General features: G+C 45.8%; 4 non-coding genes across 4 annotated transcripts; 3 read left to right on the forward strand and 1 right to left on the reverse strand.

Annotated features, from left to right (window-relative positions):
* Positions 1 to 14385: 14385 nt before the first annotated feature.
* trnan-auu (transfer RNA asparagine (anticodon AUU)) lies at positions 14386 to 14459 on the reverse strand. Its single transcript has one exon. It is a non-coding gene; the product is annotated as a tRNA-Asn (tRNA).
* Positions 14460 to 32070: 17611 nt separating this feature from the next.
* Positions 32071 to 32142, forward strand: trnaw-cca (transfer RNA tryptophan (anticodon CCA)). The gene has a single exon. It is a non-coding gene; the product is annotated as a tRNA-Trp (tRNA).
* A 14085-nt stretch (positions 32143 to 46227) lies between these two features.
* trnan-guu (transfer RNA asparagine (anticodon GUU)) lies at positions 46228 to 46301 on the forward strand. The gene has a single exon. It is a non-coding gene; the product is annotated as a tRNA-Asn (tRNA).
* Positions 46302 to 60268: 13967 nt separating this feature from the next.
* On the forward strand, positions 60269 to 60341 carry trnav-cac (transfer RNA valine (anticodon CAC)). The gene has a single exon. It is a non-coding gene; the product is annotated as a tRNA-Val (tRNA).
* Positions 60342 to 72089: the final 11748 nt, after the last annotated feature.

The following is a 72089-nucleotide window of genomic DNA, read 5'->3' on the forward strand; positions in this document are numbered from 1 at the left end:
TGCATTTTAGCAGTCAGCTTGCATAAACAGCTAAACCTGCTGTGAGATGGCTGATGGCCATCAGACAGCTAGGAGACAAGTCATGCTGAGACAAGTAACCCCCCATGGTGCTCTCCTATTGTCTACACTACAGGAGTTCCATGTCACCCCACCCTTATCTTCTAGCCATTATCTCTTTCCGAGACCTCATCCATTTGATGCAAACAGATAAACTGACCAGGAAATTGAAACAATCCTGACGCAATACAAGACAGGTGATAGCCCATTACCTATGACTCATGGAGTAATGGCCGTTTGGCATCCTGATTACCCTGACAAAAGGAAATATCTGTAAACCATGTCAGGACCAGGATACAGTAATTAACTCTTTATCTGTATTCACTGACTGTGAGACAGCAATACACAGGGAGAGGCCAGAACTTTGGTTTTACTGTATAAATATCTTGTTAAACTGAACCATTTCGGAGGTGTTCACTTAGCCCTTGACTGAGTGAAACCTACCTCTTGCGAGCAAGTAAATTAAAAAGGAAACTTCTACCGGAGCTGTAAGTGTCGGAGTCATTCTTTTCGGAGGTCGAGATTTCGACATGGGACAACAAGAATTTAGGTTTCACTGAGATTTGAACTCAAATCAGTAGATTTAAAGTCAAGAGGGCTCACCATTACACCATGGAACCAACTATTCCAAAACATTTGAAACATACTTCGTCACAGACAAGGCACTGGAAGGCTGGAAAGTATATCACACCGGTTGTGGGAGAGCTGGTTGGTGGTGACATGGAAGTGTCTGCAGTGTGCGGGACCAGACTGCTTCCACACATCCACAATGAATGTCCCACCCTTTATTTGGGAAAAGTACAACTGAGAGTGGATAAGTTCCATCCCGGTCGGAGCAATCTGAAGCTTTAACTGACTGACACCCTGGTTTTGCATGTCTTGCAGTGTGTATCTGTGGCGCAATGGTTTAGCGCATTCGGCTGGTAACTGAAAGGTGGGTAATCCAAACCCATCTCCGGGCGAAGCCTTTTAATGTTTTTCCCCGAGGATTCGGTGCCGCACAGTTCCGGGTTGTCATTGTGCATTTTGGCTGAACAAATATATTCCGCAAACATTGCAAGCTTTGCTGTTATCCAGTGAGTTCCCACTCCAATACTTTTATGAGCATTCAGCACAAGTAAAACGATAACAATTTGTTACATGGATCATGTTCCTCCATCCAGTCCAATCAAAACAAATTATGTTATTGGGTTTAAAGCAACTGGTGAAAATTGATTCTATTGATGCATATATCGAACTGGAACTTCGGTCTCAAGTGCTCCTCCTATCAAGAATAGACACACACACAATCAATGGTTTTACAACTGAGTCATAAACACTTACAATTTCTCATACAGCATGTCAATGAGATAGGGATAAAAATTCATCACATGTAAAGAGAAAATGAATGACTAAAGATACCACTGTCCCTCAGTAACTATATTATTATTTATTTCATCCTGAAAAAGGTTATCGGTTATTTAACGGTGATTAAATGAATTCTTATTTTTTCATATTAGCTGCATGTCGTCAATTTTATAAGGTTTTGAATTGAAAAAAGCTGTTACAGAAGTTACCGCCCTGACCTGGAATCGAAGCTGTTTTTCGGTGGTATAAGGAGTGGTTTTACCCAATCATTTAATGGTGATTTCAAAGAATCACGTGGCGTTAAATTCAGATCAAGGTTACGATGTGTTTCGGTGTGAAACAAGTGGATTGAAAAGGACAATAATGACACCAAGCATTACGATGCAGCGATGCAGCAATGCAGCGTTCCCTGGTGGTCCAGTGATTAGGATTCGGCGCTCTCACCACCGTGGCCCTGGGTCGATTTCCGGCCAGGGAAATTGCATTTCCATCAAAATTAAAACCTTAGAAGAAAGAGTTACATGCATCTCATGTGGAAAAAAGATTCATTGATTTAAACATCATTAATTAATCCATTGTAGAACTTCAATCATTTAATTTGCCCTGAGTATGTGAGGAACTTTTATCCCGACCTCATTGTATTTTAGGAGCATGGTCCAGCCCCGGTATCTCCACCTGTGAAAGTAGGAAATTGCTGGAAATACACAACAGGACGGGTAGCCTTTGACAAACAATTAAACCCAGATTACAGACTCTCTTCTTTCCCGTGTCCTTTGCGGGACACTTGTTCCCCTTTAATTTTACAGACTGACTGAGTTCACTAACCGCGGGGAGAGAGTAGGTGCCTCCGCGGCCCCACTGTGCTAACATGGAAGATAACACGATGGGGATGTGGGATAGTGGGTGGGGATCAGTGACATGTTTGTGTAAAGGGCAGCGGTGGAGAAGGATTGACAGCTGTCAGTGAGGGACAGAAGTTGTTTAAGGTGAGCCAACACATTCCCGATCAGCACAGAAGGCATTCACTGGTCAGCTGCCTCCGAGCGGTTTCCGCAGTGGAGCCGTTATCACGTTTGCTTTCCACGTGAAAGGATCCCGTGCAGGAAGATTATGTTTAAACTTCCTGTGGATGAACAGTCATGGGCGAGTTTATTCTCCTGTCAAAAGAGCGACAGTGGCTTCTCCCTTATTCTTTAATTGCTCTTTATTTCACTTCAATAAATAGATATATTTGAGTGAGAGAAATTGTTCCAGAGTGTCGCACACTTCATCTTTTGTTGCCTTTTAAACACATAAAATGAGGCCGGGGGAATAAGTCCAGAAAACAAAGCCGAGGGATATAGACAAGAGGAAGAGAGAAGGGGAAATACTGCCTCTACCCAGAACTAATGCAGAAACCCCTCTGCTGCGCTCGGGGAGGCCACCCGCAGCCTGGATACACTAACGTCCCAACAGCTCATTGACTGTCGGAGTGGGACCGTGCGGCGCTTCAGAAGACAGGAGGAAAAAACAAAGTCACTGATTCAGTCCCATGTGCTTCTCTGACTGACACCGGGGAAACGGTGAGACAGATTTTGGAGCATAGGTCTGGTTATTGTGAAACAGCAAAGAAAATATGCAGTCTGGAATTAAATTATTGAATGTGTATCCTGCTCGTTTCGTGGTTAGGCATTCACAGAGGGAGCCCGAGTTCGGAAAGTAACTTTTTAATTCAAACTTTTTTCAAATAATTACATGCAATTAATTAAACTCTGTGGGAGGTGGGGTGATTAAAACATCACCGATCGGAAAGGAATTGTCCGCGGGAAGCCTCCAACCGGAATTTTTGGGCCAATATTCCCACCCGGATTGTTTTGCAGACTTACAGTCAATACTTCAATAACTGAACTGTAATAATTTCAGGAGCTTTCATCATAGATGATATTTTACACCCTATCTGACTTAACACACTCTGAATTTTTGAAATTGGTTTCAAATGTTCATTGCTCAGAAGTCAAGGAACGTGGGGTACTTTTTTCAATTTATTTCACAGCAAATATATTCTAAAATGATGTTTCGGCCCGGGCTCGTTTCGTGTGTGAGACGAACGTGATAACCACTACACTACAGAAACCACTGCTGAACTTAGTGCCCAGAGAGAAGTGTTAAGCCAGAAGGTGTAATTCTGAATCCCTTTCTGTGAAAAAATCTTTTCACAAACATTTCTCTGACCGAAGCTGCACAAGTCAAAAATGTTCCTTTCAAAGTCGTTAAACTCCCAAATTAACGCACCCCCCGAATCTTCTGGATCAGAAAGCTCTAGTTGTGCCGACTCAATCCATAAATCTGACTTTACTCACCCTGTATTTTAGGAGATTGTTTTAAAATGTTCATTGCTCATAAGACACGGAACCTGGGACTACTTTTGTTCAATGTATTTCACAGCAAATATATTGTAAAATAAAGCACGCGCCCAGGCTCAAACCAGGGACATTTCATGTGGGAGGTGAACATGATAACGGCTACACTACGTAAACCTTTCCTTAACCAGCCCCCGGTTCGTCATTTGTACCACAATTAAACCCAATGAGATCGGGATAAAAGTTCCTCACAGGCTCATGGCAAAATAAATGGTAAAAGATTTACAAAATAATTTATGTATTAATTAATGATGTTCAAGTCAATGATTCTTATTTTTTATACATGATTTGCATATAGATCTGTAAAATAAATGAACTCTTTTTTTTATAAGGTTTTGAATTAAAAGTACAACTTCCCAGGGTGGGAATTGAATCCAGGACACAATGTTGAGAGTATTGAATCCTTACCACTCGACAACCAGGGACCGATATACCATTTTATTGCTGCATCATTATAGTTCATGACATTATTGTCATTTTCAGTTCACTTGATTCACACCGAAAAAGATTGTAACTGTTGTGTATGCATGCCTGTTTACTGTGTGATGTCTGTAACACTGCTATGGAACACTGAATGTACTCTTACACTCTACACACCTTACCTACACCAGAGGATGCTGCTGCTTGAGACTGAAAGGTTACCTGCAACCCAGTATATAAAGGAGCTCACAGCTTGGTGTCCTCACTCGAGGAGCTTCAAATAAATGACTACAGGTCTACACAGTTTAAGTATCATTCCCTGCCTTGTGGAGTCATTACTCAAGGTGCCGACATACACTACAGTAAACGCCACTTGAAATCACATTCAAATGATTCACTGAATCCACCCCTTGTACCACCGCAACACAGGTTCGATTCTTGGTCAGGGAGATAATATTTACAACACAGTTTTCAAACTAATAGCCCTATATAAATGTCAACATGCAGCTAATGTGAAAAAATTAATTCATTTAATCATGTTCAATGAACCGATAACTTTCTTTTGCAGAATTAAAGAAATGATAATATGGTTACTGAGGGATAGTGGTACATAAGAACATAAGAACATAAAAATTAGGAACAGGAGTCGGCCATCTAGCCCCTCGAGCCTGCTCCGCCATTCAACAAGATCATGGCTATCTGGCCGTGGACTCAGCTCCACTTACCCGCCCGCTCCCCATAACCCTTAATTCCCTTATTGGTTAAAAATCTATCTATCTGTGACTTGAATACATTCAATGCGCTATCCTCAACTGCTTCCTTGGGCAGAGAAGTCCACAGATTCACAACCCTCTGGGAGAAGGAATTCCTTCTCAACTCGGTTTTAAATTGGCTCCCCCGTATTTTGAGGCTTTGCCCCCAAGTTCTAGTCTCCCCGACCAGTGGAAACAATCTCTCTGCCTTTATCTTGTCTATCCCTTTCATTATTTGAAATGTTTCTGCAAGATCACCTCTCATCCTTCTGAACTCCAACGAGTAAAGACCCAGTCTACTCAATCTATCATCATAAGGTAACCCCCTCATCTCCGGAATCAGCCGAGTGAATTGTCTCTGTACCCCCTCCAAAGCTAGTATATCCTTCCTTAAGTAAGGTGACCAAAACTGCACGCAGTACTCCAGGTGCGGCCTCACCAATACCCTATACAGTTGCAGCAGGACCTCCCTGCTTTTGTACTCCATGCCTCTCGCAATGAAGGCCAACATTCCATTTGCCTTCCTGATTATCTGTTGCACCTGCAAACTAACTTTTTGTGATTCATGCACAAGGATCCCCAGGTCCCTCTGCACCGCAGCATGTTGCAATTTCTCCCCATTCAAATAATATTCCCTTTTTACTGTTTTTTTTTCCCAAGGTGGATGACCTCACACTTTCCGACATTGTATTCCATCTGCCAAACCTTAGCCCATTCATTTAACCTATCTAAATCTCTTTGCAGCCTCTCTGTCCTCCACACAACCTGCTTTCCCACTAATCTTTGTGTCATCTGCAAATTTTGTTGCACTACACTCTGTCCCCTCTTCCAGCTCATCTATGTATATTGTAAACAGTTGTGGTCCCAGCACCGATTCCTGTGGCACACCACTAACCACCGATTTCCAACCCGAAAAGGGCCCATTTATCCCGACTCTCTGCTTTCTGTCAGCCAGCCAATTCTCTATCCATGCTAATACATTTCCACTGACTCCGCGTATCTTTATCTTCTGCAGTAACCTTTTGGGTGGTACCTTATCGAATGCCTTTTGAAAATCTAAATACACCACATCCATCGGTACACCTCTATCCGACATGCTCGTTATATCCTCAAAGAATTCCAATAAATTAGTTAAACATGATTTCCCCTTCATGAATCCATGCTGCGTCTGCTTGATTGCACTATTCCGATCTTGATGTCCCACTATTTCTTCCTTCATGATAGTTTCAAGCATTTTCCCGACTACAGATGTTAAACTAACCAGCCTATAGTTATCTGCCTTTTGTCTGCCCCCTTTTTTAAACAGAGCCATTACATTAGTTGCTTTCCAATCCGCTGATATCTCCGCAGAGTCCAGAGAATTTTGGTAGATTATAACGAATGCATCTGCTATAACTTCCGCCATCTCTTTTAATACCCTGGCATTTCATCAGGACCAGGGGACTTGTCTACCTTGAGTCCCATTAGCCTGTCCAGCACTAACCCCTAGTGATAGTAATTGTTTCAAGGTCCTCTCTTCCCACATTCCTGTGACCAGCAATTTCTGGCATGGTTTCTGTGTCTTCCATTGTGAAGACCGAAGCAAAATAATTGTTTAAGGTCTCAGCCATTTCCACATTTAGAAACATAGAAACATAGAAAATAGGTGCAGGAGTAGGCCATTCGGCCCTTCTATCCTGCACCACCATTCAACGAGTTCATGGCTGAACATGTAACTTCAGTACCCCATTCCTGCTTTCTCACCATACCCCTTGATTCCCCTAGTAGTAAGGACTTCATCTAACTCCTTTTTGAATATATTTAGTGAATTGGCCTCAACAACTTTCTGTGGTAGAGAATTCCACAGGTTCTCCACTCTCTGGGTGAAGAAATTCCTCCTCATCTCGGTCCTAAATGGCTTCCCCCTTATCCTTAGACTGTGTCCCCTGGTTCTGGACTTCCCCAACATTGGGAAGATTCTTCCTGCATCTAACCTGTCTAACCCCGTCAGAATTTTAAACGTTTCTATGAGGTCCCCTCTCATTGTTCTGAACTCCAGTGAATACAAGCCCAGTTGATCCAATCTTTCGATAGTTCAGTCCCGCAATCCCGGGAATCAGTCTGGTGAACCTTCGCTGCACTCCCTAAATAGCAAGAATGTCCTTCCTCAGGTTAGGAGACCAAAACTGTACACAATACTCCAGGTGTGGCCTCACCAAGGCCCTTTACAATTGTAGAAACACCTCCCTGCCCCTGTACTCAAATCCCCTCGCTATGAAGGCCAACATGCCATTTGCTTTCTTAACCGCCTGCTGTACTGCATGCCAACCTTCAATGACTGATGTACCATGACACCCAGCTCTCTTTGCATCTCCCCTTTTCCTAATCTGTCACCATTCAGATAATATTCTGTCTCTCTGTTTTTACCACCAAAGTGGATAACCTCACATTTATCCACGTTATACTTCATCTGTCATGCATTTGCCCACTCACCCACCCTATCCAAGTCGCGCTGCAGCCTCATAGCATCCTCCTCGCAGCTCACACTGCCACCCAACTTAGTGTCATCCGCAAATTTGGAGATACTACATTTAGTCCCCTCGTCTAAATCATTAATGTACAGTGTAAACAGCTGGGACCCCAGCATAGAACCTTGCGGTACCCCACTAGTCACTGCCTGCCATTCTGAAATGTCCCCATTTACTTCTACTCTTTGCTTCCTGTCTGACAACCAGTTCTCAATCCATGTCAGCACACTACCCCCAATCCAATGTGCTTTAACTTTGCACATTAATCTCTTGTGTGGGACCTTGTCGAAAGCCTTCTGAAAGTCCAAATATACCACATCAACTGTCTCTCCCTTGTCCACTCTGCTGGAAACATCCTCAAAAAATTCCAGAACATTTGTCAAGCATGATTTCCCTTTCACAAATCCATGCTGACTTGGACCTATCATATTACCTCTTTCCAAATGCACTGCTATGACATCCTTAATAATTTATTCCATCATTTTACCCAGTACCGATGTCAGGCTGTTTTCTCCCTGTTTTCCCTGTTTTCTCTCTCCCTCCTTTTTTAAAAAGTGGGGTTACATTGGCTACCCTCCACTCCATAGGAACTGATCCAGAGTCAATGGAATGTTGGAAAATGACTGTCAATGCATCCGCTATTTCCACCTCCTTAAATACTCTGGGATGCAGTCCATCAGGCCCTGGGGATTTATCGGCCTTCAATCCCATCAATTTCCCCAACACAATTTCCCGACTAATAAGGATTTCCCTCAGTTCCTCCTCCTTACTAGACCCTCCGACCCCTTTTATATCCGGAAGGTTGTTTGTGTCCTCCTCAGTGAATACCGATCCAAAGTAATTGTTCAATTGGTCCGCCATTTCTTTGTTCCCCGTTAGGACTTCCCCTGATTCTGACTGCAGGGGAGCTACGTTTGTCTTTACTAACCTTTTTCTCTTTACATATCTATAGAAACCTTTGCAATCCGTCTTAATGTTCCCTGCAAGCTTCTTCTCGTACTCCATTTTCCCTGCCCTAATCAAACCCTTTGTCCTCCTCTGCTGAGTTCTAAATTTCTCCCAGTCCCTGGGTTCGCTGCTATTTCTGGCCAATTTGTATGCCACTTCCTTGGCTTTAATGCTATCCCTGATTTCCCTTGATAGCCACGGTTGAGCCACCTTCCCTTTTTTATTTTTATGCCAGACAGGAATGTACAATTGTTGTAGTTCATCCATGCGGTCTCTAAATGTCTGCCATTGCCAATCCACAGTCAACCCCTTCAGTATCATTCGCCAATCTATCCTAGCCAATTCACGCCTCATACCTTCAAAGTTACCCTTCTTTAAGTTCTGGACCATGGTCTCTGAATTAACTGTTTCATTCTCCATCCGAATGCAGAATTCCACCATATTATGGTCACTCTTCCCCAAGGGGCCTCGCACAACGAGATTGCTAATTAATCCTCTCTCATTACACAACACCCAGTCTAAGATGGCCTCCCCCCTAGTTGGTTCCTCGACATATTGGTCTAAAAAACCATCCCTTATGCACTCCAGGAAATCCTCCCCCACCGTATTACTTCCAGTTTGGTTAACCCAATCTATGTGCATATTAAAGTCACCCGTTATAACTGTTGCACCTTTAATGCACGCACCTCTAATTTCATGTTTGATGCCCTCCCCAACATCACTACTACTGTTTGGAGGTCTGTACACAACTCCCACTAACGTTTTTTGCCCTTTGGTATTCTGCAGCTCTACCCATATAGATTCCCATTATTAAATCCCCCTTCTCATCTTCTAAGGGACCAACATTTACTTTAGTCACTCTTTTCCGTTTTATATATCGGTAAAAGCTTTAACTATCCATTTCTATGCTTTGCACAAGTTTACCTTTGTAATCTATCTTTCCTTTCTTTATTGCTTTCTTAGTCATTCTTTGCTGTCGTTTAAAATTTTCCCAATCTTCTTTTTTCCCACTAACCTTGGCCACCTTATACGCATTGGTTTTTAATTTGATACTCTCCTTTATTTCCTTGGTTATCCACGGCTGGTTATCCCTTCTCTTACCGCCCTTCTTTTTCACTGGAATATATTTTTGTTGAGCACTATGAAAGAGCCCCTTAAAAGTCCTCCACTGTTCCTCAATTGTGCCACCGTTTAGTCTGTGTTTCCAGTCTACTTTAGCCAACTCTGCCCTCATCCCATTGTAGTCCCCTTTGTTTCAGCATAGTACGCTCGTTTGAGACACTACTTCCTCACCCTCAATCTGTATTACAAATTCAACCATACTGTGATCAGTTATTCCGAGAGGATCTTTTACTAGCTTCAATCATTAATTTTCTCTTTACATGTGATGAACTTTTATCTCTATCTCGTTTACACACTGTATTTTAGGAGAATGGTTTAAAATTTTAAGTGCTTATTGTCATGTATTCAACCAACATTGTAACCCATATATAATCTGACCTCAGTTGCACACTGTGAGAACAATGATCACTAGGTGGTGAACTTGTGGGAGACACTTCTAACCTGGACCTTGGTATAAAAGGGGAAGCTCCACCCACTTCCATCACTTGAGTGCTGAGCAATAAAGGACAGGCCACAGACTGACCTTCTCTCAAGTATGGGCCCCGTGTGCATTTATACTGTATAGTAAGGATGTATCAATGGCGACGAGAAACTGGGATTTAAACCACGTGAGCATGGCCGCTAGCAGAATAGACGAGAGATACTGTGTTAAGGAATGGTTGGGACAGAGAATCAACATTGTTGAAGCAGCACACAGTTCTCAAGGCAGCCAAGGGCAATCGGGTATGCCCCAACATGTCGTCGAACCCAGAGGGGGAGTTCGACAGAGATAATGGCAAGCTGAACGGCGATTCACGCCATTGCAAGGGACAATGTGGCCAGTAATGGGGCCATCAACACCTGTTAATGGCACACTCAAGGACAGTCACAGGGGAAGTCTGGGACGATTGACTAGCAAGGGATGTTTTGTTTCCAACAACAGCTCATGTTGGAGGCATGGAGGCACAAACTCAGCCGGAGTTGCAGAGATGAGCAAAATGCCTACAGAAATTGCAGAAATGAACGCTGGGGGAAATCGCTGGAAGCTGAAGTTCAGTGAGTTCATGTCGAGCACGTATACAGTTCATACACCAGGACGCCACCGATAATGATGAAAGTGCTCCTCAGAGGCATCCCAGTATCAATGGAGCTAGACACGGGGCTAGCCAGTCCCTGATGGGTAACAAATAGTTTGAAAAGTTGTGGGCGTCCAAGGCCAGTAGGGCCAAAATTATCACCGATTGACGCACAGCTACGGACATATACCAAGGAGATCATTCCGGTGCTTGGCAGCGCCACGACAATCGTGACCCACAAAGATTCGCAGAACAGGTTGCCACTTTGGGTTGTCCCGGGGGACGGTCCCGCACTACTGGGGAGGAGTTGGCTTGCTGTCATGAACTGGAAATGGGGCAATGTTAATGCTATTTCCTCTGTGGAGCGAGTTTCATGCTCACAGATCCTGCACAAATTTGTCTCATTATTTCAACCCGGCATTGGCACTTTCATGGGGGCCAAGGGAGTGATTCACATAAACCCGAAAACCAGGCCAGGACACCACAAGGCCAGAGCGGTGCCGTACGTGATGTGGGAAAAGATAGAAGGTGAATTGAACCGCCTGCTGAGGGAAGGTATCATTTTACCAGTCGAATTCAGTGACTGGGCGAGCCCGATTGTGCCGGTGCTCAAGGCGGATGGGTCGGTCAGGATATATGGTGATTACAAGGCCACCATCAATCGGGTGTCACTCCAAGACCAGTACCCGCTACCGAGAGCGGAGGACCTCTTTGCGATGCTATCCGGTGGCAAACTTTTTTCAAAATTGGACGTGACCTCAGCTTACATGACCCAGGAGCTGGCGAGAGAGTTGAAGAAGCTGACCACCATCACGACACACAAGTGGTTTTTTGAGTACAACAGATGTCCGTTCGGGATTCGCTCGGCCGCCGCGATCTTCCAATGAAATATGGAAAGCCTCCTCAAGTCGATTCCAGGGACGATGGTTTTTCAGGACCACATCCTCATCCCGGGTTACGTGACTGAAGAACACCTCCACAACCTGGAGGAGGTGCTGCGCAGACTGGACCGGGTAGGGCTGCGACTGAAAAAGGCGAAGTGCATCTTCCTAGCTCCAGAGGTAGAATTCCTGGGGATAAGGGTAGGAGTAGACGGGATGAGCCCTACTGCGTCCAAGACGGAAGCGATCCAGAGAGCACCCAGACCCCGTAACACGACGGAGCTGCGTTTGTTCCTCGGGCTCCCCAACTATTTGGTAACTTTCTTCCCAAATTGAGCACGCTGCTAGAGCCGCTACACGTGCTCCTAAGCAAAGGTCGGGAATGGGTCTGGGGGGACAGCCAGGAAAGGGCTTTTAATAGAGCACACAATTTGTTATGTTCCAACAATCTGTTCACGCGATATGACCCATGTAAGAAACTTGTGTTAACGTGCGATGCGTCGTCCTATGGTGTCGGGTGTGTGTTGCAGCCTGTCAATGCCAAGGGTCAGTTACAGCCGGTAGCTTATGCCTCCAAAAGTCTGTCCCAGGCAGAAAGGGGCCTCGGGATGATAGAAAAGGAGGCGCTCGCATGTGTATATGATGTAAAGAAAATGCACCAGTACCTGTTTGGCAGGAAATTTGAGCTGGAGACAGATCACAAACCCATGACGTCACTATTGGCCAACAACAAGGTCATAAATGCAAACGCATCGGCCCGCATACAGATATGGGCACTCACGTTCGCCACCGATGACGACACAATTCGGCACAGACCGGGCACTGAAAACTGCGCCGATGCACTCAGCAGGCTCCCACCAGCCACCACTGAGGGGGCTCCCGAGCATGGTGCTGAGATGGTCATGGCTGTTGAAGCATTCACAAGCGATGGCTCACCCGTGACAGCCCGCCAGGCTAAAGTCTGGACAAATAGAGACCCGCTATTGTCTCTAGTCAAGAAATGTGTCCTGAATGGGGACTGGGCAGCCACGTACAGGGCATGCCCTGAGGAATTTAAACCATTTCACAGGGGCAGGGATGAACTCTCGATTCAGGCCGATTGCCTACTGTGGGGAAACTGCGTAGTCATGCCCCAGATGGGCAGAGAGGTGTTCATCAGAGAACTCCACAATGAGCATCCGGGCATTGTCATGATGAAGGCAATTGCCAGGTCACACGTTTGGTGGCCAGGGATAGATGCAGATCTGGAAGTTTGTGTTCGCAGGTACAACATGTGTGCCCAGCTGGGCAATGCGCCCAGGTAAGCCCCCCTTAGCCCCTGGCCATGGCCCGCCAAGCCTTGGTCACGCATCCATGATGACTACACAGGTCCTTTCATCGGAAAAATGTTTTTGGTTGTAGTAGACGCTGACGCCAAATGGATCGAGTGTGACATTTTAAATTCAAGCACATCCTCTGCCACGGTAGAAAGTCTCCGGGCAATGTTCGCCGCCCACGGTCTACCGGACATCTTGGTCAGCGACAATGCCCTGTGCTTCACAAGCACTGAATTCCAGGACTTCATGGCAGCCAATGGAATTAACCATGTCAGAAAGGCACCGTTCAAGCCAGCCTCAAACGGCCAGGCAGAACGAAAAGTGCAGATAATCAAACAGGGGATGCTAAGAATCCAAGGGGGTTCCCTACAAAGCCACTTATCACGCCTCCTGTTGGCCAATAGATCCCGACCACACTCGCTCACAGGGGTTCCACCCGCAGGGCTGCTAATGATAAGGATGCTCAAATGCCGTTATCCCTTATACACCACACCATGAAAGAAATTGTTGAGAGCAGGCTCCAATCACAATATAACTACCATGACAGGAATGCGGGGGCACGATATATTGGTGTAAACGACCCTGTTGTTGTCCACAACGACACTGCAGGGCCTAAATGTCTCGCAGGCACTGTGATTGCCAAAGAGGGCAATAGGATTCTGGTAGTTAAACTAACCAATGGACAAATCTGCCGCAAACACGTGGATCAAACAAAAAGGAGGTTCAGCAACCCCATAGAAGAAGCAGAGGAAGAACACGATACAGAGTTCACTCCAGCACAGGTGACCGAACACCGGAACCAAAGGGAGGAGAGCCCAGTCACTGTGGGCAGTCCGGATAGGCCTGACGCACCGCAAACAGCAGACACACAGGCCAGCGCCCAACAACCGGAGCCCCAACTCAGGCGCTCTACAAGAGAGCGTAAACCACCAGAGAGACTCAACCTGTGATCCCAAAAAGAGTTTGGGGTCATGTATTCAACCAACATTGTAACCCATTTTTAAATTCAAAACCTGATAAAATTGACGACATGCAGCCAACGTGCAAAAGTAAGAATTCTTTTAATCACCGTTAATTAGCCGATAACCTTCTTCAGAATAAAATAAATAATTATATAATTACTGAGGAACAGTGGTATCCTCAATCATTCATTTTCTCTTTAAATGTAATGAAGTTTTATCCCTATCTCATTTACACGCTGTATGAGAATGGTTTAAAATTGTAAGTGTTTATGACTCAGTTGTAAAACCATTGATTGTGTGTGTGTCTATACTTGATAGGAGGAGCACTTGAGACCGTAGTTCCAGTTCTATATATGTACCAATCGAATCAATTTCCACCAGTTTCTTTAAACCCAATAACATAATTTATTTCTAATGGGCTGGATGGAGGAACATGATCCATGTAAAAAATTGTTATTGTTTTACTTGAACTGAATGCTCATAAAATATTGGAGTGGGAACTAATTGGATAACAACACTGCTAGCAACATTTGCGGAATAGATTCGTGCAGCCAAAACGCACAATGACAACCTGGGACTGTGCGGCACCGAATACTCGGGGAAAAACAGTTAAACACTTCGTCCCTGGTTGGGCTCGAACCAACAACCTTTCGGTTAATAGCCGAACGCGCTAACCCATTGCGCCACAGAGACTGATGGAAATAGAAGGTGCAAGGCATCCCAAACCAGGCTCCGACCGGGATGGAACTTGTCCACTCTCAGTTGTACTTTTCCCAAATAAATGGAGGGACATTCATTGTGGATGCGTGGAAGCAGTCTGGTCCCGCACACTGCAGACACTTCCATGTCACCGCCAACCAGCTCTCCCACAACCGATGTGATCTACCTTCCAGCCTTCCGGTGCCTTGTCTGTGACAAAGTATTCTCTTGTCCCGAAGCCGGTATTAGGTTTGAATTCCTTTTCAGCTCCTGACTGCGGATATTCCTGTGATTAAATGGGAACTAAATGCTTACAGGGACAGTTGGATTCACCGTTTCTTTGCTTGGTGAAATTTCAAAGATTGAAAGCAATGCACATCAACCCCAAACCTCCCGTGAGATGGAAGCCCAGTTGCTGTTTCAAGCTTGAATGCAGGTCCAAGCAGAACTTATTCAAAGAAAGTCTAAGTCCCTGTAACGCCTGATTATTTGCACCAAACTCTTTGCAAAGAGTTGAGGTACATGTTTGGTGATCTGGGCACATCTTTCCCCAAACTACAACACTTCAAACATAACTCAATGGCTGTAAAGCGCTTTGGGGCGTCATGAGTTCCTGAAAGGCGCTGCAGATATGCAAGTCCTTCTTTGCAAAAGTTCGATGCAATTTCAAAATATGCGAGCAATATCAGGGCTCCTCTGGGACCCCTCATAAATTTCAATTAACAACTCCGAAGGGAAATCACAGCCCGAGACCAACGAGCCAACTGTTTGACAAACGTGAAGATAAGGTGTAACCATGATCAAAGCATTTTTTTGTGTTTCGCTATTCAGAACATAAGAACTTAAGAACTAGGAGCAGGAGTAGGCCATTTGGCCCCTCGAGCCTGCTCCACCATTTAATATGATCATGGCTGATCCGATCATGGACTCAAGTCCACATCCCTGCCCGTTCCCCATAAGCCTTATTCCCTTATCAGTTAAGAAGCTATCTCTGTCTTAAATTTATTAAATGTCGTGGCTTTCTCAGCTCTCTGATGCAGTGAGTTCGACAGATTTACAACCCTCTGAGAGAAGAAATTCCTCCTCATCTCAGATTTAAATGGGCGGCCCCTTATTCTGAGATTATGCCCCCTAGTTCTAGTCTCCCCTATCAGTGGAACCATCCTCTCTGCATCCACCTTATCAAGCTCCCTCATTACCTTATACGTTTCGATAAGATCACCTCTCATTCTTCTGAATTCCAATGAGTAGAGGCCCCACCTACTCAACCTTTTCTCATAAGTCAACCCCCTCATCTCCGGAGTCAACCCAGTGAACCTTCTCTGAACTGCCTCCAAAGCAAGTATATCCTTTCGTAAATATTGTAAGTGTTTGTGATCCTCGCCCAATTGCCAGACGGACGGTTTGAATCGCCCCCACCTTACGAAAGTTCTAAATCCGGGAATTATTATTCAGAGTGTAAATTAAATGAGTCACGGAAAGGGATGCTTCAGTGATAAATCGTAGTATATTTATTTGGTCTAACATACACTGGCTAAAACATGCACTGCTAAACGAAATGTCTCTGTGGAGAATAAAATCCCGGTTACAAACAATATACATACAGTACAGAAATGAACCTAGTAACACGCAGTAATTCCCTGGTGGATTCTAACCCCACCCCTACCAATGAATTACGCTCCCCAGAATAGCCCTGGAAAGCTTCACTTCTGAGAATACCCTGAGCCTTTACCCAGCTGGCCTGGGATATCTGGTTACTGGCTTGGGACAGTCGCGACCATGTTCACCACCATACGCAGCCCGTTTCCTTGCTCAGCTCAGCTGTGGGAAGTCACTGCCTGGTCTTCAGTCTCGGTGGCTGCTTCTGCAGTACTGCGGCCCCTTCCTCTGGTACATCGATCGGTGTAGCGAGAGCGAGAGGGAGAGGGGGCTCTCTCTAGACACAAGCTGCAAGCTGCAAGCTCCAAGCTTCACACCAAGCTCCAAGCTAAAAATAAAGTGGAAAGGACCCTGTCTTTCTGGGAGTCTTGCTACCCCTATCTTTCCCGCCAATCTTTAAAACCCCTTTTTTTCTAAGCACGGGTACTTAGTCAGTGATGGGCCATCCCACCCATGCATTGGGCTGATGGCCCTTAGTCTGGGCATCTCTCTGAGCCTTTGTGTTGGGAATGACCCAGCTCCTCCTTGGCTGGCCAGGCTGGTGGGTTCATTGTTCTGTGTCTCCTTCTGAGATGGAGGTGAGAAGTGCTTTTACAAATTAGAGTGGCTTTGTCAGTGGCCCCCCTTCCTGGCCGACAGCTCTTTTGTCAATGGATGACTGACAGCTCTTTTGTCCCAGCGAACTGCCATGCGGTCTCTGGAGTTTTAACAAAACCAGCTTTTTCACATATCTGCGCAGGGTGACCCCAGCACAGGGAAAATAGTCTCAGAAAAATAAAATCCACAAAATATTCTCGACTGAGTCCATTCTTTAAACAGAAACTTTGCGATGTCTTCATTACGCTCTGCTAATTATCGATCTTGCCACGTAAAAAGTGCGTTGGCATTGCAATGCATTAATGTAAAGTTAATGAAAAGAAAATGCAACGTTTTATCGAGTGCAAAACATGCAGTGCCTGCATTTCAAAAAGCATTGCTTTTATTCATCCTGCGGAATGCATATTGTACAGATAATCTCAGCACACATTGTGTAGGCAAAGGCAGCATTAGACAACAAAGTGATTTGTCCTCCGCTGATTTGTAACAGATAACTGACGGTTGAGCACACAATTTGACAACTAGACTTGTAGATCAAGCATCAATGAAAAAGGCAACAAAACTGCCCACCAGCACCAGGTGTCTTTCACTTGTTTGTCCCAAATTTTCAGCAGCTGGGACAACAAGAATTTAGGTTTCACCGAGATTTAAACTCAGATCGCTAGATTTAAAACCAAGAGGGCTCACCATTACACCATGGAACCAACTATTCCAAAACTTTTGAAACATACTTCGTCACAGACAAGGCACTGGAAGGCTGGAAAGTAGATCACACCGGTTGTGGGAGAGCTGGTTGGTGGTGACGTGGAAGTGTCTGCAGTGTGCGGGACCAGACTGTTTCCACACATCCACAATGAATGTCCCACACTTTACTTGGGAAAAGTACAACTGAGAGTGGATAAGTTCGATACCGGTCGGAGCAATCTGAAGCTTTAACTGACTGACACCCTAGTTTTGCATGTCTTGCAGTGTGTATCTGTATTTCAATGGTTTAGCGCATTCGGCTGGTAACTGAAAGGTGGGTAATCCAAACCCATCTCCGGGCGAAGCCTTTTAATGTTTTTCCCCGAGGATTCGGTGCCGCACAGTTCCGGGTTGTCATTGTGCATTTTGGCTGCACGAATATATTCCGCAAACATTGCAAGCTTTGCTGTTATCCAGTGAGTTCCCACTCCAATACTTTTATGAGCATTCAGCACAAGTAAAACGATAACAATTTTTTACATGGATCATGTTCTTCCATCCAGTCCAATCAAAATAAATTATGTTATTGGGTTTAAAGGAACTGGTGAAAATTGATTCTATTGATGCATATATCGAACTGGAACTTCGGTCTCAAGTGCTCCTCCTATCAAGAAAAGACACACACACAATCAATGGTGAAACAACTGAGTCATAAACACTTACAATTTCTCATACAGCATGTAAATGAGATAGCGATAAAAATTCATCACATGTGAAGAGAAAATGAATATTTAAAGATACTACTGTCCCTCAGTAGCTATTTATTTAATATTTATTTAATCCTGAAAAAGGTTATCGGTTATTTAACTGTGATTTAATTAATTCTTATTTTTTCTTATTAGCTGCAGGTCTTCAATTTTATAAGGTTTTGAATTGAAAAAAGCTGTTACAGAAGTTACCGCCCTGACCTGGAATCGAAGCTGTTTTTTGGTGGTATAAGGAGTGGTTTTACGCAATCATTTAAAGGTGATTTCAAAGAATGACGTGGCGTTAAATTCAGATCACGGTTACAATGTGTTTGGGTGCGAAACAAGTGGATTGAAAAGGACAATAATGACACCAAGCATTACGATGCAGCGATGCAGCAACGCAGCGTTCACTGGTGGTCCAGTGATTAGGATTCGGCGCTCTCACCACCGCGGCCCTGGGTCGATTTCCGGCCAGGGAAATTGCACGTCCATCAAAGTTAAAACCTTAGAAGAAAAAATTACATGCATCTCATGTGGAAAAAAAGATTCATTGATTTAAACATCATTAATTAATCCATTATAGAACTACAATCATTTAATTTGCCCTGAGTATGTGAGGAACTTTTATCCGGACCTCATTGTATTTTAGGAGCATGGACCAGCCCCGGTATCTCCACCTGTGAAAGTAGGAAACTGCTGGAAATACACAACAGGACGGGTAGCCTTTGACAAACAATTAAACCCAGGTTACAGTCTCTCTTCCTTCCCCTGCCCTTTGCGGGACACTTGTTCCCCTTTAATTTTACAGACTAACTGAGTTCACTAACCGCGGGGAGAGAGTAGGTGCCTCCGCGGCCCCACTGTGCTAACATGAAAGATAACACGATGGGGATGTGGGGTGGTGGGTGGGGATCAGTGACATGTTTGTGTAAAGGGCAGCGGAGGAGAAGGATTGACAGCTGTCAGTGAGGGACAGAAGTTGTTTAAGGTGAGCCAACACATTCCCGATCAGCACAGAAGGCATTCACTGGTCAGCTGCCCTCTGCGGTACTTCTGGTCAGAGCGGTTTCCGCAGTGGAGCCATTATCACGTTTGCTTTCCATGCGGAAGGATCCCGTTCAGGAAGATTATGTTTAAACTTTCTGTGGATGAACAGCCATGGGCGAGTTTATTCTCCTGTCAAAAGGGTGACAGTGGCTTCTCCCTTATTCTTTAATTGCTCTTTATTTCACTTCACTAAATAGATATATTTGAGTGAGAGAAATTGTTCCAGAGTGTCACACACTTCATCTTTTGTTCCCTTTTAAACACATAAAATGAGGCCGGGGGAATAAATCCAGACAACAAAGACGAGGGATATAGACAAGAGGAAGAGAGAAGGGGAAATACTGCCTCTACACACCGGAGAAGTGTGAGCTTGTGGACCGGAGAAGTTGCAGCTGCTGGAGCTGTGCGTTTTATCGGGGAGGGACAGGGGGAGAGCCCGCCGAGCGACCGGAGAAGCTGAAAAGCTGCTGTGCTTTTCATCGGGTTTGACACTGTTTAAAAATGGCAGAGTGCCAAGTTTTCTCTCCCTACTGCCCATGCGCGAAGGTGTCAGCAGTGGTTTCGGCGCAGGCATTTGGCTCCGCCCCCCACTTCACCATCGACGCCACGCCTGGACTCCGGGGACTGTACACAGCGGCCAGGATGGGGCGAGTTTTCCCCGAGCCATTTCCAGCGCGCAAAGTCGATGCGCTTGAGGTCAGTGCGCCGACAAAACTGCTTGGGGAAAATCTAGCCCTTGAAGAGTAAGGAGTACACTGAAGGAAATACAAATATATTTCCTGAGCAACTGTCAATTTTAATAACTTTTTATACAACCATCGAAACAGCCAAAAAACAGGGCACTCGGCCCATAGTACCTAATATATAGCCCACAGTACAAGAGTAAGGAAGTCTTGCTACAATTGTACAGGTCCCTGGTGAGACCACACCTGGAGTACTTCGCACAGTTTTGGTCTCCTTATTTGAGGAAGGAAATAATTGCCTGGGAGGTGGTACAACAGAGGTTCACCAGATTGATTCCTGGGATGAGAGGACTGTCTTAAGTTGAGAGATTGTGTAGAATGGGCCGATACTCTCCAGAGTTTAGAAGAATGAGAAGTGATCTCATTGAAACACACAATATTCTGAAGGGGATTGACAAGGTAGATGCTGAGAGGTTGTTTCCCCCGGGCTGGAGTGTCTGGAACCAGGGGTCACAGTCTCAGGTTAAGGGGTCGGCCATTTAAGACAGAGATGAGGAGGAATTTATTCACTCAGAGGGATATGAATCTTTGGAATTTTCTGCCCCACATGCTTGTGAATGCTGAGTCTCTGAATATATTCAAGGCTGCGTTAGATACATTTTTCGAGTCTCAAGGAATCAAGGGATCGAGAGATCACTGGAGTTTGGAAGACTGAGAGGGGATCTCATGGAAACATATAAAATTCTGACGGGACTGGACAGGTCCCGATGTTGGGAGAGCCCAGAACCAGGGGTCGGAGTCTAAGGGATAAGGGGTAAGCCATTTAGGACTGAGATGAGGAGAAACTTCTTCGCTCAGAGAGTTGTTAACCTGTGGAATTCTCTGCCGCAGAGTTGTTGATGCCAGATGTTAGATATATTCAAGAGGGAGATGTGGCCCTTATAGCTAAAGGGATCAAGGGGTATGGAGAGAAAGCAGGAAAGTGGTACTGAGCTGAATGATCATCCATGATCTTATTGAAGGGTGGTGCAGGCTCGAAGTGCCGAATGGCCTACTCCTGCACCTATTTTCTATGTTTCGATGTTTCTATATCCTGCTACTGCTTCTTTAATAATGGATTCCAACATTTTCCCAACCACAGATGTTAGGCGAACTGGTCTATAGTTTCCTGCTTTTTGTCTGCCTCCTTTTTGAAATAGGGGCATTACATTTCCAGTTTTCCAATCTGCTGGGTCCTCCCCAGAATCCAGCGAGTGCATGTCCACAGATCACTGAAAGTAGCAGGCCAGGTAGCTAAGGTGGTTGAGAAGGAATATGGAATGATTGCCTTTATTAGCCGAGACATAGAATACAAGAGATGGGGTCGGTGGGGCAAGTTTGGTCACAGCTGGAGTACTGCGTGCAGTTCTGGTCGCCATATTACAGGAAGGACATGATTGCACTGAAGATGGTGCAGAGGAGATTTACGAGGATGTTGCCGGGAGTGGAGAATCTTAGCCATGAGGACAGATTAGATAGGCTGGGTTTGTTTTCCATGGAACAGAGCTTGAGGGGAGACCTCATTGAGGTGTATAAAATGATGAGGTTCCGAGATATAGTGGATAGAAAGGACCTATTTCGCTTAGCAGAGGGAAACAAGGAGGAATAAATTTAAAGTAATTGGCCGAAAGTTTAGAGGGGAAATGTCTTCATGCAGAGGACTGTGGGGGTCTGGAACTCACTGCCTGAAAGGGTGGTAGAGGTAGAAACCCTCACCACATTTAAAAAGTGCTTGGATGTGCACCTGAAGTGCCGTAACCTGCAGGGTTATGGACCTCGAGCTGGAAAGTAGGATTCGGCTGGATAGCCTCGGGTTGGTCGGCGCGGACACGATGGACCGAAATAGCCTCCTTCCGTGCTGTAAATTTCTTTGATTCTATGAACTCGTTTGCAAAGAGTTGAGGTGATTTGGGCACATCTTTCTTCACATGACAACATTTCAAAGGCAACTCAACGGCTGTAAATTGCTTTGGGGCATCATGAGTTCCTGACAGACTCTGCAGAAATACAAGTCCTTCTTTGCAAAATTTCAATGCAATCTCAAGGCTGGTCTGGGATTTGAAACCAGGATTTTTCTGCAAATTTCAAATAACAACCAACGAAGCAAGAATCATACCCCTAGACCAACAAACCAACTGCTTAGCAAATGTGGAGATAAGATGTAACCAATATTGAAGCATTTTTAATGTGTGTTGCTGTTCTTGATCGGAGGAGCACATGAGACGAAATGAGTGAATTGGCCTTTTCGACATGTCTTCTGAAACGCCACAAGGTCCCACTCCTGCAGTCAATGAGCTGTTGGAACGTTCATGTATCCATCATCATCGTCATCATAGGCGGTCCCTCGAAACGAGGATGACTTGCTTCCACGCTGAAAAAGGATGAATTCACAGGTGTTACAATGAAGGATCCGAACTACATCCCGAAGGGTGGAAGATGCCTGTGCGTGGATTTTTTTTAACGTGTGGTGGCCGTTGCACCCCAGCCATCGCACGGGCTTGACAGAGCGAGGTCTTGGTCCAGTGGCAAGGGTAAAGCAAGACGACAGGCGACCAGCTCTGCTGCGCGGACCTAGTGCACACACATATCGCAGTGTGGGCTGGCCCGTGCTGCCCCTGGGCCCCTGGCCCCGAACTCATGCCTCTGCTGGGCACCGATCACGTCCCTCTACAGTCTCTCACCGCTCCTTCGCCCCGATCTTGCCGCTCCTGCTGTATCTGCCCACGCTCCAATCACCGACTTGGACCTTGATGACGTCACTCTTCGTTGCCGCCGCCCTCCTGCACCAGCTCGCGCTGCTCCCTGGAGTAGTCTCCCGGGACCTCCAAGCTGCTCCCAGGGCCGCTCGCCGTTCCTTTTATGGCCCCGACCTGCCGCTGGTGTTCTCCCGTTAGTGTATCCAGGCTGTGGGTGGCCACCCCGAGCGCAGCAGAGGGGTTTCTGCATTAGTTCTGGGTGGGGACAGTATCTTTCCCCATCTCTCTTCCTCTTGTCTATATCCCTGGGCTTTTATTTCTCTATTTATTCCCCCTGTCTCAGTTTCTAGTGTTTAAAAGGGAACAAAAGATGAAATGGGTATCACTGTGGAACAATTTCTCTCACTCAAAGTTAGATGCACTGCTGTTCGCCATGAGGTCTAGGTAGCTAGCCGTTGATATTCAGGTTCATATATAAATATATATAAATATATCTATATGTATCATAACCGTTCCCTGGTGGTCGAGGGGTTAAGATCCGGCGCACTAAACTGGTTTCAATTCTCGATCAATTCATCGCATAAAAATAATTGAGGTTTGTGAGACGATTAATAATTGCTGTAATCACCATGAATACCAATACTTTCTGTGATAGACCGAGCTTACAGACTATCTGGCTTCTCCTGCCCTTTGCCGGGCACGTGTTTGGGGTTTAATTTTACAAACTGGGTGAGTTCGCTGATCGTGGGGAGACGGTAGGAGCCTCTGTGACCCCACTGTGAGGATGTGGAAGTGAACACGGTGGCTGGGTGATCCGTGACATTTCTGTAAAGGGCAGCGGTGGAGAAGGATTGAGAGCTTTCAGTGTGGGACAGAAGTTGTTTAACGTGAGCCAACACATTCCCGATCAGCACAGAGGGAGCTCACTGGTCAGCTCCCCTCTGTTGGGGCTGTTGTGCCAGAGGTTTCTGTAATGCAGTGGTTATCACATTTGCTTTATATGTGAAAAGTACCCGGTTTGATTCTGGGTAGAAACATTATGTTTAAACTTGCTATAAGGGAACAATCGGAGGAGAGTTTTGTCTCCTGGAAAATGCTGCCTGACCTGCTGAGATTTCCAGCATTTGCTGTCATTATTTGCTATTTATTCACCTGGTAAAAGGGCTCCCTTATTCCTGAATTGCTCTTGATTGAACCAATAAGTAGATAACTTTCAGTGAGAGAAAACGGATCCACCGGGGACCTTTTGCGTGTGAGGCCAACGTGATATCCGCTACACTGCAGCCCATCAAAGGGCGAGAAACGACTGAATATAAAGGATGAGCTCACAAATATCAGGGGCAGTGCAGTCTGGTCAACGTCAAACCCTCCTTTCTTATTCAGCAGAGGCATGAACGGGAGTCAGACGCCACAAAGTTTAATTAAAGATACAAATACAAGTAACACTTCCAAATCTTTTCACTGTAAAATTCTTTCACTTTATTTGAAATCCTACTGTGTTGAATCTGAAAATGATCACCATGGGATTTTATCTTCACGACTGATTCTATTTTCTCTGCACGGAAGGAATAACCGGTGCTGTTAAATTTGACAAAAGTTGCCCCAGATTCCTGGTGACATCGGCAATACAGTGTGTAAAATGGGTTAACATGCAGAAGAACATAAGAACAAAACAACTAGGAGCAGGAGTCGGTCATACGCCCCTCGAGCCTGCTCCGACATTTAATACGATCATGGCCGATGCGATCATGGACTCAGGTCCACTTCCCTTCCCGCTCCCCAAAGCACAGGACAAATGATTGAAGTATCGACTGTCCCTCAGTTAGCATTTCTTTCATTGTGCAAAAGAAGGTGACGGGTTAATTAATGATGCTTTTCCATGAACGCAACACAAAAGTTTCAGAAAAAAACATACGGTGACTGGCAGGTGAGCGCTGCTTCTGACACCTGGTGGGAATGGGCAGGGATTTTAAAGCCCCTTGTATTGTGAAAGCTTCATATAGAGAAACATCTCAAACACATTGTGTATGCCTCGTGACGCAACGGTAGCGCGTCTGACTCCAGATCAGAAGGTTGCATGTTCAAATCAGGTCGGGGTCACTGTTCTTTCAGAATTAATATTTTCTTTGCTGTTTGGCAATAACCAGACCCTTGCTCCAAGGTCTGTCTCATTGTTTCCCCGGTGTCAGGCAGAGATACGCCTGCTGCCCTCATTTAATTCATGTGACAGGACACAACAGTTCAAAATCAACTTGCAGGTGGCCACACACACCGCCGAGCGGTCGAAGGTGCTGTGATTAGATCGCAGTTTTATCTGGAGGTGTGGGTTTGAATCCAACTTCTGACATTTCTTATTTTTAATCATTAAGCGAAACTCATTGTTTGACACCACGACCAACTCCTTAAAACTGGGATTCAGCAGTTCACCTGCTCGCTTAACATTTCCGTCTGACCTGGTGCTGAAAGTGGAGATGTTTCCGCAGTGTTGCGGTTACCACGTTCGCCTCACACACAAAAGCTTTTTCCCAACCATAGATGTTAGACGAACTGGTCTATAGTTTCCTGCTTTTTGTCTGCCTCCTTTTTGAAATAGGGGCGTTATATTTGCAGTTTTCCAATCAGCTGGGTCCTCACAGAATCCAGGGAGTGCATGTCCACAGATCCCTGAAAGTAGCAGGCCAGGTAGAGAAGGTGGTTAAGAAGGAATATGGAATGCTTGCCTTTATTAGCCGAGGCACAGATTACAAGAGATGGGGTGGGGATTTATACTTGTACTGTATAAAACACTGGTTAGGCCACAGCTGGAGTACTGCGTGCAGTTCTCGTCGTTGTATTACAGGAAGTACGTGATTGCACTGAAGAGGGTACAGAGGAGACTTACGAGGATGTTGCCGGGAGTGGAGAATCTTATCGATGAGGACAGATTCGATAGGCTGGGTTTGTTTTCCCTGGAACAGAGGAGGCTGAGGGGAGACCTCACTGAGGTGTATAAAATTATGAGGGGCCTAGATATAGTGGATAGAAAGGGCCTATTTCCCTTAGCAGAGGGGTCAACAACCAGGAGGCACAAATTTAAAGTAATTGGTAGAAAGTTTAGAGAAGAAATTTCTTCACGCAGAGGGTGGTGGGGGTCTGGAACTCACTGCCTGAAAGGGTGGAAGAGGCAGAAACCCTCACCACATTTAAAAAGTGCTTGGATGTGCACCTGAAGTGCTGTAACCTGCAGGGTTATGGACCAAGAGCTGGAAATTGGGTTTAGGCTGGACAGTCTCTTGTTGGCCGGTGTGGACACGATGGACCGAAATGGTCTCCTTCTGTGCTGTAAACTTCTATGATTCTATGAACTCCTTCGCAAAGAGTTGAGGTACTTGTGGGGTGATTTGGGCACATCTTTCCTCACATGGCAACACTTCAAAGGTAACTCCATGGCTGTAAAGACCTTTGGGGCGTCATGAGTTCCTGACAGGCACTGCAGAAATGCAAGTCCTTCTTTGCAAAAGTTTGACGCAAATTCAAAATTTGCAGCAAATTGAGGGCTCATGCAGGATTTGAACCCATTAACTCTTGCGAATTTCAAGTAAGAATCCCAAAGCTACAATCATACTCATAAACCAACCAGCCAACTTTTTAGCAAATGTGGAGATAAGGTGTAACCATTATTGAAGCATTTCTCGTTTGTTTTGCTTTTCTTGATCGGAGGAGCACATGAGACTGAATCAGTGACTTTGCCTGTTCGACATGTCTTCTGAAGCGCCGCACGGTCCCACTCCTGCAGTCAAGGAGCTGTTGGGATGTTAATGTATCCATCATCATCATCATCATAGGCGGTCCCACGAAACGAGGATGACTTGCTTCCACGCCGAAAAAGGATGAGTTCACAGGTGTTTCAATGATGGACCCGAACGACATCCCGAAGGGTGGAAGATGCCTGTGCGTGGATTTTTTTAATGTGTGGTGGCCGTTGCATCCCAGCCATCACACGGGCTTGACAGAGCTAGGTCTTGGGTCCAGTGGCAAGGGTTAACCAAGACGACTGGAGACCAGCTTTGCTGCACAGACCTTGTGCACACACATATCGCAGTGTGGGCTCAGATGAATACGTGGCTTGAGCAGTGGTGCAGCACGGAGGGATTCAAATTCCTGGGGCATTGGAACCGGTTCTGGGGGAGGTGGGACCAGTACAATCCGGACGGTCTGCACCTGGGCAGAATCGGAACCAATGTCCTCGGGGGAGTGTTTGCTGGTGTTGTTGGGGAGGAGTTAAACTAATATGGCAGGGGGATGGGAACCAATGCAGGGAGATAGAGGGAAACAAAAAGGAGGCAAAATCAAAAGACAGAAAGGAGATGAGGAAAAGTGGAGGGCAGAGAAACCCAAGGCAAAGAACAAAAAGAGCCATTGTACAGCAAAATTCTAAAAGGACAGAGGGTGTTAAAAAAACAAGCCTAAAGGCTTTGTCTCTTAATGCAAGGAGTATCCGCAATAAGGTGGATGAATTAACTGTGGAAATAGATGTTAACAAATATGATGTTATTGGGATTACGGAGACGTGGCTCCAGGATGATCAGGGCTGGGAACTCAACATCCAGGGGTATTCAACATTCAGGAAGGATAGAATAAAAGGAAAAGGAGGTGGGGTAGCATTGCTGGTTAAGGAGGAGATTAAGGCAATAGTTAGGAAGGACATTAGCTTGGATGATGTGGAATCTATATGGGTAGAGCTGCAGAACAGCAAAGGGCGAAACACGTTAGTGGGAGTTGTGTACAGACCTCCAAACAGTAGTAGTGATGTTGGGGAGGGCATCAAACATGAAATTAGGGGTGCGTGCAATAAAGGTGCAGCAGTTATAATGGGTGACTTTAATATGCACATAGATTGGGCTAATCAAACTGGAAGCAATACGGTGGAGGAGGATTTTCTGGAGTGCATAAGGGATGGTTTTTTAGACCAATATGTCGAGGAACCAACTAGGGGGGAGGCCATCTTAGACTGGGTGTTGTGTAATGAGAGAGGATTAATTAGCAATTTCGTTGTGCGAGGCCCCTTGGGGAAGAGTGACCATAATATGGTGGAATTCTGCATTGGGATGGAGAATGAAACAGTTAATTCAGAGACCATGGTCCAGAACTTAAAGAAGGCTAACTTTGAAGGTATGAGGCGTGAATTGGCTGGGATGGATTGGCGAATGATACTTAAGGGGTTGACTGTGGATGGGCAATGGCAGACATTTAGAGACCGCATGGATGAACTACAACAATTGTACATTCCTGTCTGGCATAAAAATAAAAAAGGGAAGGTGGCTCAACCGTGGCTATCAAGGGAAATCAGGGATAGTATTAAAGCCAAGGAAGTGGCATACAAATTGGCCAGAAATAGCAGCGAACCTGGGGACTGGGAGAAATTTAGAACTCAGCAGAGGAGCACAAAGGGTTTGATTAGGGCAGGGTAAATGGACTATGAGAAGAAGCTTGCAGGGAACATTAAGACGGATTGCAAAAGTTTCTATAGATATGTAAAGAGAAAAAGGTTAGTAAAGACAAACGTAGGTCCGCTGCAGTCAGAATCAGGGGAAGTCATAACAGGGAACAACGAAATGGCGGACCAATTGAACAAGTACTTTGGTTCGGTATTCACGAAGGAGGACACGAACAACCTTCCGGTTATAAAAGGGGTCGGGGGGTCTAGTAAGGAGGAGGAACTGAGGGAAATCCTTATTAGCCGGGAAATTGTGTTGGGGAAATTGATGGGATTGAAGGCCGATAAATCCCCAGGGCCTGATGGATTGCATCCCAGAGTACTTAAGGAGGTGGCCTTAGAAATAGTGAATGCGTTGACAGTCATTTTCCAACATTCCATTGACTCTGGATCAGTTCCTATGGAGTGGAGGGTAGCCAATGTAACCCCACTTTTTAAAAAAGGAGGGAGAGAGAAAACAGGGAATTACAGACTGACATCGGTAGTGGGTAAAATGATGGAATCAATTATTAAGGATGTCATAGCAGTGCATTTGGAAAGAGGTGACATGATAGGTCCAAGTCAGCAATGATTTGTGAAAGGGAAATCATGCTTGACAAATCTTCTGGAATTTTTTGAGGATGTTTCCAGTAGAGTGGACAAGGGAGAACCAGTTGATGTGGTATATTTGGACTTTCAGAAGGCGTTCGACAAGGTCCCACACAAGAGATTGATGTGCAAAGTTAGAGCACATGGGATTGGGTGTAGTGTACTGACATGGATTGAGAACTGGTTGTCAGACAGGAAGCAAAGAGTAGGAGTAAATGGGTACTTTTCAGAATGGCAGGCAGTGACTAGTGGGGTACCGCAAGGTTCTGTGCTGGCGCCCCAGCTGTATACACTGTACATTAATGATTTAGATGAGGGGATTAAATGTAGTATCTCCAAATTTGCGGTTGACACTAAGTTGGGTGGCAGTGTGAGCTGCGAGGAGGATGCTGTGAGGCTGCAGAGCGACATGGATAGGTTAGGTGAGTGGGCAAATGCATGGCAGATGTAGTATAATGTGGATAAATGTGAGGTTATCCACTTTGGTGGTAAAAACAGAGAGACAGACTATTATCTGAATGGTGACAGATTAGGAAAAGGGGAGGTGCAAAGAGACCTGGGTGTCATGGTACATCAGTCATTGAAGGGTGGCATGCAGGTGCAGCAGGCGGTTAAGAAAGCAATTGGCATGTTGGCCTTCATAGCAAGGGGATTTGAGTACAGGGGCAGGGAGGTGTTGCTACAGTTGTACAGGGCATTGGTGAGGCCACACCTGGAGTATTGTGTACAGTTTTGGTCTCCTAACCTGAGGAAGGACATTCTTGCTATTGAGGGAGTGCAGAGAAGGTTCACCAGACTGATTCGCGGGATGGCGGGACTGACCTATCAAGAAAGATTGGATCAACTGGGCTTGTATTCACTGGAGTTCAGAAGAATGAGAGGGGACCTCATAGAAACATTTAAAATTCTGACGGGGTTAGACAGGTTAGATGCAGGAAGAATGTTCCCAATGTTGGGGAAGTCCAGAAGCAGAGGTCACAGTCTAAGGATAAGGGGGAAGCCATTTAGGACCGAGATGCGGAGAAACTTCTTCACCCAGAGAGTGGTGAACCTGTGGAATTCTCTACCACAGAAAGTTGTTGAGGCCAATTCACTAAATACATTCAAAAAGGAGTTAGATGAGGTCCTTACTACTCGGGGGATCAAGGGGTATGGCGAGAAAGCAGGAATGGGGTACTGAAGTTGAATGTTCAGCCATGAACTCATTGAATGGTGGTGCAGGCTAGAAGGGCCGAATGGCCTACTCCTGCACCTATATTCTATGTTTCTATGTTTCTATGTGCTGCCCCTGGGCTCCTGGCCCTGAACTCATGCCTACCCTGGGCCCCGATCACATCCCTCCACAGTCTCTCGCCGCTCCTTCGCCCCGATCTCACCGCTCCTGCTGTATCTACCCACGCTCCAATCACTGACCTGGACCTTGATGACGTCACACTTCGCTGCCGCCGCCCTCCTGCACCAGCTCGCGCTGCTCCCTGGAGTAGTCTCGCGGGACCTCCAAGCTGCTCCCAGGGCCGCTCGCCGTTCCTTTTATGGCCCCGACCTGCCGCTGGTGTTCTACCGTTAGTGTATCCAGGCTGTGGGTGGCCACCCCGAGCGCAGCAGAGGGGTTTCTGCATTAGTTCTGGGTGGGGACAGTATCTTTCCCCTTCTCTCTTCCTCTTGTCTGTATCCCTGTGCTTTTATTTCTCTATTTATTCCCCCTGTCTCAGTTTCTAGTGTTTAAAAGGGAACAAGAGATGAAATTGGTGTCACTGCGGAACAATTTATCTCACTCAAAGTTAGATGCACTACCGTTGCACCATGAGGTCTAGGTAGCTAGCCGTTGATATTCAGGTTCATATATAAATATATATAAATATATCTACATGTAACATAACTGTTCCCTGGTGGTCGAGGTGTTAAGATCCGGTGAACTAATCTGGTTTCGATCTTCGATCAGTTCATTGCATTAAAATAATTGAGGTCTGTGAGACGATTAATAATTGCTGTAATCGCCATGAATACCAATACGTTCTGTGATAGACCAAACTTACAGACTATCTGGCTTCACCTGTCCTTTGCCGGGCACGTGTTCCGGGTTTAATTTTGTGAACTGGGTGAGTTCACTGATCGCGGGGAGACGGTAGGAGCCTCTGTGACCCAACTGTGAGGATGTGGAAGTGAACACGGTGGCTGGGTGATCCGTGACATTTCTGTAAAGGGCAGCGGAGGAGAAGGATTGAGAACTTTCAGTGTGGGACAGAAGTTGTTTAAGGTGAGCCAACACATTCCCGATCAGCACAGAGGGAGCTCACTGGTCAGCTCCCCCCTGTTGGGGTTGCTGTACGAGAGGTTTCTGTAGTACAGCGGTTGTCATGTTTGCTTTACATGTGACAGGTCCCTCGTTCAATCCTGGTCACGAACTTTATGTTTAAACTTGCTATAGAGGAACAATCAGAGGCGAGTTTATTCTCCTGGCAAATGCTGCCTGACCTGCTGAGATTTCCAGCATTTGCTGTTTTTATTTTCTATTTATTCTCCTGGCAAAAGGGCTCCCTTATTCCTTAATTGCTCTTTATTTCACTTCAATAAATAGATAACTTTCAGTGAGAGAAAACGGATCCACCGGGGATCTTTCGCGTGTGAGGCCAACGTGATATCCGCCACACTGCAACCAATATAAAGGATGAACTCACAAATATCACGGGCAGTGCAGTCTGGTCAACGTCAGACCCTCCTTTCTTATTCAGCAGTGGCACCACAAAGTTTAATTAAAGATATAAATACAAGTAACACTTCCAAATCTTTTCACTGTAAAATTCTTTCACTTTATTTGAAATCCGACTGCATTGAATCTGAAAATGAGCACCGTGGGATTTTATCCTCACTGCTGATTCTATTTTCTGTGCACGGTAGGATTAACCGGTGCTGTTAAATTTGACAAAAGTTGCCCCAGATTCCTGGTGTTATCGGCAATGAAGGTTTTGAACCAGAATCCTAAAATACAGCGTGTAAAATGGGTCAACATGCTGAAGAAAATAAGAACATAAGAAATAGGAGCAGGAGTCGGCCATACGCCCCTCGCGCCTGCTCCGCCATTTAATACGATCATGGCTGATCGATCATGGACTCAGGTCCACTTCCCTGCCCGCTCCCCAAAGCACAGGACAAATGATTGAAGTATCCGACTGTCCCTCAGTTAGCATTTTTTTCATTGTGCAAAAGAAGGTGAGGGGTTAATTAATGATGCTTTCCCATGAAAGCAACACAAGTGTTTCAGAAAAAAACATACGGTGACTGGCAGGTGAGCGTTTCTTCTGACACCTGGTGGGAATGGGCGGGGATTTTAAAGCCACTTGTATTGTGAAACCTTCATATAGACGAACATCCCAGGCTCCTTATGTAGACCTTGTGGTGCAATAGTAGCATGTCTGACTCCAGATCAGAAGGTTATGTGTTCAAATCACGTTGGGGTCGCTGTATTTTTGGAAATTGTTCTTCCAGAATTAATATTTTTTTTGCTGTTTGGCAATAACCAGACCCTTGCTCCAAGGTTTGTCTCACTGTTTCCCCGGTGTCAGGCAGAGATACGCCTGCTGCCCTCATTTATTTCATGTGACAGGACACAACAGTTCAAAATCACCCTGGAGGTGGCCACACACAGCACTGAATAGTCAGGATGTCCGAGCGGTCTCAGGTGCTGTGTTCAATTCACAGTCTCCTCTGGAGGTGTGGATTTGTATCTGACATTTCTTACTTTTGATCATTTCGTGAATCTCATTGTTTGACACCACGACTAACTCCTAAAAACTGGGATTCAGCAGTTCACCTGCTCGCTTCACATTTCCGTCTGACCTGGTGCTGAAAGTGGAGATGTTTCCGCAGTGTCGCGGTTCACATATTTGCCTCACAAGTGAAAGCTCACTGGGCGGGAATATTTTCTGTAGCTTTCTCCTCATGCATGCTCAGGGGCAAGTTTGTTCTCCTGTGAAAGGTCATAAGATCATAAGTATGGAAGGATTAGGGGCTGGAGTAGGCCATTCGGCCCCACAAGCCTGGTCCACTATTGAAGAATTCCTGGCAGTTCCTCGACAGCAAGTTTAAACATCTGGTTATGTTCCTAACATCATTTGAACCGCAGTGTTTCCGTAGCGTCGTTGTTATCACGTTCGCTTCACACGCGAAAGGATCCCGGGCGGAACGTGATTTTTGAGACTATTTTTGCCGTGAAATAAATTGAACAAATGTCGCCCCAGATTCCTTGTCACATGAGCAATAAACATTTTAAATCAGTCTCCTAAATACAGAGTGTTATGTCTTGAATAAAGAATCTGACCAGATACTGCAAACTGAAAGTAAGGTGTGGCCGTCATCCTTTATTACAGGTCTCCAGTGTGCCTCTCCAACCTGTGAGGCCTCCTGATGGATTGTGGGATCCCTTGGGACTCCAGTGGATGAGCCCTCTGATGGTTAAACAAGGTATTTACAGGTTTATATATGTAACAACACTCCCCCTGCACCGCTAACCCCAGCCTCCTCAAAGTCAGTAGTGTAACTATTTACAATTTGAGTCAATCTGTGGCCTTCCTTTCCCTGTCTGATCGTCTCGGTGCAAATGCTGGTTTTGGTGAATCATTTGTAGGGCCCTCGCTGGCCTGCTGGGCGTGGTGAGTCCTGCTGGGCTGCTGCGGGTGATGGGTTCTGCTTCGTGGTCAACCGCTGGGTTGATTGCCACTTGTGTGTGTGTTGGAGGAGCGAAAAAGGTAGAGTCTATTGTGGGTTGTTCTGGATAGTCCGTGAATCTGAGTTTGGTTTGGTCCAAGTATTTCTTGCAGGTGAGTCCATATGAAAGTTTGACCAGGATCACGCTACTCCTCTCTTTGGCCACGACGGTGCCGGGAAGCCACTTGGGACCTTGTCCATAGTTCAACATAAATACAGGATCATTAACCTCGATTTCGTATGACACATTTACTTGATCATGACATGTATTCTCTTGAAGCCGCCTGCTCTCTACCTGTTTGTATCGATCAGGATGAACTAACGAGAGCCTTGTCTTCAGTGCCCTTTTTTTGAGCAGTTCCACGGAGGGAAACCCAGTGAGCGAGTGGGGTCTTGTGCGGTAACTAAGCAGGACTCGGGATAGGTGACTCTGCAGTGAGCCCTCAGTTACCCTCTTCAAGCGCTGCTTGATTGCTGCACTGCTCTCTCTGTCTGACCATTGGATGTTGGTTTAAACGGGGCAGATGTGACATGTTTGATCCCATTGCGTGTCATGAACTCTTTGAACTCAGCACTGGTGAAGCACAGCCCATTGTCACTGACAAGAATGTTAGGCAGGCCGTGCATGGCAAACATGATCCTCAAGCTTTCAATGGTGGCAGCGGACATCATCTCACATTCAATCCACTTGGAGTACGCATCGACAACCACAAGGAACATTTTACCCAAGAACGGGCCTGCATAGTCGATGTGTACCCTAGACCACGGTTTGGTGGGTCAAGACCAAAAACTTAGCAGCGCCTCCCTGGGTACATTGCTTAACTGCGAGCATGTATTACATCTGTGAATGCAGGACTCTAAGTCCGCATCGATACTGGGCCACCACACGTGGGATCTGGCTATGGCTTTAGTCATTACAATGCCTGGGTGGGTACTGTGGAGATCACTAATGAAAGTGTCCCTGCCTTTTTTTGGCACCACTACTTGATACAGTCTGCCTGTATGGACATTTTATCTCTGCGCCGCTGTTGCGGCTTTATTTCTTCCTGCATCTCTAACGGAACACTTGACCAACTCCCGTGGAGCACACCGTTTTTTACTATGGACAATGAGGGATCCTGGCTCATCTAGGTTCTAATCTGTCGGGCGGTAACAGGTGATTGCTCACTCTCGAATGCTTCCATTACCATAACTAAATCTGGGGGCTGTGCCATCTCCACCCCTGTGGTGGGCAATGGCAGCCTACTGAGAGCATCGGCACAGTTTTCTGTGCCTGGTCTGTGGCGGATGGCGTAGTTGTATGCGGACAATGTGGGCGCCCATCTCTGGATGCGGGCCGATACATCTGTATTTATCCGCTTACTTTCAGAAAAGAGGGAAATAAGTAGCTTATGGTCAGTTTCCAATTCAAATTTGAGCCCAAACAGATAGTGATGCATTTTTTTTACTCCATAAACACATGTTCACACTTCTTTTTCGATCATGCTGTAGGCCCTCTCAGCCTTAGACAGACTCCTGGATGTATAAGTAACCAGTTGCAATTTCCCAGATTCATGAGCTTGATGCAATACACACTCAACATCGTATGACGACGCATCACATGCTAGCACCAAACGCTTACATGCATCATACAGCACAAGCAATTTGGTTGAGTATAACAGTTTTCTAGCTTTTACAACGGCATTTTCTTGGCTTTTACCCCATACCCATTCGTTTTCTTTATGCAGTAAAGCGTGCAGTAGTTCGAACAGTGTTCTGAGACCCGGTAAGAAGTTACGAAAGTACTTCAGGAGTCCTGGAAACGACCGCAGCTCCGTCACGTTCTGTGGCCTTGGTGCGTTGTCGACTGCCTCCATCTACGAATCGGTGGGCCTGATGCCGTCCGCCGCAATTCTTCTCCCAAGGAACTCCACTTCGGGCGCCAGGACAATGCACTTCGAGCGTTTTAACCTTTGCCCCACGCGATTAAGCCGACTAAGAACCTCCTCCAGGTGCTGCAGATGCTCATCTGTGTTCCGACCTGCAACCAAGATGTTGTCCTGGTAGACCATGGTGCGCGGGACCGAATTTAGTAAGCTTTCCATGTTTCTCTGGAATTCTCTGGCTGATCGAATCCCAAATGGGCATCTGTTGTGAATGAAGAGATCTTTGTGCGTGTTCATGCAGGTGAGGCCCTTCGATGATTCCTCCAGCTCCTGCGTCATGTAGGCCGAGGTCAAGTCCAGCTTCGTGAACGTCTTTCCTCCGCCAGCGTTGCAAAAAGGTTGTCTGCCTTTGCTAGTGGGTATTGATCCTGAAGGGAGAAACATTTGATAGTTACTTTGTAATCACCACAGAATCTGACGGTGCCCTCTCCCTTGAGGACTGGAACAATCGGACTGGTCCGCTCGTTGAATTCGATCGGCAAAATGATGCCATCTCGTTGCAGCCTGTCCAGCTCGATCTCCACCCTCTCTCTCATCATGTACCGTACTGCTCTCACCTTGTGACGGATAGGTCGCGCCCCGGGGATTAGGTGGATCTGCACTTTTGCTGCTTGGAACTTCATGATGCCTGGTTCGAACAACGAGGGGAATTTGTTTAAGACCTGGGCAGACGAAATGTTGTCGACGGGCGAGAGCACCCGGATGTCGTTCCAGTTCCAGCGTATATTCCCCAGCCAGCTCCTGACGAGCAGCGTGGGGCCATCGCCCGGTACCACCCAGAGTGGTAACTTGTGTATCGCTCCATCGTAGGGTACCTTTACAGTAGCACTGCCGATTACGGGAATCAGGCCCTTTGTGTAAGTTCTCAGTTTAGTGCGAATGGGAGTAAGGACTGGCCTTGAGGCCTTGCTGCACCACGATTTATCAAAAGTCTTTCTGCTCATAATGGACTGGCTCGCGTCCATGTCTTGCTCCATTGACACCGGGAGTCCATTTAATTCAACCTTCAGCATTATCGGGGGCACTTTGTGGTAAATGGATGCACCCCATATACCTGTACCTCCTCGGTCTGATGCTCTGGTTCGTTGTGATCTGCCGTGGATTTGCCCTCCTCTGCAACATAGTGGTTTGCAGGATTAGCAGTGTTTGCAGCTTGCCTGCACATTCGTTGCAAGTGTCCCATTGTTCCACAGCCCTTGCAAACGTATCCTTTGAAGCGGCATGAATGGAAATGATGATCACCCCCGCAGTGCCAACAAGATGTTAATGGCGTAGCATTCATCACCCTTGATGGTGGGCTCTGAGACATCTGCAGACGTACAGCAACAGGCATGTGAGGCCTGCCCTGTACGTAACGATTTGAAAACAACATTACTTTGTTCACAGTACTTGTACAGCACTCGTGTGCTGAGAGATTTGTTTGGTATTGTCACTGGTGGCGATGAACGCTTGGGCTATCGCGATGGCCTTACTCAAGGTTGGGGTCTCGACTGTCAAAATTAGTTGACAAAGTATTACTTCATGGCCAATGCAAAGTACAAAGAAGTCCCTGAGCATGTGCTCCAAATGTCCTTCAAATTCCAAATGCCTGCAAGGTGTCTTTGCTCGATGACATAGCTCACCACTTCCTGGCCTTCAGACCTTTTGCACATGTAGAACCGGAACCTCGCCATCAGAACGCTTTCCTTCAGGTTAAGATGCTCCTGGACCAGTGTGCACAAATCAACATACGATTTCTCTGTGCGTTTCGCTGGAGCAAGCAGCTTTTGTATGAGGCCATAAATGGTGCCCCGCAAACAGTGAGGTGAATCGCCCTTCCTTTGGCAGCATTCGCTTCTCCTTCCAGCTCGCTGGCCACGAAGTATTGGTCAAGTCGCTCCACTAAGGTTTCCCAATCATCTCCCTCCGAAAATTTCTCCAGGATGCCCATTGGTCTCTGCATCGTTGCGGTGGGGTTCGTCATCTGTATCTCATCGCCAGTTGTATTGCATGAATAAAGAGTCTGACCAGATACTGTGAGCTCAAAGTAATTTGTGAACTTAGTCTTTTATTGCAGGTCTCCAGAGTGCTTCTCCAGCCTGTGAGGCCTCCTTAAGTACAAGTGCTCCCAAGGGATTGTGGGATCCCTTTGGACTCCAGGGGATGAGCCCTCTAGTGGTTAAACAAGGTATTTACAGGTTTACAGACATAACACTAGTTTGCATAAGTTCTATGCAAATTGAAAGGGCTCATTCGGTATTTAAACGTGGAATCTCTCGCAAATTGCCATTAACAACCCTGAAGTGAGAATCATATCCCTGGTCCAACGAAACAACTGCTTGACAAGAATGGCGATAAAGTGTAACCATTATAAAAGCATGTTATTGTGTGTATCTATTCATTGCAGCAGGAGCACACGAGACCGAATCAGTGACTTTGCATTTTTGACCTGTCTTCTGAAGCGCCGCACGGTCCCACTCCGACAGTCAATGAGCTGTTGGGACGTTAGTGTATTTAGGCTGTGGGTGGCCACCCCGAGCGCAGCAGAGGGGTTTCTGCATTAGTTCTGGGTGGGGACAGTATTTCCCCTTCTCTCTTCCTCTTGTCTATATCCCTGTGCTTTTATTTCTTTGTTTATTCCTCGTCTCAGTTTCTCGTGTTTAAAAGGGAACAAAAGATGTAATGGGTTTCATTGTCGAAAAGAATTTCTCTCACTCAAAGTTAGATGCACCACCGTTGCACCATGAGGCCTAGGCAGCTCGCCGTTGATATTCAGGTTCATATATACATATATATAAATATATCTACGTGGTCGAGGGATTAAGATCCGGCGCACTAACCTGATAACGATACTCGATCAATTTGTCAAATTAAAAATAATTGAGGTCTGTGAGTAGATTAGTAATTGCTGTAATCACCATGAATAACCCCATTACTTTCTGTTACGGACCGAGCTTACAGATTCTCCTGTTTCTCCTGCCCGTTGCTGGACACGTGTTCCGGGTTTAATTTTGAGTTCGCTGATCGCGGGGAGATGGTGGGAGTCTCTGTGGCCCCACTGTGAGGATGTGGAAGTGAACACGGTGGCTGGGTGATCCGTGACCTTTCTGTAAAGGGCAGCGGAGGAGAAGGATTGAGAACTTTCAGTGTGGGACAGAAGTTGTTTCAGGTGAGCCAGCACAGAAGGAGCTCACTGGTCAGCTCCCCTCTGTTGTGTCTGTTGTGTCAGCTTTGCCAAAGGTTTCCGTAGTGCAGTGGTTATCACCTTTGCTCAATATGTGAAAGGTCCCTGGTTCAATCCCGGGCGGGAACATTATGTTTAAAGTTGCTATAGTGGATCAATCCGAAGCGAGTTTCGTCTCCTGGCAAATGCTGCCTGACCTGCTGAGATTTCCAGCAATTGCTGTTTTTATTTGCAATTCATTCTCCCGGCAAAAGTGCTCCCTTATTCCTTAATTGCTCTTTATTCAATAAATAGATAACTTTGAGTGAGAGAAAACAGATCCACCGGGGACCTTTTGCGTGTGAGGCCAACGTGATATCCGCTACACTGCAGCCCATCAAAGGGCGAGAAACCATTGAATATAAAGGATGAGCTCACAAATATCAGGGGCAGTGCAGTCTGATCAACGTCAAACCCTCCTTTCTTATTCAGCAGAGGCATGAACGGGAGTCAGACGCCACAAAGTTTAATTAAAGACACAAATTCAAATAACACTTCCAAATCTTTTCACTGTAAAATTCTTGCACTTTATTTGAAATCCTACGATGTTGAATCTGAAAATGAGCACCGTGGGATTTTATCTTCACTACTGATTCTATTTTCTGTGCATGGTTGGATTAACCGGTGCTGTTAAATTTGACAAAAGTTGCCCCAGATTCCCGTTGTCATAAGCAATGAAGATTTTGAAACAATCCCCGACAAAAATTGTGTAAAATGGGATCTGGTTTAACAGTTAACATGCAAAACACAGAAGAAATGATTGAAGTATCGACTGTCCCTCAGTCAGCATTTCTTTCATTGTGCAAAAGATGACATTGGGTTAAGTAATGATGCATTCCCGTGAAATAAAAACAAAAGTTCAACAAAAAAACGGACGGTGACTGGCAATTGAGCGCTGCTTCTGACTCCGAGTGAGAATGGGCGGGGATTTTAAAGCCCTTATTTTGAGGAACGTTCATATAGATAAACATCTCATATTCGTTGTGCAGAGCAAGTGGTGCAACGGTAACACATCTCACTCGAGATGAGAACACTGCTATCGAAATCATGTCAGGGTTCCTGACCATTGGGATAATTCCGGAATCAATATTTTCTTTACTGTGTCTTAATAACCAGACCCTTGCTCCAAGGTTTGCCCACTGTTTCCCCGGTGTCAGGCAGAGATACGCCTGCTGCCCTCATTTATTTTATGTGACAGGACACAAAAGTTCAAAATCAACCTGCAGGGGGCCAGACACAGCAGCACCGAGTCAGGATGGCTGAGCGGTCAAAGGTGCTGTGTTTGGATTGCAATTGCATGTGGAGGAGTGGGTTCAAATCCAATGTCTGACACTTTCTGCTTTTAATCATTAAGCGAAACTCATTGTTTGACACCTCGACCAACTCTTCAAAAGTGGCATTCTGCAGTTCACCTGCTCGCTTAACATTTCCGTCTGACCTGGTGCTGAAAGTGGAGATGTTTCCGCAGTGTAGCGGTTAACACGTTCGCCTCACACCCGAAAGCTCACCGGGCGGGAATATTTTCTGGAGCTTTCTCCTCATGCATGCTCAGGGGCGAGTTTGTTCTCCTGTGAAAAGTCATGAGATGATAAACATGTAAGGATTCGGATCCCGAGTCGGCCATTCGGCCCCTCGAGCCTGGTCCACCATTCAAGAAGATCCTGGCAGTTCGTCGACAGCAAGTTTAAACATCTGGGGCGGAGCCAACAGGCGCCTGGCTGCAATCAGCGACAAAAACCAGCATTTGGCAGAAGCCCCACTCGATCAATTGGGAGAGCATGAAACTATTAAGCTTAGGGTCGCTGGTTCGAGCCCCACGTTGGGGCTTTTTGTTAAATGTTATCCTACATTCACCGGAAAACATCATTAATTAACCTATGATCTTCATTTGCATAATTAAAGAAATGCTAATTGAATGAGAGTCAATAATTGAATAATTTTGGACAAACAAGTGAAAGACACCTGGTGCTGGTGGGCAATTTTGTTGCCTTTGTCATTGATGCTTGATCTACAAGTCTCGTTATCAAATCGTGTGCTCAACCGTCAGTTACCTGTTACAAATCAGCGGAGGAGAAACTAGTTTGTTGTCTAATGCTGCCTTTGCCTGCACAATGTGTGCTGAGATTATCTGTGCAATATGCATTCAGCAGGATGAATAAAAGCAACGCTTTTTGAAATGCAGGCAATGCATGTTTTGCACTCAATAAAAAGTTGCATTTTCTTTTCATGCCAAGTATTTTGCATAAGTGCATTGCAATGCCAATGCACTTTTTACCTGGCAAGACTGAAGTACAAGCTGTGATGAACAGTGTGAAACAGAAACAGCTACTTGAGAACCCATAGCCTCGACGGTATCTGTGTGAATTGCTCTGCATCGATAATTAGCAGAGCGTAAAGTGGGGAAACTGACGGTGTGGATGAGAAAATGCTGAGCCAAAGTGTAATGTTGGAGATGATCTTGTTTTTGAGAAATGTTTCATAGAATTTGGCATCGTTGGTTCCATGGTGTAATGGTGAGCACTCTGGACATGAATCCAGGGATTGAGTTTAAATCTCGGTGGAAACTGAATGCTTGCTGTTGCAGATGCTAAAAATTTGGGACAAACAACTGAGAGACACCTGGTGCTTGTGGGCAGTTTTGTTGCCTTTGTCATTGATGCTTGATCTGCAAGTCTCGTTGTCAAATCCTGTGCTCTGTGTTAGCACAGTCCCGCATTGCTGAACTCTTTGCTTCAACATGCAGTCTGAAGTTTGGATTAAATAACAGGAAGATTGAAGTTTGGATGGTAAAGAGACTGTTAGACAATGTGGTGCCTTGCAGCCAGTGAGATGAGTAACTGGTCATTGTCTGGATGTTAAATATTTGAGTACCTTGTTACGGTGGGAATAATGGAAACTCAGGACGAAACGATTTTATGATGTCTGTATGTTCAGTATTTGAGTGTAACCTTGTTACTATTTAATGACATCTGCAGGTTAAACAAGCAATATTAAGTCTGTCTGTTACAAGATTCAGAAAGCAGTTAGTCAGGATTGTCTAAATGGAACGAATAAGAGTTCAAAGGCTTTTTCAGTATAAAGTTGACATTTATGGACTGCAGAGACATAGACAGCAGAGACACTGGACATTCGGAAGGTGTGTGTCTCAAGCAGCCACGGAAATCGAAGCAAGCTGCCTTTGTGAAGTGCTCTCAGTAACTTTCACACTTGGTTTGTTTAGTATGAACGTTTAAATAAAAGACCCGATCCTGCCTTTACTACAACGGAGTGTGCGGGTAATTCGACATTAAAAGCAACAAAGCGAAAAGAGCAAGACAGCCGTTTACAACATTTTGGTGACCCCGACGTGATTTTCAAAAGTGCGTTGGCTTATTCGAAGTCCCCGACATGAAGCAGAAAGTTGGCTGAGTTGTTGGAAGAAGTGTTTCCCACACATCAGTTCGAGGGGTGAGCATTCTCTTAGTTGTCGTGATTAAAGGGATCTTCAGATAGTAATGGGAGGCTCAGGGGATATTTCAGTTGAGCTCCAGCCATTTCTTAATGAGTGGATTGAGTCGAAAGGGGGAACTTATGGGATAAGACAGGAAACAATGACAGGAGGATGGAGAGAGACACGGCAGTCCTTAGTGAAGAGTGTCCAGTTAAAAAAGATTAAAGTGTTTGGGTTAAAAAGTGATAAAAAGAGAATAGCGTTCGTGTTGCATTGTCTCATGCTGGGGATTCAAACGTTAGGAGAAGAGGCTGAGGCTCGAGATAGGGAAGTCTCAGAACTCAGAGAGCAGCTAACAGCAGTGAGTAAAGAAGTAGAGAATTGGTGACTTCAGGCACTCGGGGCAGCCAGGACTGTTCTGACGCTGAATCAGCATCTTGCTGATGAACAGAAGCGTAAACAAGATCTAGAGAAAGGAATATCTAAGCTGCAGCAGATGGTGGTATTAGGTTGCCCACGGAGACAGCAATTGATAAAGCTGGGTGGTGTTCGGAGGATTCCCCGGGTCTGAGAGTTGAAAAGGGGATTAAGGGACAGGGAGAATGCCCATGGTTCCCATCCACAGCTCCTTTGTCTTCTCTGACTTCGGAGCCTCGAACCCGTGCGGTTCGTGTGGCAACGTTAGGATCGGAGACGGAGCACTTAAATGCCTCTTCGGTTACTCAGGCGCTTAACACCCCACAACATTACACACGACCTTCCGGTAATGTGGAGAGTGGGGGAAGCACGCTCGAGCGGACAAGGCCAGAGCAGGATCATGATTCCTCTACTCCCTGTGGAGCTCGTGAAGGGAACACGACCTTAAGTGGTTTTGGGGATACCTGGTATGAGCGAGGAGGGGGTCAAGTTACAGGACATGAGAGCTATCCTTCGTGAAGTGGGACCTGCACCTCTTCAGGATCTTAATAAGTTTGCCCAGTGGTGGTGTAATATTCTGGGATGGTGGCAGTCTGGGACATATCAGAGAAACCGAGGGTTCACATGGTTCTGTGAGCTTTAGGGAATCACTGGGGAACGGGAGTAGGTTTTGAAACAACTTCCAGGTCTCATGCTTGGTAGAATAATCGCTGCAATCTTTGTTACTCACTCAGGGCCACAGTTAATAAAGCGGCTTGCATTATTACCAGGGGAAGGACCCAGGGAGGCTGGGTAATGTATATTCCAGTTGTGTAAAAGTTTGGGAAGTAATTGGATTGATATCAGTCATTATGGGAATAGTACACATAGAGAGATCATTTTGATTCTCCTACCCCCGTCAGTAGTTCTGGAAGTAGATGCCTGGGGTGGGGACGAACGTTTTGATAAATGGTTGGCAAGGGTAGAAAGCTTGTATCAGGGAGCTGCAGGAATTTCAGTCATGGAAGTGAGACAGGGGTGACAGCGATGGAAGACAGAAGGGCCTGAGTGGATGAATCCCGCGAGGAGCCACATAAAAGGAGCAGGACCAGGTGGTGGTCGTCAGTTGCTAGAGGACAGGGATAGACTGGCTAAAGAATTGGAAAAGTTAAAAGAAAAGTTGAAGAATCAGGAAAGAGAAGCTGGAGTCACAGACAGGAATGATACCTCGGTTCAGTTGCTGAGGTTGGGGGTAGATTCCGCAGGTGAGGGAGGATCCTTATAGGGATGCCGCGCCTCAACCACACATGTCGTTCCTTTAGGACCCTTACTTCAGGATAGGGGTGGCCATACCCTTATCGAGGCTTGTGTGGAAGGGCAGCGGGAAATGGACACAGGGTCTGCCGGACAAATGAAGGTGCTCCTGGAGGAAGGGGATTCCCCTCTTCAGAGACATTTCCCCAACACCCCAGATACACGAGGAGCAGTTACTGAACAGTCAGAGATGAAAGCTGTGGGAGAAGCTTGTTCAGAAACATTTAAAGTTTCTGCAGGAATGGGCTGTCTCAGAACTGATGAGATGTTCAGTGAAAAGCTCAAATGTGGGAGTTACAAACATGATCTTAAAGGATGCGAAATAGAAGTTGGATCGTTGCAAATGTCGAGAGAGTGAATTACAGCAGTTCCGAAGGGTGAACTGAGAGAAGGACTGGGTCTCTCGACTGACTATTCAGCATTTCCGTCATCCTTTACTCGATGTTGTTACACTTCTCCCACAAAGCAGACGAAATTGTTAAAACCTGTGCAGAGGGTAACAGACTTAGTCGAAGACACCGATTGTGAGTTTACATTTCTGAATGCAAACAGCATGGAATTCAGTTGGAAACATCAAAAATTGAAAATTGACTTTTAAGTAAAAATGGATGTGGTGATCACAGACCAACGGACTTTAAAATGGCATCCTGAGAATCTGAATCTACAAGAACCCTACTTTGACCCGAAGCGCGCTGCTATTTGGAAGAAGGAAATACGGAAATGGAATACAACATTTCAACAGCTACAGAGTTTGAATCAAGAAATCGTTGTGGACATAAACCATCACACTGCGGAAATCGAGAACGTGCACACAACTTTGGACCAGATTGAACATGTAAGCTGGTGGGAGTCATTGTTGGGATGGAGCCCGACGGCAACAGGCGTGATGAACACAATGATACACCCTGTCCTTATGCTGGTGCTGGTTCAGCTGGTCGTGCTGGTCATTTTGATTTACTGCGGATGTCGTGTTGGAAAACAAGGACAACAACTGGACAATGCTGTTGAACGAGCTCGAGCCACCATGCAAATGTATGTTACCCAGATAAGACCTGCACAGAGGCGAGGAGAAGAAGTGGGGGAATGTGGGAGCACAGTCCCGCATTGTTGAACTCTTTGCTTCAGCACGTGGTCTGAAGTTTGAATTAAAAAACAGGAAGATTGAAGTTTGGATGGAAAGAGACTGTTAGACAATGTGGTGCCTTCAGCCAGTGAGATGAGTAACTGGTCATTGTCTGTATGTTAAATATTTGATTGTACCTTTGTTACTATTGAATGACATCTGTAGGTTAAACAAGCAATATTAATCTGTATGTTAAACAATTCACAAAGCCGTTAGCTGTGATTGTCTAAATGTAAAGAAATAAGAGTATAAAGATGAGACTCACACACGCAGACACCAGAGACACTGGACATTCGGAAGGTGTGTGTCTCAAGCAGCCACGGAAATCGAAGCAAGCTGCCTTTGTGAAGTGTTCTCAGTAACTTTCATACTTGGTTTGTTTGGTATGAATGTTTAAATAAAAGACCCGATCCTGCCTTTACTACAACTGAATGTGTGCGGGTAATTCGAGGTTAAAAGCAACGAAGCAAAAAGAGCAAGACAGCCGTTTTCAACATTTTGTAACAGGAAACTGATGGTTGAGCACACGATTTGATAACTAGACTTGTAGATCAAGTATCAATGACAAAGGCAACAAAACTGCCCACCAGCACCAGGTGTCTTTCACTTGTTTGTCCCAAATTTTCAGCAGCTGGGACAACAAGGAATCAGGTTCCACCGAGATTTGAACTCAGATCTCAGAGTGCTCACCATTACACTATGGAACCAACCATGGTAAAATATTTGAAACAATTCTCAAAAATAACAAAATCATCTCCAACAGTACACTTTGGCTCGGCCTTTTCTCATCCACACCATCAGTTTCCTCTCTTTGCTCTCTGCTAATTATCGATGCAGAACAATTCACACAGATGTCATCGAGGCTATGGTTTTTCAAGTAGCTGTTTCTGTTTCACACTGTTCATCACAGCTTGTACTTCAGTCTTGCCAGGTAAAAAGTGCGTTGGCATTGCAATGTATTCATGTAAAATGCTTGGCATGGAAAGAAAATGCAAAGTTTTGTCGAGTTCGTGAGTCGGTGACGAGGTTTGGGTTTGATGTGCGTCGCTTTCAATCTTTGAAATTTCACCAAGCAAAGAAACGGTGAATTGAACTGTCCCTGTTAGCATTGTGTTCGCGTTTAATCACAGCAATATCCGCAGTCAGGAGCTGAAAAGGAATTAAAACCTAATGCTGGCTTCGGGGCAATCAGAATACTTCGTCACAGACAAGGCACCGGAAGGCTGGAAGGTAGATCACACCGGTTGTGGGAGAGCTGGTTGGTGGTGACATGGAAGTGTCTGCAGTGTGCGGGACCAGACTGCTTCCACACATCCACAATGAATGTCACACCCTTTACTTGGGAAAAGTACAACTGAGAGTGGACAAGTTCCATCCCGGTCAGAGCAATCTGAAGGTTTAACTGACTGACACCCTGGTTTGAGATGTCTTGCTGTGTGCAATTGTGTTAGTCTCTGTGGCGCAATGGGTTAGCGCGTTCGGCTGTTAACCGAAAAGTTGGTGGTTCGAGCCCACCCAGGGACGAAGCATTTAACTGTTTGTCATTCCAGGTTGTCATTGTGCGTTTTGGCTGCGCGAATACATTCCACAAACATTCCCAGCTGTGCTGTTATCCTGTGAGTTCCCACTCCAGTATTTTTATGAGCATTCAGTTTGAGTGTATACAGAACTGAACAGAGATATCAGAAAAATTAACAAGGTTATGGGACATTGTTTTTTGTTAATATTGAACCACTAATATGAATAAATCCATTTCTTCAAATATTTAATTGAACATGTTTTCAAAATGTTTCCGCGCAATTTTGAACCAGGGACATTTCGCGTGTGAGGTGAATCTAATAACCACTACATTACGGAAACACTACAGCAATAACCAGAGCTTTAACCTACACAGCTGGCCTATACTTCAGGACCTGGTTTTACGAGAATAGAATGACGGTGCTATATTTAGGAAGGCTGTGAGTGTGGCAGGAATTGATCGAGTGTTTCCCAGACTTTACACATAGGAACACGAGGTGGCCATTTAGCAGCGAGTGGTTAGGATCTGGAATGCACGGGTTGAAAGGATGGTGGAAGCAGACTCAATCTTATCTTTCAAATGGGAGCTGGATCAGTGTCTGAAGGAAAAACAATTGCAGGGCTACAGGGAAAGGGCGGGGGAGTGGGACTCGCTGAGAGTCGGCACGGGCTCGACGGGCCGAATGGCCTTCCGTGCTGTAACCATTCCATGATTCTATAAGTTAGTGGCACATTTCATAGTGTGGGTGGAAGCAGAACATTGCAAAGAGACATGGATTGAGTCGGCAAAACTAGAGGCATCTGATTCAGGAGATTCGGAAGTTTAATGACTTTGGAAGGAACATTTTTGTTTTGTGCAGTTACGGTCAGAGAAATGATTGTGAAAGGAATTTTTTTGAACAGAGGAATGCAGCATTTAATCTTCTGCCTTAACACTTCTTCCTGGGTGTCGGGGTCACATTTCTTTTCGAGGTTATTCTTCTCAAAAAGGAGTTTGATGTAGTCCTTCAGACTAGTGGGATCAAGGGCTGTGGCGAGAAAGCAGGAATGGGGTATTGAAGTTGCATGTTCAGCCATGAACTCATTGAATGGCGGTGCAGGCTCAAAGGGCCAAATGGCCTACCTCTGCACCTATTTTCTATGTTTTCTATGTTTCTTGAATTTATATTTCCTTTGGTGTTTCACAATAACCAGACCTTTGCTCTAAAGTCTTTCTCACTGTTTCCCCAGTCTCCTGTTGATGTTACCAGCAATGAACATTTTGAAGGTTGGCATGCAGGTACAGCAGGCGGTTAAGAAAGCAAATGGCATGTTGGCCTTCATAGCGAGGGGATTTGAGTACAAGGGCAGGGAGGTGTTGCTACAATTGTACAGGGCCTTGGTGAGGCCACACCTGGAGTATTGTGTACAGTTTTGGTCTCCTAACCTGAGGAAGGACATTCTTGCTATTGAGGGAGTACAGCGAAGGTTCACCAGACTGATTCCCGGGATGGCGGGACTGACCTATCAAGAAAGACTGGATCAACTGGGCTTGTATTCACTGGAGTTCAGAAGAATGAGAGGGGACCTCATAGAAACGTTTAAAATTCTGACGGGGTTGGACAGGTTAGATGCAGGAGGAATGTTCCCAATGTTGGGGAAGTCCAGAACCAGGGGACACAGTCTAAGGATAAGGGGGAAGCCATTTAGGACCGAGATGAGGAGGAATTTCTTCACCCAGAGAGTGGTGAACCTGTGGAATTCTCTACCACAGAAAGTTGTTGAGGCCAATTCACTAAATATATTCAAAAACGAGTTAGATGAAGTCCTTACTACTAGGGGGATCAAGGGGTATGGTGAGAAAGCAGGAATGGGGTACTGAAGGTGCATGTTCAGCCATGAACTCATTGAATGGCGGTGCAGGCTAGAAGGGCCGAATGGCCTACTCCTGCACCTATTTTCTATGTTTCTATGTTTCTATGAACCAGGCACCGAAAACACAGGATCTTCTTGAATGGTGGACCAGGCTCGAGGGGCCGAATGGCCCACTCCGGCTCCAAATCCTGACATGTTTATGAACTGCGGAAACCTCTCCACTTTCAGCACCCGGTCAGACGGAAATGTTAAGCGAGCAGGTGAACTGCTGAAACCCACTTTGAAGGAGTTGATCGTGGTGTCAAACAATGAGTTTCACTGAATGATTAAAAATAAGAAATGTCAGATTTAAACACAGACCTCGAGAGAAGACTGCAACTTGAACACAGCACCTGAGACCGCTCGGCCATCCTGACTATTTAATGCTGTATGTGGCCATCTGCAGGTTGATTTTGAACTGTTGTATCCTGTCACATGAAACAAATGAGGACAGCAGGCGTATCTCTGTCTGACACCGGGGAAACAGTGAGACAGACCTTGGAGCAAGGGTCTGGTTATTGCCAAACAGCAAAAAATATATTAATTCTGGAAGAACAATAACTAAAAGTACAGTAACCCTGATGTGATTTAAACACGCTACCTTCGGAACTGAAATCATTGCTACCATTGAGCCACGAGGTCTACGTCATAAGACTCAGATGTTTGTCTATATGAAGGTGTCACAATACAAGGAGCTTTAAAATCTCCGCCCATTCCCACCTGGTGTCAGAAGCAGCGCTCACCTCCCAATCACTGTATGTTTTTTTTCTAAAACTTTTGTGTTGCTTTCACGGGAAAGCATCATTTATTAACCCCTCACCTTCTTTTGCACAATGAAAGAAATGCTAACTGAGGGACAGTCGATACTTCAATCATTTGTCCTGTGCTTTGGGGAGCGGGCAGGGAAGTGGACCTGAGTCCATGATCGGATCAGCCATGATCGTATTAAATGTCGGAGCAGGCTCGAGGGGCGTATGGCCGACTCCTGCTCCTATTTCTTATGTTTTTATGTTATTCTGCATGTTGACCCATGTTACACACTGTATTCTAGGATCTGGTTCAAAATCTTCATTGCCGATGACATCAGGAATCTGGGTCAACTTTTGTCAAATTTAACAGCACCGGTTATTCCGACCATGCACAGAAAATAGAATCAGTAATGAAGATAAAAGCCCATGGTGCTCATTTTCAGATTCAACGCAGTAGGATTTCAAATAAAGTTTAAGAATTTTACAGTGAAAAGATTTGGAAGTGTTATTGCATTTTGTCTTTAATTAAACTTTGTGGCGTCTGACTCCCGTTCATGCCTCTGCTGAATAAGAAAGGAGGGTCTGACGTTGAACAGACTGCACTGCCCCTGATATTTGTGAGCTCATCCTTTATATTCATGGTTTCTCGCCCTTTGATGGGCTGCAGTGTAGCGGATATCACGTTGGCCTCACACACGAAAGGTCCCCGGTGGATCCGTTTTCTCTCACTGAAAGTTATCTATTTATTGAAGTGAAATAAAGAGCACTTAAGGAATAAGGGATCACTTTTGCCAGGAGAATAAATAGCAAATAAAAACATCAAATGCTGGAAATCTCAGCAGGTCAGGCAGCATTTGACAGGAGACGAAACTCGCCTCTGATTGTTCCTCTACAGCAAGTTAAAACATAACGCTCCTTCCCGGGATCGAACCTCATACCTTTAATGTGTAATGCAAACGTGATAAGCACATGTGATAACCACTACACTATAGAAACCTCTGGCATAGCTGGCACAACAGAGGGGAACTGACCAGTGAGCTCCCTCTGTGCTGATCGGGAATGTGTTGGCTCACCTGAAACAACTTCTGTCCCACACTGAAAGTTCTCAATCCTTCTCCTCCGCTGCCCTTTACAGAAATGTCACGGAACACCCAGCCACCGTGTTCACTTCCACATCCTCACAGTGGGGCCACAGAGGCTCCGACCGTCTCCCCACGATCAGCGAACTCGCCCAGTTTACAAAATTAAACCCGGAGCACGTGCCCGGCAAAGGGCAGGAGAAGCCAGATCGTCTGTAAGCTGGGTCTATCACAGAAAGTATTGGTATTCATGGTGCTTACAGCAATTATTAATCGTCTCACAGAACTCAATTATTTTTATGCGATGAATTGATCGACAATTGAAACCAGGTTAGTGCGCCGGATCTTAACCCCTCGACCACCAGGGAACAGTTATGATACATGTAGATATATTTATATATGTTTATATATGAACCTGAATATCAACGGCTAGCTACCTAGATCTCATGGTGAACGGTAGTGCGTCTAACTTTGAGTGAGAGAAATTGTTCCACAGAGACACCCATTTCATCTTTTGTTCCCTTTTAAACGCTAGAAACTGAGACAGGGGGAATAAATAGAGAAATAAAAGCACAGGGATATAGACAAGTGGAAGAGAGAAGGGAAAAGATACTGTCCCCACCCAGAACTAATGCAGAAACCCCTCTGCTGCGCTCGGGGTGGCCACCCACAGTATGGATACACTAACGGGAGAACACCAGCGGCAGGTCGGGGCCAGAAAAGGAACGGCGAGCGGCCCTGGGAGCAGCTTGGAGGTCCCGCGAGACTACTCCAGGGAGCAGCGCGAGCTGGTGCAGGAGGGCGGCGGCAGCGAAGTGTGACGTCATCAAGGTCCAGGTCGGTGATTGGAGCGTGGGCAGATACAGCAGGAGCGGCGAGATCGGGGCGAAGGAACGGTGAGAGACTGTAGAGGGATGTGATCGGGGCCCAGGGGAGGCATGAGTTCGGGGCCAGAAGCCCAGGGTTAGCACAGGCCAGCCCACACTGCGATATGTGTGCGCACTAGGTCCGTGCAGCAGAACTGGTCTCCAGTCGACCTGCTTAACCCTTGCCACTGGACCAAGACCTCGCTCTGTCAAGCCCGTTTGATGGCTGGGGTGCAACGGCCATCACAACTAAAAAAAATCCACGCACAGACATCTTCCACCCTTCGGGATGTTGTTCGGGTCCTTCATTGAAACAGCTGTGAACTCATCCTTTTTCGGCGTGGAAGCAAGTCATCCTCGTTTTGAGGGACCGCCTATGATGATGATGATGATGATGGATACATTAACGTCCCAACAGCTCATTGACTGCAGGAGTGGGACCGTGCGGCGCTTCAGAAAACATGTCGAAAAGGCAAAGTCACTGATTCCGTCTCATGTGCTCCTCCGATCAAGAATAACAACACACACTAAAAATGCTTCAATAATGGTTACACTTTATCTGCGTGCAGCCTCTACAGTCCAAAGACACCACAATGGTCGTGCGAATACATTCTTCCCATCAAAGTTCTATTTGTGCTACTTTGTTGTGGCAACTCTTGATTGCAGTCACCAAGATATTCCTTGAGATATCGGGTAAAACTCATGCTTTTCCTTTGGCAATGCTTTTAATAATCTGAGAAGATTTGACTGGAGGTTTATTAACAGATAGCACTTCGTAAGGCATTTATCTCCATATTTGCTTAGCAGTTGGCTCGTTGGTCTAGTTGTATGATTCTCACTTTGGGGTTGTTACTTGAAATTTGCGAGAGATCCCGGGAGAGCCCTTTTTTTGCCGTGAATTTTGAATTTGCATCGAACTTTTGCAAAGAAGCACTTGCATTTCTGCAGCGTCTGTCAGGAGCTCATAACACCCCAAAGCGCTTTACAGCCGTTGAGTTACCTTTGAAATGTTGTCACGTGAGTAAAGATGTGCCCAAATCACCCCACACGAACCTCAACTCTTTGTGAAGGAGTTCATAGAATCACAGAAGTTTACAGCACGGAAGGAGGCCAATTCGGCCCATCCTGTCCACGCCGGCCAACAAGAGGCTCTCCAGCCTAATCCCACTTTCCAGATCGAGGTCCATAACCCTGCAGGTTACAGCACATCAGGTCACATCCAAGCACTTGTTAAATGTGGTGAGTGTTTCTGCCTCTACCACCCTTTCAGGCAGTGAGTTCCAGATCCCCACAACCCTCTGCGTGCAGAAATAAATAGGTGCAGGCGAAGGCCATTCGGCCCTTCGAGCCGCACCACCACGGAGAATGAAACAGTTAATTCAGAGGCCATGGTCCAGAACTTAAAGAAGGGTAACTTTGAAGGTATGAGGCATGAAATGGCTAGGATAGATTGGCAAATGATACTTAAGGGGTTGACAGTGGATGGGCAATGGCAGACATTTACAGACTGCATGGATGAACTGCAACAATTGTACATCCCTGTCTGTTGTAAAAATAAAAAAGGGAAGGTTGCTCAACCGTGGCTATCAACGGAAATCAGGGATAGTATTAAAGCCAAGGAAGTGGCATACAAATTGGCCAGAAATAGCAGCGAACCCGGGGACTGGGAGACATTTGGAACTTAGCAAAGGAGGACAAAGGGTTTGATTGGGGCAGGGAAAATAGAGTACGAGAGGAAGCTTGCAGAAAACATTAAAATGGATTGCAAAAGCTTCTATAGATATGTAAAGAAAAAAAGGTTAGTAAAGACAAACGTAGGTCCCCTGCAGTCAGAATCAGGGGAAGTCATAACTGGGAACAAAGAAATGGCAGACCAATTGAACAAGTACTTTGGTTCGGTATTCACTAAGGAGGACACAAACAATCTTCCGGATATAAAAGGGGTCAGAGGTTCTAGTAAGAAGGAGGAACTGAGGGAAATCCTTGTTAGTCGGGAAATTGTGTTGGGGAAACTGATGGGATTGAAGGCCGATATATCCCCAGGCCTGATGGTCTGCATCCCAGAGTACTTAAGGAGGTGGCTTTGGAAATAGCGGATGCATTGACAGTCATTTTCCAACACTCCATAGATTCTGGATCAGTTCCTATGGAGTGGAGGATAGCCAATGTAACCCCACTTTTTAAAAAAGAAGGGAGAGAGAAAGCAGGGAATTATAGACCGGTCAGCCTGACATCAGTAGTGGTGAAATTGATGGAATCAATTATTAAGGATGTCATAGCAGCGCATTTGGAAAGAGGTGACATGATAGGTCCAAGTCAGCATGGATTTGTGAAAGGGAAATCATGCTTGACAAATCTTCTGGAATTTGTTGAGGATGTTTCCAGTAGAGTGGACAAGAGAGAACCAGCTGATGTGGTGTATTTGGACTTTCAGAAGGCTTTCGACAAGGTCACACACAAGAGATTAGTGTGCAAAGTTAATGCACCTGGGATTGGGGGTAGTGTGCTGACGTGGATTGAAAATTAGTTGGCAGACAGGGAGCAAAGAGTAGGAGTAAATGGGTACTTTACAGAATGGCAGGCAGTGACTAGTGGGGTACCGCAAGGGCCCTAGCTGTTTACATTGTACATTAATGATTTAGACGAGGGGACTAAATGTACTATCTCTAAATTTGCAGATGACACGAAGTTGGGTGGCAGTGTGAGCTGCGAAGAGGATGCTATGAGGCTGCAGAGTGACTTGAATAGGTTAGGTCAGTGGGCAAATGCATGGCAGATGAAGTATAATGTGGATAAAGGTGAGGTTATCCACTTCGGTTGAAAAACAGAGAGACAGACTATTATCTGAATGGTGATAGATTAGGAAAAGGGGAGGTGCAACGAGACCTGGGTGTCATGGTACATCAGTCATTGAAGGTTGGCATGCAGGTACAGCAGGCGGTTAAGAATGCAAATGGCATGTTGGCCATCATAGCGAGGGGATTTGAGTATAGGGGCAGGGAGGTGTTACTACAGTTGTACAGGGCCTTGTTGAGGCCACACCTGGAGTATTGTGTACAGTTTTGGTCTCCTAACTTGAGGAAGGACGTTCTTGCTATTGAGGGAGTGCAGCGAAGGTTCACCAGACTGATTCCCGGGATGGCGGGACTGATATATCAAGAAAGACTGTATTCACTTGAGTTTCGACAAATGAGAGGGGATCTCATAGAAACGTTTAAAATTCTGGCGGGTTTAGACAGGTTAGATGCAGGAAGAATGTTCCCAATTTTGGGGAAGTCCAGAACCAGGGGTCACAGTCTAAGGATAAGGGGTAAGCCATTTAGGACCGTAATGAGGAGAAACTTCTTCACCCAGAGAGTGGTGAACCTGTGGAATTCTCTACCACAGGAAGTTGTTGAGGCCAATTCACTAAATATATTCAAAAAGGAGTTAGACGTAGCACTTACTACTCGGGGGATCAAGGGGTATGGTGAGAAAGCAAGAATGGGGTACTGAAGTTGCATGTTCAACCATAAACTCATTCAATGGTGGTGCAGGCTCGAAGGGCCGAATGGCCTACTCCTGCACCTATTTTCTATGTTTCTACATTCCAATATGATCATGGCTGATCATTCACCTCAGTACCCCTTTCCTACTTTCTCTTCATACCCCTTGAGCCCTTTAGCCATAAAGGCCACAGCTAATTCCCTCTGGAATATATCAAATGAAATGGCATCAACAACTCTCTGCGGCAGAGAATTCCACAGGTTAACAACTCTCTGAGTGAAGAAGTTTCTCCTCATCTCGGTTCTAAATGGCTTACCCCTTATCCCTTAGACTCTGACGCTGGTTCTGGACTTCCCCAACATCGTGCACATTCTTCCTCCCTCTAACCTGTCCAGCCCCGTCAGAATTTTATATGTTTCTTTGAGATCCCCTCTCATTCTTCTAAACTCCAGTGAATACAGGCCCAGTCAATCCAGTCTCTCCTCATATGTCAGTCCTGCCATCCAGGGAATCAGTCTGGTGAACCTTCGCTGCACTCTCTCAGTCGCAAGAACATCCTTCCTCAGATTAGGAGACCAAAACTGAACACAATATTGCAGGTGAGGCCTCACCAAGGCCCTGTACAACTGCAGTAAGACCTTCCTGCTCCAATACTCAAATCCCCCAGCTATGAAGGCCAACATGCCATTTGCCTTCTTCACCGCCTGCTGTACCTGCATGCCAACTTTCAATGATTGATGTACCATGACACCCAGGTCACGTTGCATCTTCCCTTTTCCTAATCTGTCACCATTCAGATAATAATGTGCCTTCACGTTTTTGCCACCAAAGTGGATAACATCACATTTATCCACATTATAGTGCATCTGCCATGTATTTGCCCACTCATCTAACCTTTCCAAGTCACTTTCAGCCTCTTAGCATCCTCCTCACAGCTCACACCGTCACGCAGCTTAGAGTCACCTGCAAACTTGGAGATATAACACTCAATTTCTTCATCGAAATCATTGATGTATATTGTAAATAGCTGAGGTCCCAGCACTGAGCCCTGCAGCACCCCACTAGTCACTTCCTGTCATTCTGAGAAGGACCCATTTATCCCGACTCTCTGCTACCTGTCTGCCAACCAGTTCTCTATCCATGTCAATACATTACCCCCAATACCATGTGCTTTAATTTTGCTCACTAATCTCTTGTGTGGGACCTTGTCAAAGGCCTTTTGAAACTCCAAATACATTACATCCACTGGTTTTCCCTTGTCCACTCTCCTTGTTCCATCCTCAAAAAATTCTAGAAGATTTGTCAAGTATGATTTCCCTTTCCTAAATCCATGCTCACTTGGACCGATTTTGTCACTGCTTTCCAAATGCTTTGCTATTTCATCCATAATAATTGATTCCAGCATTTTCCCCACTTCTGATGTCAGGCTAACCGGTCGATAATTACCCGTTTTCTCTCTTCCTTCTTTTTAAAAAAGTGGTGTTATATTAGCTACCCTTCAGTCCATAGTAACTGATCCAGAGTCGATAGACTGTTAGAAAATGATCACCAATGCATCCACTATTTCGAGCGTCACTTCCTTAACTACTCTGGGATGCAGACTATCTGGCCCTGGGATTTACCAGCCTTCAATCCCAACAATTTCCCGAACACAATTTCCTGACTAATAAAGATTTCCTTCAGTTCCTCCTTCTCGCTGGACCCTCGGTCCCTGAGTACATTAGGAAGGTTATTTGTGTCTTCCTTCGTGAAGACAGAACCAAAGTATCCGTTTAACTGGTCCGCCATTTCTTTGTTCTCCATTATAAATTCACCTGATTCTGACTGCAAGTGACCGACGTTTGTCTTCACTAATCTTTTTCTCTTCACATATCTATAGAAGCTTTCGCAGTTAGTTTTTATGTTCCCAGCAAGCTTCCTCTCATACTCTATTTTCCCACTCCTTAGTAAACCCTTTGTCCTTCTCTACTAAATTCTAAATTTCTTCCAGTCCTCAGGTTTGCTGCTTTTCCTGGCAAATTTATAGGCCTCTTCCTTGCATTTAACACTATCCCTAATTTCCCTTATTAGCCACGGTTGAGTCACCTTCCGCGTTTTATTTTTTCTCCCGACGGGGTTGTACAATTGTTGAAGTTCATCCATGTGATATTTAAATGTTTACCATTGCCTATCCAGCGTCAACCTTTTAAGTCTCATTTGCCAGTCTATTCTAGCCAATTCACATCTCATGCAATCGAAGTTACCTTTCCTTAAGTTCAGGTCCCTAGTCTCTGAATTAAATGTTTCAATCTCCATCTTAATAAAGAATTCTACCATATTATGGTCACTCTTCTCCAAGGGGCCTCGCACAACAAGATTGCTAATTAGTCCTTTATCATTACACATCACCGAGTCGAGGATAGCCAGCCCTCAAGTTGGTTCCTCGACATATTGGTCTAGAAAACCATCCCTAATACACTCCAGGAAATCCTCCTCACCGTATTTCTACCAGTTTGGTTAGCCCAATCTATATGTAGATTAAAGTCGCCCAAGATAACTGCTGTATCTTTATTGCACGCAGCCATAATTTCTTGTTTGATACTGTCCCCAAACTCACTACGACTGTTTGGTGGTCTGTGCACAACTCCCACTCGTATTTTCTGCCCTTTGGTATTCTGCAGCTCTATCCATACAGAGTCCACACCATCCAAGCTAATGTCCTTCCTTAATATTGCGTTAAATTTCTCTTTAACCAGCATCGTTCCCCGACCTCCTTTTCCTTTCTGTCTATCCTTCTTGAATGTTGAATACCTCAGGATGTTGAGTTCCCAGCCTTGGTCACCCTGGAGCCATGTCTCTGGAATCCCAATTATAACATATTCGTGAATTGCTGCCTCTGAGTGAATTCATCCACCTTATACGAATAATCCTCGCATTGAGGCACAGAGACTTCAGGCTTGTCTTTTTAATACACTTTGTCCCTTTCGAATTTTGCTGTAATGTGGCCCTTTTTGATTTTTGCCTTGTTTTTCTCTACCCTCCACTTTTACTTATCTTCTTTCTATCTTTTGCATCTGCCCCCATTTTACTTCTTTTTATCTCCCTGCATAGGTTCCCATCCCCCTGCCATATTAGTTTAACCCCTCCCCAACAGCACTAGCAAACATTCCCCTAGACATTGGTTCCGGTCCTGACCAGGTGCAGACCGTCCGATTTGTACTGGTCCTATCTCCCCCAGAACCGGTTCCAATGTCCCAGGAATTTGAATCCCACCCTCCTGCACTACTCATCAAACCATATATTCATCTGAGCTATCCTGCATTTCCTATTCTGACTAGCTCGTGGCACTGGTAGCAATTCTGAGATTACTACCTTTTAATTTAATTCCTAGCTCCCTAAACTCAGCTTGTAGGACCTCATCCCGTTTTTCCCTATATCATTGGTACCCATATATACCACGACAGCTGGCTATTCACCCACCCCCTCCAGAATGCGCTGCAGCCACTCCGAGACATCCTTGACCTTTGCACCAGGGGGCAACATACCATTCTGGAGTCTCGATTGCAGCCGCAGAAACATCTATCTATTCCCCTTGCTATAGAATCCACTATCACTATAGTTCTCCCACTCTTTTTCCTGCCCTCCTGTGCAGCAGAGCCACCCCTGGTGCCATGGACTTGGCTGCTGCTGCCTTCCCCTGATAAGTCATCTCCTCCAACAGTACCCAAGGTGGTGTATCTGTTTTGCAGGGGGATGACCGCAGGGGACTCCTGCACTGTCTTCCTTCCACTGCTCTTCCTGATGTTTACCCATTCCCTCTCTGCCTGATTAACCCTTACCTGCGGTGTGATCAACTCACTAACCATGCTATTCACGACATCCTCAGCATTGCGGATGCTCCAGAGTGAATCCGTGCGCAGCTCCAGTGCCGCAATGTGGCCTGCCAGGATATGCAGGTGGATACACTTGCTGCACATGTTGTCATCAGGGACACTGGAAGCGTCCCTGACTTCCCACACAGCACAGGAGGCGCATGACATGTGTCCGAGCTCTCCTGCTATGACTTAACCATTAGATTTACTTAATTTGGCAACAATTCCAAAGTTTCCTTGCTGCTAAGAACAAGAAGAAATCAAAGAAACAGAAAACTACTCACCACTCAACCAGCCAATCACTTACCCGCTTGGCTGTGACGTCAACCTTTGATTACTTGTGACTTCTTTCTTACTTTTGACCCTGCACTAGCTGTAGCTCGCTGCTCGCTGCTCCTCCAGCCGCTGCTCCTCCGACTGCCGCCAATCCCCGGACTCCCGCTGGGCCTCTATAGGCCGCTGCTCACACCTCCTCCGGTCACTGCTCCTCCCACTTTTGGAAAAAAATAATTCAGTCAGGCAGAGTCTGCATGGATTTATGAAAGGGAAGTCATGTTTGACAAATTTGCTAGAATTCTTTGAGGGTGTAATGAACAGGGTGGATAAAGGGGAACCAGTGGATGTGGTGTATTTGGACTTCCAGAAGGCATTTTGACAAGGTGCCACATAAAAGATTACTGCACAAGATAAAAGCTCCCAGGGTTGGGGGTAATATAGTAGCATGGATAGAGGATTGGCTAACTAACAGAAAACAAAAAGTCGGGATAAATGGTTAATTCTCTGGTTGGCAATCAGTAACTAATGGGGTGCTGCAGGGATCAGTGCTGGGATCCCAACTGTTTACAATCTATATTAACGACTTGGATGAAGGGACTGAGTGTAATGTAGCCAAGTTTGCTGATGATACAAAGATGGGAGGAAAAGCAATGTGTGAGGAGGACACAAAAAACCTGCAAAAAGACATCGCCAGGTTAAGGGAGTGGCGAAAAATTTGGCAGATCATGTATAATGTTGGAAAGTGCAAGATTATGCATTTTGGCAGAAAAAAATCAAAGAACAAGTTATTAGTTAAAAGGAGAAAAATTGCACAGTGCTGCAGTACAGCGGGACCTGGGGGTACTTGTGCATGAAACACAAAAGGTTAGTATGCAGGTACAGAAAGTGATCAGGAAGGCCAATGGAATCTTGGCCTTTATTGCAAAGGGGATGGAGTATAAAACAAAGAAGTCTTGCTGCAGTTATACAGGGTATTGGTGAGGCCAGACCTGGAACACTGCGTGCAGTTTTGGTTTCCATATTTAAGAAAGGATATAGATGCTTTGGAGGCAGTTCAGAGAAGGTTCACTAGGTTGATTCCGGAGATGAGGGGACTAACTTATGAGAAAAGGTTGAGTCGGTTGTGCCTCTACTTATTGGAATTCAGAAGATTGATAGGTGATCTTATGGAAACGTGTAAGATTATGAGGGGGCTTGACATGGTGGATGCAGAGAGGATGTTTCTGCATACTAACCTTTTGTGTTTCATGTACAATGACCCCCAGGCCCCTCTGCACCGCAGCATTTCGTAATCTCTCCCCATTTAAATCAATATTTGCTTTTTTATTATTGCTACCACAGTGGATAACCGCACATTTCCCACATTATACTCCATCTGACAAATTTCTGCCCACCCACTGAGCCTATCAATATCGCTTTGCAGATTGTTTGTGTCCTCCTCACAACTTGCTTTCCCACCTATCTTTGTATCATCAGCAAACTTGGCGACATTACAAACATGCAGAGCACAGAACAAATTATTGACGTATTGACTCTCCCTCAGTTAGTACTTCTTTCATTGTGCAAAAGAAAATTATCGAATCATTAATTATGTTATCCCATGAAAGCAAAATAAAAGTTTAACGAAAATAATTGGCACATTTGAAAGGAACATTTATGTTTTGTGCCGTTTCGGTCAGAGAAATGTTTGTGAAAGGAATTTTTTCAGAAAAAGGGATTCAGCATTTCAGCTTGTCGCTGAACACTTCTCTCTGGGCACTGCACTAGGCAACAGTTTCCGTAGTGTAGTGGTTATCACGTTTGTCTCACACGCGAAAAGTCCCCGGTTCAAGCCTGGGTGGAAACATTATTTTTGAAACAAAAACTGGTTTTAAATGTTCATTGCTCATGTGACAATGGCCTCCTTCTGTGCTGTAAACTTTTCTGATTCCATGAAGAACATTTAAAACCAGTCTCCTAAAATACAGACTGTGTAAAATCAGAAAGGGAATAAAACTTCCTCAATTTTTAAAGTTTCACAAATTATTAAAATGAAGTTGTTGAAGTTTCAACTGACCCTCAGTGATCATGTTAGCATTTCTTTCATTCTGCTCAACAATGCTATCGGTTAATACCAGCAGATCTAAGCCGCATTTCAAACCCGGAAACAACTCATTCATTATTCACCCTTCCCAGTTCCAGTGCACAGAGGGTTATTTATACTCCATCCCAGAAACTCAAGTCCAACTTCTGACATTCCTTATTTCTAATTACTAACTCATTTATTTTGATACCACTCTGAAGTGCTTTGGGTCATCTATGTAATTTCGTTAAATTACTTTACTTTAATTAAAAACGGTGGTCGCAAAATGATTTCTCTAACTGGGAATCGAACCAGGGAAGCTGAAGGGATTGGAATGGTTTTGTGAAGCATTTGAAGATGCTCTCTAAAAATCTCACACTGCTAATTTAAAAACACGGTTACGATTTGTTCCAGTGTGAAAGAAGGGATTGCAATGACAACAAAAACACCAGGCAGTGACTGCATTAAGACCAATTCAAACTTTTCACAAAGTTGGTATCACGAAGTAACAGCTGAGCTAAAGTTGGCACTGACCAATGGGTTAAGACATCTCATTATAACCGATAAGCTCAAAAATATCAGGAGCAGTGCAGTGTGGTCAATGTCAAACCCCTCCTTCCTTATTCAACAGAGACATGAATGGCAGACAGACGCCACAAAGTTTAAATAAAGACCGAAGTACAAGTCACATTTAATTTCCAAATCCTTTCACCATAAGATTCCTTCACTTTATTTCAAATCTTACTGCGTTGATTCTGAAAATGAGCACCATGTGATTTTACTTTCAATACTGATGCTATTATCTGTGCACGGTAGGAATTACCACTCCAGTTTTGAGCCCAATTTGACAAAAGTTGCCCCAGATTCCTGGTGTCGTCAGCAATGAATATTTTGAACCAGACTCCTAAAATAGTGTTTTTTTATATGAGTTCACAGGATCTGGGTGTCACTGGCAAGGCCAGAATTTATTGCCCAACCTTAATTGCCCTTGAGAAGCTGGTGGTTGTTGTGTATCTGTAAAGCATGCACTCCCATGTTCCACCACTAGGGAGCTCATCCCTTGAAGTCCCAAGGGATCTCAGCATCCCTTTGGAGCACTGTATATAAGCCGGCCCCCAAGGCCTATTCCTCACTCTGGAGTGTCTTATTAAAGACTGAGGTCACTGTTATTTTAACCTCCCTGTGTGCAGCCTCATCTGTGTTAGGAACACAATACTGACGACGAGAATACGAATCCAACGCAAAGATGCAGCAAACTGTGGGCATCCTGGAGAAGTTCTCGGAGGTAGCAAGCTCGGAGGAAGCTTATGTCGAACGGCAAGACCAGTACTTTGTAGCCAACGAGCTGGATGGAGAAGGAAGCGCTGCAAAAAGGAGAGCGGTCCTCCTCACATTCGGTGGGGCACCGACCTACAGACTGATGAAGAATTTTCTGGCTCCGGTGGAACCCACAGATAAGCCATATGAGGAGCTGTGTACAGTGGTTCGGGGGCATCTTAACCCGAGGGAGAGCTTGCTGATGGAGAGGTATCGGTTCTACACGTGCCAGCGATCTGACGGTCAGGAAGTGGCGAGCTACATCGCCGAGCTCAAGCAACTTGCAGGACAATGTGAGTTTGATGGCTGCCCGGAGCAAATGCTCAAAGACTTTTTTGTACTGGGCATTGGCCAAGAGACCATCCTGCGAAAAATTTTGACTGTAGAGACACCGACCCTCAATAAGGCCATTGCAACAGTACAGGCGTTTATGTCCACCAGTGATAACACCCAACAAATCTCTCAGCACACAAGTGCTAGCAATGTTCATAAATTAACTGGAACTGTGTTTGCGAGCAGAAATGTACAGGGCAGAAGCCACGAGTTTGTAACTTCCAGCAGGGCTCAGGTGATCCACATGACTCAGAGTCCCCAACAAAGAATAAATGCAAGGCAATTCACAGCTTGTTGGCGTTGTGGAGGCATCCATTCAGCCTTTTCATGACGCTTCAAAGGGTATGTTTGCAAGTGCTGTAGAAAAATGGAGCACCTCCAATGAGCTTGCAAACGAGCTACAAGCTCTGCAAAACCTGCTAACCACCACGTGGCGGAGGAAGATTGGTCCATGGTGGATCAAAGCAATTTAGAGCCTTCGAGAGAGGAGGCAGATGCTGAAGTACACGGGGTGCACACATTTTCGACGAAATGTCCACCTATTGTGCTGCACATAAAATTGAATGGCTTCGCCGTAGCCATGGAACTGGACACTGGCGTCAGCCAATCCATCATGAGTAAAAAGATGTTTGTGAGACTGTGATGCAACAAGCCATTCAGCTCAGCCCTGAGCCACATCCACACGAAACTGAGAACATACACCAAAGAGCTTATCACTGTCCTGGGCAGCGCCATGGTCAAGGTCACCTACGAGGGCATGGTGCATGAACTGCCACTCTGGATTGTTCCGGGCGATGACCCCACAGTGCTTGGAAGGAGCTGGCTGGGAAAGATCCGCTGGAACTGGGATGACATCCGAGCGCTATCACATGTCGATGAGGCCTCATGTATCCAGGTTCTTAAAACATTTCCTTCCCTTTTTGAGCCAGGATTTGGAAACTTGTCCGGGGCGAAGTTGCGGATCCACTTGGTCCCAGAGGCTCGAACCATTCACCACAAGGCGCAAGCAGTACCTCACATGAGGAGGAAGAGAGTGGAAATGGAGCTGGACAGGCTGCAAATCGAGGGCATCACCTCCCCAGTGGAATTCAGCGAGTGGGCCAGCCCGATTGTTCCAGTACTCAAAAGTGATGGCACAGTCAGGATTTGCGGCGATTATAAAGTAACTATTAATCGTTTCTCGCTACAGGACCAATACCCGCTACCTAAGGCAGACGACCTAATTGCGACGCTGGCAGGAGGCAAGACGTTCACCAAGCTCGACCTGACTTCGGTTTACATGACGCAGGAAGGCCAGGCTCACCCAGCAGCCCTGCAGGGCTAACAACACGCCAGCCCAGCGAGGGCACAAACAGCACACCAGAACAGACATTTGTACCGAGGCGGTCCACCAGGGAAAGAAAGGCTCCCGACCGCCTCACCTTGTAAATACTTTTCACTTTGACTTTGCAGGGAGTGATGATGTGTGTCTGTAAAGCATGCACTCCCATGTTCCGCCACCAGGGAGCTCATCCCCTGAAGTCCCAAGGGATCCCAGCATCTCTTGGGAGCACTATATATAAGCCGGCCCCTGAGGCCTGTTCCTCACACTGGAATGTCTTATTAAAGACTGAGGTCACTGTTACTTTAATCTCTCTGTGTGCAGCCTCATCTGTGTGAGGAACACAATAGTGGTGAGCACCATCTTGAACCGCTGCAGTCCGTGTGGTGAAGATGCTCCCACAGAGCTGTTAGGGAGGGAGTTCTAGGCTTTTAACCCAGTGACGATGAAGGAACGACCGATATATTTCCAAGTCAGGATGGTTTGTGACTAAATCTAACAATGGCTGGTGTCACAGGCACCAAATATTTTAAAGCAAGGTCTTAAAATGCTGTGTGTAAAATGGGAAGGGATGATAATTCATGACATGCAAAGCCTGTTTAAAATGGGACTATAAAATAAATGTGAATATTTTTCTGGCTGACAGGGTTTTGGAAGCAGATTTAATAACTTTCCAAAGGGAAATATCGTTGAAAAATAAACATTTGCAGGGTGCTGAGGAATGGGACTAATTGGAAATTTGTTTCACAGAGCCAGCACAGGTAACAACATAAGAAATCGGAGCAGTAGTAGGCCATACGGCCCCTCAAGCCTGCTCCACCATTCAATAAGATCATGACTGATCGTTGATCTCAACTCCACGTTCCTCGCTCGATCTCCCGATCCCTTGATTCCCCGAGACTCCAAAAATCTATCTTACGCAGCCTTGAATATATTCAGAGACTCAGCATCCACAGGCCTGTGGGGCAGAGAATTCCACATATTCATAACTCTCTGAATGAAGAAATTCCTTCTCATCTCTGTCTTAAATGGTCGACCCCTTAACCTGAGACTGTGCCCCCTGGTTCTCGACACTCCAGCCCGGGGGAAACAACCTCCCAGCATCTACCCTGTCAATCCCCTTCAGAATATTGTGTGTTTCAATGAGATCACCTCTCATTCTTCTAAACTCCGGAGAGTATCGGCCCATTCTACACAATCTCTCAACTTAAGACAGTCCTCTCATCCCAGGAATCAATCTGGTGAACCTCTGTTGTACCACCTCCCTGGCAAATATTTCCTTCCTTAAATAAGGAGGCCAAAACTGTGCACAGTACTCCAGGTGTGGTCTCACCAGGGCCCGTACAATTGTAGCAAGATTTCCTTACTCTTGTACTGTGGGCTCTATATTAGGTACTATGGGGCGAGTGCCCTGTTTTTTTGCTGATTCGACGGTTGTATAAAAAGTTATTAAAATTTGACAGTTGCTCGGCAAATATATTTGTATTTCCTTCAGTGTACTCCTTACTCTTCAAGGGCTAGATTTTCCCCAAGCAGTTTTGTCGGCGCACTGACCAAAGCGCACTGGAAATGGCGCGGGGAAAAACTCGCCCCATCCTGGCCGCTGTGTGCAGTCCCCGGAGTCCTGGCGTGGTGTCGATGGTGAAGTGGGGGGCGGAGCCAAATGCCTGCGCCGAAAACACTGCCGGCACCTTCGCGCATGGGCAGTAGGGAGAGAAAACTTGGCACTCTGCCATTTTTAAACAGTGTCAAACCCGATGAAAAGCACAGCAGCTTCTCAGCTTCTCCGGTCGCTCGGCGGGCTCTCCCCCCGTCCCTCCCCGATAAAACGCACAGCTCCAGCAGCTGCAACTTCTCCGGTCCACAAGCTCACACTTCTCCGGTGTGTCTTCCCTCTCCTATCCCAGGGATATAGGGACCCAGTGTAATGGAGCCAAGTTTGCTGATGATACAAAGATGGGTGGGAAAGTAAATTGTGATACAGCAAAGAAAATCTCAATTCCGGAAGAACAATATGGAAAAGTACAGTGACCCCGAAGTACAGTAAACACGCAGCCTTCTGATCTGGAGTCAGACACACTACCGTTGCACCACGAGGTCGACAGTGCAGAGTGTCCATGTTTGTATACACGAAGGTTCCTGAAACACAGTTTCATTTACCCTGCATTGGTGTAATGAAAGGGCTTTAAAATCCCCGGCCACTCCCACTGTGGGTCAGACAGCATCAGAAGCAGTGCCCACCTTTCACTCACCCTCTCACGCCCTCTTTCATCACCTGCTGCCCGCGGACTGCAGCAAATCCAGTTCATCATCATCATAGGCAGTCGCTCGAAGCGACGATGAGTTGCTTCCACGCCAAAAAAGGATGAGTTCACAGGTGTTTCAATGATGGACCTAATACTCCAGGTCCCGAGCTGCATGTTGAAGGGTGGAAGATGCCTGTGCGTGGATTTTCTTAACGTGTGGTGGCCGTTGCACTCCAGCCATCACACGGGCTTGACAGAGCGAGGTCTTGGTCCAGTGGCAAGGGTTATCCAAGGCGACTGGAGACCAGCTCTGCTGCACGGACGCAGTGCCCACACATATCGCAGTGTGGGCTGGCCCGTGCTGCGCCTGGACCCCTGGCCCTGAACTCACGCCGCCCCTGAGCCCCGATCACATCCCTCCACAGTCTCTCGCTGCTCCTGCTGTATCTGCCCACGCTCCAATCACCGACCTGGACTTTGATGACATCACACTTCGCTGCCGTCGCCCTCCTGCACCAGCTCGCGCTGTACCTTGCCGTGGTACACCACCACGCTGCTCCCAGGCCGCCGCTCACCGCTCCTTTTATGGCCCCGACCTGCCGCTGGTGTTCTCACGCAGGTCGGGGCCTCCACGCTGCTCCCAGCAAATCCAGTTACACCCCGTGTCACCGCACAATTCTCAGCTGTGATTGTAAGCTGACTATATTTAAAGCTATCGCAGAGGCTGCAAGCAGTATTCCCTGGTAGTCTAGTGGTTAGGGTCTGGTGTTCTCACTGCCGTGGTCTGGGTTTGATTCCGGGTCAGGGAAAGCATTTTTACAGAGCAAACTGACAAATATAATTCAAGTCTGCGAAATAATGAACAATTGTTTCAATCATCATTAATCGACCCACATGTGTTGCACACTGAAGAAAATACAAATATGTTTGCTGAGCGACTGTCGAATTTTAATAACTTTTCACACAACCGGAGAATCAGAGGAAAAACAGGATATTCGGCCCATAGTACCAAATATATAGCCCAGAGTACAAGAGTAAGGAAGTCTTGCTACAATTGTACAGGGCCCTGGTGAGACCACACCTGGAGTACTGCGCACAGTTTTGGTCTACTTATCTGAGGAAGGATACACTTGCCTTGGAGGTGGTACAACAGAGGTTCACCAGATTGATTCCTGGGATGAGAGGACTGTCCTATGTTGAGAGATTGTGTAGAATGGGCCGATACTCTCTGGAGTTTAGAAGAATGAGAGGTGATCTCATTGAACCGGACAATATTCTGAAAGAGATTGACAGGGTAAATGTTACGAAGCCTGGCTAACCCAGTCGGTAGAGCATGAGACTCTTACTTGCAGGGTGGTGGGATCGAGCCCCAACATTGGGCGATTACTTTTCCTGAAATTTTTATGTTGCTTTCAGAGGAAAACATCATTAATGAACCCATGATCTTCTTTGGCACAATGAAAAGAATGCGAACTGAGGGAGAGTTGATAATGTAATCAAATAATGAAAGCTGCGCCTGAGATAACTCGGCCGTCCTTACTGTTCGATGCTGAAGTTGCAAGTTATTACTCTGGAACGTTTCAGACCGGGCACTTATTCACTGTTGCTGGAAGGCCCAGTGACCGGGATACTCTCTCCTCCGGGGTTTTCCTGAGCCTGTGCTCGTTGCACGGGGAGCTTTTGCCTGGGTCCGAGGTAGCTTGCATCCCAGGGATGGACAATAACCCTCTGAGCTCTGGAACTGGGGAAGAGCGAATAATTAATGAGTTGTTTGCAGGTTTCAAATACAGCTTAGAGCTGCTGGTATAAACCGATCGTGCTGTTTCACAGAATGAAATAAATGTGAATAGATAGCTGAAACTTCAACAACTGAACTTCAATATTTCATGAAACTTTAATCCTTGAAGAAGTTTTATCCCCTATCTGATTTTACACAATCTGTATTTGAGGAGACTGGTTTTAAATGTGCATTGCTCATGCAACAATGTGTCCAAAACAGCTTTTATTCAATTTTATTGCAGACACGTTTTTGCTTGAGAAATAATGTTTCTGCCCAGGCTTGAACCAGGAACTTTTCACGTGTGAGGGAAATGTGATAACCACTACACGACAGAAACTGCTGTTAAGCTCAGCGCCCAGAGAGGAGTGTTCAGCAACAAGCTGAAATGCTCAAACCCTCTCTCTGCAAAAAGTTCCTTTCACAAACATTTCTCTGACCTGAACTGCACCAAACAACAATGTTCTTCTTTCAAAGTCATTAAACTCCCCGATTTCCACGTCTGCAATTTTAAGGACAAGGACTGAAAGCGCTTTGCGATCAGAAAATTGCAGGAAACCCCTGTGGTTAATGACAGGGCTTTTGATGGTTGATTTCCATACACACCTTGTGTTATGTATTTAACCATTGGCAACCTGTATCACACCACTACCAGAGGGCCTACCTGTTGGAGTCCCAAGGGATCCCATGAGGTACCTGCACTCTGGAGTCTTACTACAGGAGGTAAGGTCGCAATTACTCATTGTTCACAGTACTCAGTTTCATCCTTTATTATCAGCATATCAATTGGCGACGAGACAATGAACAACCACGTGAAAATGCAAAGACCAGTTGGTATCCTGGAGAAGTTCTCAGAAGTGGACAATTGCGAAGCCTTCGTGGAGAGACTCGACCGATACTTCGTGGCCAACGAGCTGGAAGGGCACGTAAACGCTGCCAAATGAATCCTTACCGTCTGTGAGGCAACAATAATGGCCTCATGAAGAATCTTCTAGCTCTGGTGAAACCAACAACTAAATCCTTTGAAGAATTGTGTACGCTGGTCCGCGAGCACCTAAATCCTAAAGAAAGCGTTCTGATGGCGAGGTATCGGTTCTACACGTGCCAACGGTCGGAGGGCCAGGAAGTGGCGAGCTATGTCGTCGAATTAAGGCGCCTCGCAGGACATTGCAAATTTGACGGATTCCAAAACGAATGCTGAGAGACCTTTTGTGCTTGGCATTGGCCATGAGGTAATCCTTCGCAAACTGTTGACTGTTGAAACTCAGAATCTGAGCAAAGCCATAACGACAGGTCAGACAATTTCCACCATTTCCTTTAAACCCAATAACGTAATTTATTTCTGGTGGACTGGATGGAGGAACATGATCCATGCAAAAAATTGTTATTACATGAAATGAATGTTCCTAAAAGTATTAGAGTGGGAACTCACTGGATAGCAGCTCAGCTGGCAATGTTTGCAGAATATATTCGTGCAGCCAAAAAGCACAATGACAACCTGGAATTGTGCGGCACCATATAACAGTTTGATGCTTCGCTCCTGGGTGGGCTCAAACCACCAACTTTTTGGTTAATAGCCAAATGCACTAACCGATTGCGCCACAGAGACTAAATTAAATGTACATTGCAAGACATCCCAAAGCAGGGTGTCAGTCAGTTGAAGCTTCAGATTGTTCCGACCGGGATGGAACTTGTCCACTCTCAGTTGTAGTTTTCCCAAATAAATGGAGGAACATTCATTGTGGATGTGTGGAAGCAGTCTGGTCCCGCACACTGCAGACATTTCCATGTCACCGCCAACCAGCCTTCCGGTGCCTTGTCTGTGACAAAGTATTCTGATTGTCCCGAAGCCAGTCTTATATTTTAATTCATTTTCATCTCCTGACTGCAGATATTCCTGTGATTAAACCCAAACAAAATGCTGACAGGGACAGTTGGATTCATCATATCTTTGCTTGGTGAAATTTCAAAGATTGAAAGCGATGCACATCAACCCCAAACCTCGTCACCTACTCGCTAACCACGACACGCTGCTCCCGTGAGATGGAAGCCCAGTTGCTGTTTCAAGCTTGAATGCAGGTACAAGCAGAACTCATTCAAAGAAAGTCTAAGGCCCTGAGGCATCTGATTATTTGCACCGAATTCCTTCGCAATCAGTTGAGGTTCGTGTGGGGTGATTTGGGCACATCTTTCCCCACACTACAACACTTCAAACATAACTCAACGGCTGTAATGCGCTTTGGGGCGAACTGAGTTCCTGAAAGGCACTGCAGAAATGTAAGTCCTTCTTTGCAAAAGTTCGATGCAATTTCAAAATTCGCGGCAGAATAATGGGCTCGGCCGGGATCTCTCGCAAATTTCAATTAACAAGCCAGAAACGAGAATCATACCCCTTGACCAACGAGCTAACTTTTTGACAAACCTGGAGATCAGGTGTAACTTTTATAAAAGCATTTTTTGTGTGTAGCTAATCTTGGCAGAAGGATACATGGGATCGAATCAGTGACTTTGCTTTTTCAACCAGTCTTCTGAAGCACCGCACGGTCCCACTCCGATAGTCAATGAGCTGTTGGGACGTTAGTGTATCCAGGCTATGGGTGGCCACCCCAAGCGCAGCAGAGGGGTTTCTGCATTCGTTCTGGGTGGGGACATTATTTCCCCTTCTCTCTTCCACTTGTCTCTATCCCTCTGCTTTGTTTTCTGTATTTATTCCCCGGCCTCATTTTATGTGTTTAAAAGGGAACAAAAGATGAAGTGGGCGACACTCTGGAACAATTTCTCTCACTCAAATATATCTATATAGTGAAGTGAAATAAAGAGCAATTAAATAATAAGGGAGAAGCCACTGTCACCCTTTTGACAGGAGAATAAACTCGCCCATGGCTGTTCATCCACAGCAAGTTTAAACATAATCTTCCTGCACGGGATCCTTTCACGGGGAAAGCAAACGTGATAACGGCTCCACTGCAGAAACCGCTCTGACCAGAAGTACAGCAGAGTGCAGCTGACCAGTGAATGCCTTCTGTGCTGATCGGGAATGTGTTGGCTCACCTTAAACAACTACTGTCCCTCACTGACAGCTGTCAATCCTTCTCCTCCGCTGCCCTTTACAAAAACATGTCACTGATCCCCACCCACCACCCCACATCCCCATCATGTTATCTTCCATGTTAGCACAGTGGGGCCGCGGAGACACCTACTCTCTCCCCGCGGTGAGTGAACTTAGTGTATTGTCCTGGTACATTTTATGTATAGTTACAATGATGTGCCACTGGGGGCGCTGTGGTGCGAGACCCAAAAATACCTGCAAGACAGAGTATAAAAGGCTGCCCACCACACCTGAGAGGCACTCTGTAGTTACACAATAAACGACTAAGGTCGCAGCAGTTACTACAACACCAGACTGTGTAGAGTCAGTGATTTGAGTGCTGCATACACCACAGTAACCTTGTTACATGCTTCTCTAATTTCCTCTTTGATGCCGTCCCCTACATTACCATTACTGTTTGGACGCCAATAGACAACTCCCACCAATGTTTTAGAAAGATAGAAACATAGAAATTTACAGTGCAGAAGGAGGCCATTTCGGCCCATCGTGTCCACGCTGGCTGACAAAGAGCTGCATAGCCCTTAGTCAGCAGACCTAAAGGTTGCAGATAAACCTATGAATGATGACGGAAAGGCAAAGAGCACCCAGCCCAACCAGTCCACCGCACACAACTGCGACACCCCTTACACTGAAACATTCTACACTCCACCCCAACCGGAGCCGTGTGATCTCCTGGGATAGGCAAAAACCAGATAAAAACCCAGGCCAATTTATGGAGAATAAATCTGTGAAAATTCCTCTCCGACCCATCCAGGCGATCAAAACTACTGCAGGAGATCACCCTGGCCGTATTCTATTCCACGCAGTACTTACCATTATACCTGTGCCGTCCAACAAAACGTCATCCCGTCTAATCCCAATTACCAGCTCTAGGTCTTTAACCCTGCAGGTTACGGCACTTTCAGTGCCAATCCAACCATCTTCTTAAAAGTGATGAAGGTTTCTGCATCCACCACTCTTCCAGGCAGCAAGTTCCAGATCCACACAACCCTCTGCAGAAAGAAGCCCCCCGCCCACCTCAAATCCCCTCTCAACCTTCCACCAACCACCTCAAAACTATGCCCCCTCGTAATAGACCCCTCCACCAATGGAAATAGGCCCTTACTATCCACTGTGTCCAGGCCCCTCAATATTTTGTACAACTCATTGAGGTCTCCTCTCAACCTACTCTGTTCCAATGAGAAGAAACACAGCCTATCCAATCTGTCCTCATAATTAAGATTCTCCATTCCACGCAGCATCCTTGTGAATCTCCTGCATGCAGTACTCCAGCTGTGGCCGAAACAAAGTATTATAGAATTGAAGCATAAGCTCCCTGCTCTTATATTCTATGACTCGGCCAGAAAAAGGCAAACATTTTGTATCAATCTTTACGGCAGAGGACATGCACAATATTCCAACAGTAGAAAGTCAAGGAGCTATAGGGGGG

Source organism: Pristiophorus japonicus, unplaced genomic scaffold (genome assembly GCF_044704955.1).
Source record: "Pristiophorus japonicus isolate sPriJap1 unplaced genomic scaffold, sPriJap1.hap1 HAP1_SCAFFOLD_794, whole genome shotgun sequence".
Lineage (NCBI taxonomy): Eukaryota > Metazoa > Chordata > Chondrichthyes > Pristiophoridae > Pristiophorus > Pristiophorus japonicus.